The 72,089-nt window shown below is 42.0% G+C and overlaps 1 protein-coding gene and 1 long non-coding RNA gene across 3 annotated transcripts; both read right to left on the bottom strand.

Moving 5' to 3' along the window:
- Window positions 1–4,807: 4,807 nt before the first annotated feature.
- Window positions 4,808–50,101, bottom strand: LOC128777279 (uncharacterized). Of its 2 annotated transcripts, XR_008422506.1 has the most exons (4): window positions 49,690–50,101; window positions 34,127–34,233; window positions 7,810–8,128; window positions 4,808–7,370 (listed from the first exon to the last, which is right to left on the bottom strand). It is a non-coding gene; the product is annotated as an uncharacterized LOC128777279 (long non-coding RNA). The 2 variants fall into 2 exon arrangements; XR_008422505.1 differs by having other exon boundaries at window positions 4,808–8,128; window positions 49,690–50,084.
- SOX2 (SRY-box transcription factor 2) lies at window positions 35,000–38,010 on the bottom strand. Its single transcript, XM_019463261.2, has one exon. It carries the CDS (start codon window positions 37,084–37,086, stop codon window positions 36,121–36,123), a length of 966 nt encoding a protein of 321 aa, XP_019318806.1. The 5' UTR covers window positions 37,087–38,010; the 3' UTR covers window positions 35,000–36,120.
- Window positions 50,102–72,089: the final 21,988 nt, after the last annotated feature.

Genomic DNA, 72,089 nt, shown 5'->3' on the forward strand with positions numbered 1-72,089 from the left:
CTTTAACGTTACATTATGTCAGTCGCGTGTCTAAATTTTAGCATTTGTCTCACTGCAGTAAAATATGACAATTTGCATCTCCTGGGCTTCTTCACACTTTCTCATAAATAGCAACAAAATGAATCTACCTATTTTATTCCGACCCTTTTATATAAAGAGGAGATTTCAAGTTGGGCAAGTGCTTTGCCCCAGGCCTAATGTCATGGAAGGATCTAGCAGAGAAAGAAAGTCTGAAGCTAAATCTTCTAGTCTTTGCATCATACTCTCCCAACGCTGGGAGCCTAGCAAGACCAGCAACACATATATATATATGCACTATCGATGAGATTAGAAAAATCTGTCCTCTTTTCTTAGATACCAAATATTGCTGGAATTAGAAGAGTGGGTTTTTTTGTTTTTTAAGATTTTATTTGTAAGTAATCTCTACACACAATGTGGGTCTCGAACTCACAACCCTGAGATTAAGAGTTGCAGGCTGTCCTGTCTGAGCCAGCCAGGTATTCCAGAAACATGAGTTATCAAAAGAGTATTCTCACAATGAGCCCTGCACATTTTCAAGTCACTGTACCACAGGATCTTGTTTGAAAGAGAGAGGACTGTACTTGGCTGAGGCTTCATTGTATTATAACTGGGCTGCATGTTCTAAGATCACAATAACTTAAAATCAATTTAATTGGCTTTTCTATGTATTTGTATTAATGTATTCATGAAGCTGGATTATCTTAATATGGCTTGGAGAATACCATAGGTTACGGAATTTGGGTATGGGGCACAGGTATCGGTCTTAATGGAGTCAGAGTTCATGGAGATAGACCATCTGGGAAGACGAGAAGTCAAATGTGGCAGTTATTCAAATAGTATTCTCCCAAGTAGTCAAATAGCAAGTTCTCTTCTCTACTCTGCTCCCACCATCATGTTTTATTTATCCTGACTTCAAGCCATGGAAATATTTAAGATTGGTGTCATAATTTTAGTATTCTCTTTAGTACCTAGGACATTGCCAGGCTTACGATTTTATTCGATCTTTTCGTACATTTCTTTATACGTCTCTATCGCACCCATTTTGGCACCACATTAAGTTGTGGTTGCCTGGTTCTTATTTCAGAAAGAAATGTCTTATTTACGTATGTATGTATGTATTTATGTCTTTATTTTTGAAATGTCTTCTTATAACATAAGGACCACTGTGTTTGTGAAGCTATTCTACATAACATGGGAAAAGCTGAGGTGCAACTGTGTTAAACAAAGTTCTCCTCTGAACTCTGTTACTTACTAGTTACACGGCCTTATGTGATTTACCAAACTTCTCTGAGCCTCAGTTTGGTCATTTATCAAATGGTGATGGATTACATGCCCGCCCCTTCTGCATTCCTCGTTTTATATTCAAGGATAAGGTGTTAGCAGTTGCTTTGAAGCAGAAACATCTGGAAATAGCCTAAATGACCATTAATAGGAGAACAGTGAAAGAAATTCTGACCCAACCCTACTATGGGATATTAGGCAGCAGTTACAAAGAGTGAAACGGGTGTCTGTGTTACACGTACGTTCCCCTTGACATATTATGAAGTGAGAAAATACACATAATAAAATTCCATTTGTTAAAAAATATTAGTATATGTGTATATTCATAATACTAAGAGTAGCTAACCCTTATAAAATGCTACGTACCAAGCACTGCTCTAAGCAGTCCACATATAAATCCACTTAATCCTTACAAAAACCCGGTAAGATAGTACTGTTGTCGTCCCACTTTTACAGATGAGAAAACTGAGGTCATATATGTAGTAGGTTATAGAGCTGGGACTCAAACCTTAACTGTCTGGATCCAGAGTCTGTGTTCTTAACTGCTACCATCTATCTGTTTATCTATCTATCTATCATCTATCTATCTATCATCTATCATCATCTATCTACCTATCATCTAGCTACCATCTATCCACCTCTTTCCATACATACGTTCACACATACATCTTTCTATCTGAGACCTGGAAGGACACATGCTTCCGGAGAAGTGACAATGGGCACTTTCAGTTATTCCACACACCACTTTCACTTCTTCTTCTAGAAACTTTTGTGTTGTTGGCAGTGCCGTAATCGAGTTTAGAATTATGGTACCGGGGATATCTGACATACAGTGATAGTAACTATAAAGGAAAAGCTTTACAAACAAGTGGTCCTTAAGTGGGCACTGAGATGTCAATAATTTACTTTAGGCAGAGCTTTAAATATGAATATTTGTATCTATGAAGGCAGGAGATATAACACCTTTTCCTTTTCATTTTAACAACTTTTTCCTTTCCATAGCACCTGTATAATGCCCTGTCCCTTTTGAGCACTCAAAAGCTTTGTTTACTGACTGAAAGCAGACTGTCAGTGAAAGACTTCTGTTTGGATGCGGCTACAGTTTGAGGCTAGGTAGTAGAGCAAAGTTAAGTGGAAATTATATGGTTCTGGACAACTAACCGGTGCTTTATCCGACTTGTATAACCAGCTACAGGTAAGAATGAGTGTTTCTTTCACCCTTGAAAACCCTTGCATCCATCTATATTTGCCTCATATTTCAGTCTAAGTTGATGTTGTATACATTTCAACTCATTTCCCCTGTGAAATATTCCTTGAGCCTGATTTCAAAGCTTTAGATCTAGGATTCACTCTCCACTTGGCTTGAGGATTCATATCCAGAAGTTTGACACTTACAATATTCTATTCCTAGACTCTTGCATGTTAAATCACCAAAAACGTTTTATTAGTTTACTATTTTGATCATTGCTGGATGATTCTGACATTTCTAGAGTGTATGTAGTATGCCTTTATTCCCTGCTTCTTTGCCTTTTAGTATTTTTTTATTGAAGATTCTGAGGTTGTTCATACAATTGCTGATACTTCCTGATTGCAAGATATCTCTGTGGGCTTTTAAACATATTTAAATATATTTCTAAACTTTCATTCACTTGCATAAGCATGAATGTACAGCTTCTGAATGCAGAACTTAAAAGCGATTTTTTTCCTTCTCTTAGCCTGAAGAGTCATTCACTTAAAAATACATTTTAAGATGCAGTGTTTATTTGTAACTCTACATTGGAACTCTGGGAGCAAGTGACATATAAGTGACCCATGAAATATCTTTGAAAAATGATGATTGATTTTCCATAAGAGTTTTCGTCTTAATGTTTGATGTTACTTTGCAAATATGAGAAATAGATACCTAGATGAGGATACTGAGGAACACAGAGGTACCCAGGCCCAGGAATAACCCAGGGTAAGAAGCACTGGATTTCTCATACTTATTCCTTTTCACTGAATTTTAACTCTCTTTATTTTATTGTTTTTTTAATGTTTTTATTTTTGAGAGAGACAGAGCATGAGTGGGGGAGGGACAGAGAGACAAGGAGACACAGAATCTAAAGCAGGCTCCAGGCTCCGAGCTGTCAGCACAGAGCCCGATGCAGGGCTCGAACCTTGCAAACTGTGAAATCATGACCCGAGCCAAAGTTGGACACCTAACCAACAAAGCCACGGAGGCATCCCTTAACTCTCTTTAAAAGAAATGGTTTTATAACTGGTAAAATGTTTTCATGGCACTTGCAAGGACATTATTTCCTGGATGAGCAAGGCTATAAATCACCTTATTAAAATAGATGATATTCAGCCTCATTTTGTGTTATTCTAGAAACTATTTTAAATTCACTAAATAATTTTTTATGGTACCCTGTACAATCTCATATGTCTACCTTTTCCTTCCACCTGGAATACGGCCCCATGTCTGTCTGCCATAATCCTACCCATTCCTCAATCTCTATTTTCTCCAATAAGCTTTTCCGGGCTATTCTATATTTTCATAGTTGTTTGTTCATACCTTTACCATAGCTTATTCTGAAGACACATTTGTGTACATGGCAATTCGTCTTTCTTGGATAGTTGGGTCCAAATCTTGAGCTTTTTGGTACTTTCTGGTTCCAATCCCTACTTCCTTTTTTTTTTTTTTTTTTTTTAAGATTTTATTTTTAAGCACTCCCAACACTCAATGTGGGGCTTGAACTTACAGCCCTAACATCGAGAGTTGTATGCTCCACCAACTGAGCCAGCCAGGCGCCCCACCAATCCCTACTTTTTCCCAAAACCTAACACAAAATTCCATGATGGCAGGGATTTAGTCTTTTCATCTTAAAAAACTTGGAAGAATGCCTCATACTTTTCACAGAGGTAGTCAGTTATGATTATTCAATGGATAGTAGACACCTAACAATATTCAACGCAAAGGGGACAACTCTTGGCTTCTCTAGTAAATTAAGCCTCACGATTATCAATTGTATCTATCAGCACTCAAATAAATGAGATATATTCACAATACTGAGAAGTAGAGACAAATCTGACATTATAGAAACTAACACTCAAACAGTTGACCAAATTTTTCACTATACATTGTGATTTTCTACTATATGTATATATACTTTTCCATTCACAAGAATATAGAATATTTTTATGCCTGGTTGACTTACTTAAAAATGTCACTAGAAAAAAATTCTTGTCCCTTTTAAAGTAAAGTCTTATTTTGCCAAAATGATATTAACCTGTCCAGACCAATAACAGCTTCAGGGGAGTAAGAGAGAGAGAGAGAGAGAGAGAGAGAGAGAGAGAGAGAGAGAGAGAAAGAAAGAAAGAAAGAAAGAAAGAAAGAAAGAAAGAGGGAGGAAGGAAGAGAGAAGGAAAGAGAGAAAGAACGAAAAAGGAAAGAAGGAAGGAAGGTAGGAAGGATACACATTTTTGCTACCGCAGTATATTGGGCAAGGATGACTTAAAAGAAAAATGAGTAATCTCTGATCTTTATTTATGCTTTCCAATGTTTTCCATGGTGCTTCTATGTACTCACATATAAACATGACAACATTTCTTTTCAGATTACTAAAATAATTCACCTCCTCCTTCATCTTTTCCTTTTGCAACATGAGAAGCTTACACGAAAACTATTTGATAGCTTAAATGACTTAAAAAGACTATGAAGACAGCACAGGAGGAAAATTACCGGAATCTATAACATTAAAAGTTAATCCCTCAGGATTGAATTTTGGTTGTCAGAGAAGTGTTGATATTACACTTTGGGGTTCTCTGATTTGTTATAAGTTTAACTGAAGTAAATGTTTTCTTGTGCAAGCATACTGGTTTTGTCGTGAGATTGTGTTAGATAAGCCCCTTAAGGCCCAAGCTGCTCTACATTTTAAAACAAAACTACCTGAAAACTGATGAGTAACATAAGGGGAGGAAGGAAGAGAGGGAAGGAAGGAGAAGAGAGAAGACAAGAAGGAAGGGAGGAAGGGGGGAAGGAGGAAAGAAGGAAGGAAGGAAACATGTTTTGGACAGTGGTAGACATTATCAAGACACATGTGACTAAAATAAATGAAATTGGTAATATAATAAGAAACTTAAAAATTGCAAAAGGCATCTAAACAAACATATTAGTGTTAATATGAGAGTTATTTTTTTCATTTCTTAATTTGCAGATTAGTAGACAAGTTTGAATTTGGGGGCCTGAACATCTATCTCCAAATCAAAATGAGCAATCTTCAGTCTAACGTCGTGTTTTAATTGAGGAACCTTAGCATAAGAGAGGTGATAATATATGTCATTATTGATACAAACTCACAAATGTAACATCCAACCAGAACAGTTGCCTTTCCTTTTCTGGACACTTTTTCATTTTATCTAATCCCCAAAAGTCTGACTGGATTTGTCTAGCTGCCAACATAATTCAAGGACAAAAACCTTAACTTAAGTATATATAAAATGACTAATTTAAGTGCATACAATTTAAGAAATAAACAAATAATTTCCACATTAACATCCACACTGACTTCATTACCTAATTAAAACAATGTAATTAAAAACCTAAGAAGAATCACCAGGGCATTATCCTTTTGTATTTCTTGATTTCTGTTTGTCTAGATAGATTACATCAATAGCAAGTTAACTAAATATTTTATTTATTAAATACTAAATATTTTATTTATTAAATAGATTAGATAGATTACATAGATAGATTAAATAGATTTAGATAGATTACATCAATAGCAAGTTAACTAAATATTTTACTTATTAAACACTATTTTATTTATTAAATAATAAATATTTTATTTATTATTTCTAGAGTTTTTGCAAACTTTTTGTTTTTTAATGAAGAGAAAAAACCAAAGAAAAATAAAAGTAGCCCTATACAACGTTGTTTATCCAACTTGCTAAGATGTTACAAATTGCCAGTCTAGAAAAACTAGAAGGGCAGGGACTGGGGAGTCAGGGAATTAGGAATCGGTTGGTAAAAGGGTAGAAACTTGCAGCTATAGAATAAGGTCTGAGGATCTAATGCTTAACACGGTGACTGTAATTGATGACACTATAATGAATAATTGAAATTTGTTAACAGAGTAGAACTTAAATGTTCTCACCAAAAAGAGAGAAAGAGAAAGAGAGATGTGATGTAATGTGTTAATTAACTAGATAGGAGGAATAAATTTCATGTTTATGTTTTATCAAATCATCATAATATATACTTTAAATATCTTACAATTTTGTCAATTTATCTCAATGAAGCTGAAAAACAGTAAAACACTTGTAGGGAAACCTCCCTTACAGCACTCTAGAACTTAATCAATGCCATGCTCTCAAATACTTTACAGGCAGAACCTGTTTCTAGAGGTTTATTTGTTGTTATATTCTATTTTGAAACAATGTATGGTTTTCAAGTACATTTTAAAAATTGCAGGCAGTTATTTAATTCATATAGGGCTTTGATCTTTAGAAAATAAGACTTGCAACTCTGAAAGACTATTGAAGTACACACAATAATTCATGACATTTACTTGTAAGTGGATAGAATTTTTTTTTAAATCAGGTCTTTTAACTTCTGTATCTGTGAAATACAGAGCTTTGCTCTTTAATACAAAAATCTTGATTTTCAGGGATACAGAAGACAAAAACTATTTAAATACCTATTGCTACAGGCTAATCAGTTAAAACATTTTGAAGCCATAAAATCTGAGTTGGTATCCCAGTTCTGTCATTTATCAGCTGGATCACAGTGTGCAAGTGACTCAGCATCCTCCTTGGTAAAGTGAGATTAATGTTATTTATTTCATCACATCGTTCTAAGGATCAAACAAAATTATGAATTGAGAAGTGTTCTGTCAGCTGTAGGGCATTAAACAAATTTAAGATGTTTTTGAACAATAATTTTATCCAGTTGAGAAATGTTGATTTATGCAAGATGTTATTTCTAATAGTGAGTTCACCATCTAAACACAGGTGCCACTTTGGAACCATATATTTAATCAATGGGAAGTAGAGTGTCTTTCTGCTCACCTCTCTGACAGATTAGCAACCTGTAAGAAAAAGATCTACAGTTAGAGTCAGGCTGCATTAGGTGGACAGTGTAATCACCAGGACAATTCTTAATACAAAGAAAGTGGAAACATGAGTCTGAAGAGGGGAAATATCAAAGGCACTCTTTATCAAGAGTGAAACTTTGAAATCCATCTATTTAAGAGTAATCACTATTCTTTTAGTTAAGCTGTTGTCATCTCTAACTTTCCCCGAGTAGAAAATAATCTACACTTCCAACTAAGTTATTCATGGTCCAATTTGTTCTCAGAATACTATAATAGGCTTTGTGAAGATAAGTTTTATAATAGGGATTTAACATAGTGAGAAGGCAAGACACAGAGGCCCGCAAACACAAAGAGTATGTATGTATATAAACTGCTCATGCCCTCCCCCTCTTCTTCCACTCTCCCTTGTCCCTTCTCCCAAAAGGACACTCACCCCTACTTAAAATCTAATTTTTACAAAGGATTCAGACGAAATGCCAGCTCGTCAACTTCACAGTACAATTGGTTTAGCTCCCGCAATGTTGCTTTGGGGCCTTTTTCAACAGGGCTGGGGGAAGGGGGAAACTTTGAGTGAAGCACCCCCGAAAGAAGGAACACTGGGAAGGGTTTTAGGAAAGAGAAACATTCAAAATCTTCCCCTCTTGGCAGCTCCGTCTTGCTTGATGACCACATTTACATACTGAGTTCACGGGCTAGAACTCTCAAAGAGAACTCTACTTTCCTGGAGAAAATAAAACTTTCAGGGTGGCATCCTGAAAAAAAAAAAAAAAAAAAAAAGGAGAAAGAAAGAATCACTGATGATTTATATACATTATTTTTATTTTCCAAGCTTTTAATATCTTAAACTTAAACATCATAGTTAATTCAGAGACACTATTAACGTATTGTTTTTTCTTCTTTTGTGCTTTCGCATCTCACCTTCCATAGTTAAAATTTTTAATCTCCTTTGTATCCAAATGGTTATACTGGCTATTTGTTTTACAAAGTTGCAAGGCACTTGGCCCGCAGTGCCGCAGTGCCCGTGTGTCTTCATTCCAGATGGTTGTTGTTTTGTAGGATTCCTAATTTTCCCATTTTAAACATATCAAGGTGCACGCACATAATTTTGTATTTACAATCCTAGAAACTCTCTACCTCCTCATGTATTTTAATAACTAGCTTCCCGTTCTGTATATGTTGCATCTCTGCTGTGCTTATTTTGTTGCAAGTCAGTCCCTCTTATCTGCATATTTGTAACAAAGTATTTAAGATGTGTGGTTTATTATTTATATTCAAAAATTTTCTTCCTTTAAAAAATCCTTCAAATCATATAGAAATTATGTAACAATATATGTTTTAAACTTTGCTTTACAAAGAAAGATTTCTTAAGTTGTTTTTTAATGTGCTTTTAATGATTTCTAGCGCTCACACCTCCTTACTTGCTTTCCAAACTGTTTATACTGTCCCCAATAACACTCAGTGGAAAGCTGTCATTCCTGGCTAAATCCTTACTTAGGGTGGATGCTATGCCTCCGTGAGACAGGGTCAGGGGGTCAAAATAGATTTTGGAGGCCACCTGGAGAGTCCAGGCCATGAACTGACTCAAAAAATTTATATCAGAGCCGGAATAGTCCACCTCCCAGGGTCAGATCTGGTCTGACACTCCAACCACAGGCTGGGGCATGCTAGACCGAGCTCAGAGAGAGGCCAGAGCTGTTGACCCTGCTAGCTGACCTCTTCAAACTTCAGGAGAATTTTTTTGGCAGTTACCACGGTGACTGGGTACTCTAAAAGCTTATCCTTCTTACTGAAAGGAGGGGAAAAAATTAGGAAAAAATATGTTAAAACCTACCTTGCAGAGATGCTTATCACAGTTAAAGTTAAAAAAAAAATTGAGGGAGTTCTAAATTGCATATGCCTTTGATATTGATTTCTACTGCTCCCCTAAAGAAATTGGAATTTATAAAGTCTTCCAAACACCAAAATTTCACATTTGGAACAGATACTGTTTTTTTTTTTTTTTTTCTTTCCAATAGCTGACAACAATTTGAATAATGCATTAAAATACTTTTTAAACAATGTAATTTACTTGGAATATTTAATATCACTCTGCTTTTCTTTGAGAATAATCAGCTTTGAAATAAGATCCATCATAAATGCTAATCTACTAGGGAAAAATACTGTAACTAAGTACTCATTTTTGCATCAAAAATAAACTCAGTATTTTTTTTCCCTGAGAGAAAAGTGTCCATTTTTGTTTAACTTGAAATAATAAAATTAGGAGAAAAGCAAGGGACTGTTATCATTATTGTATATTTTATCCTTTACCAAGTGACTTAATAGAAATAATGTGTACATTAAAAACAACATTGTAAAAATATTCTACGTGTAACGAAAGAACACAGGGAGGAAAAAATGCAATGTGTACTTAATTTTAGAGCAATGCCATTTAAGCTAAAAAAGCCATAGAATATTCTTCTATGTTAATATCAAATGCTATCTTGTCCTAAGTTTCCACAATAGAAAGACTTGTAAATTAAAATTTAATTCCCCATGAGGCAAACCTATGCACATTTTAAGACTTTACTGGTTGATTTTTGGTGACAGATTGTAATACAAAATACTTTCAATGGCTCCTCCTGTGTCTTGAAATTAGATGACAATTGTAATCATTTATAAGTGTAATATCCATTAATCATAACAATATTTCTTAGAAAAAATACCTATATACCATACAATGACTTTACATAAAATGAAATCAATGATTCTTAGTGTTGCTACCACTCTGGAACTCCTTTAATTTTCCCATCTACCTTTTACATGACCCAGGTCCTAGATGTCTTGAAAGGGCTTTCTCCAGCATCTGGGTGCTGTGTGTGTGTGTGTGGGGGGGGGGGGGGGGGGGAGCACGAGAGCATAAGAACGCATAAATGATCAAGCTTGGGTGAGGGGAGAGTGGATTTGCATTTTAAAAAGCAGTGACTATATAACAAAACGATGTCTTTGGTCTAAATATTATTTCTCATCCTGACTCTAAGCCAAGAAAAAAAAAATGATGAATTACAGAAATGTAGTAACTGACACTCCAAAAATGAATACTGATTCATTTCAAATTTCAGAGGTGTGTTTTAACCTAATCTTGAATGTTCATTTTGCTGTGACCTATTTTCACCGTTTTGTAATCACCACCAAATTCTTAGAACAGAATGGACATAAAAGCCAAGTATCTGTTAATTAATCTTAATTTTTAAGAAACAAAATATAACTCAGGGTGTAATTTCCTTTTTTGTCTTGTTCTCAAAACAGCCAGTGAAAGGGAAGATCGGAGATGATTTTGCCATGTGATCCAAATGCACTTCACTAAAGCACAGGTCTTTCAACTAAATGGTGTGGTTCTTGCCATTGCAAAGTGGGCAACCAGGTTGGTGAGTCACTACAACTGTGGTGCCAGCGCATTCTCTGTGATGAACTCAGCTTGTCCTTCCCAGTCGGGAACTCTTGGCAAGCTTCCCTAAAGACCCGGAGGCTGGCAAAGCATGAGGAACTATCAAACAGGAAATGAGGTCCTCCTCAGGTTTTGAAAAGAGATGATAGAAGTCTTAAAATGAAGCAAGCCAGACCAGAATCTCCTAAACCACAAGCCTTATCTTGAGTGAAACATTATTTCTAAGTTGGATCTGAAAAGGAAACGAAGTTTAAGTGTAAGACAATGATTCATTTGTATGCAAGAAAACAATGCCAAATCTCAGCTTGATTTCCTCCAGTCAAATTTAGGATCTTTTAGGGGGAAAAAAAAAAAGAAACAAAAACCATTTGTCAGTCTTCTGCGTAAACTTTTACTAAAAGAATGATGAAATGGGTATTTTATTCAGTAACTCATAGACCTGGATGTTTTCTGACGTTGAAAAGTCACAAATATTTTAGAGAGCGATAGAGTTTAGGGACTGTGAGGGCCCTAAGAGATGACCTAGTCCCAGCTTTTTACTTTATATGTGTGAAATCTGAAGTGCGGAAACATGAACTGCCTTCCATACAGAGTATTAGTTACATGCCCAGAAGGGAACCTAGATCTTGCTTGGCATTTCTAGCCTGGTGTGTTCTCTATGACAGTAAGTGGCCTCTTCACAGGAGGAATATTTCAAGTCCCCACCAGTAGACATATTCAAAGACTTGGAGACATAGTTATTCTGAGGCCATGGTATAAAATATTTGCAAAACTCATCAACGTTGCACTTTCAGGAAACACCTTAAGGGACCACGTGATCATAAATGCTACAAAATCAGGAGTAAAACAATAAAAGAGTATGTACTGTAGGAAGCTTCAAAGTTCTTAGGAACTTAAGTCTGATGGTAACAGGGACATGTTGTTAATATTATTCCTCTAGCTGATTGTTTTCATTGATTTGTTATGGCTAATAAGCACTGATTGATTTTCTTTGAATTGGTACAGAGCTCCACTCTGCCAGGTTTGTAATTAATCAATACCAACGAGCGGGGCATTTAGTGTTAGCCCATCTAGGTTTCTGGTGGTATGAAAGAGTCCGTCCAAACAATCACAGGCTAGATAAATACCATGGCTGTCAGTCTGGAAAGGGCTTAATCTGGTCTTCTTTAACATTTCTCTAATTTACTTTTAACTTGTATCCATTAGGATCAGTGGATCCTGAAAATTAAACAAATAGAAGCCTATAGAAAAATGTGGAATTCATTGCTGATACCCCAAACTGCCACTTTGCAACTGCGCTCAGTTGTAACATTAACTCTCTGCATTCAGTTGTATCATGTATTTTCAGCACAGCCCCCAAGTTCTCCTTTTAAGTGATCATGGCATTTGTGAGGTCATGATTTCATTCTGAGAATTTGGCTCAGGGCCCCAGAGGAAAAAAGAGTAAGGGATAAAAATTTAAGGTGAGGAGAAAAACTACTGGGTATGCCAAGGAGGCAATGGTTTCATAAGGAAGAGAGCTGGTATTTAGGAAGACAGTTACATGGGATTAAGAGGTGATGGCAATAGGTGTCAGGTGCCCTACTCCCACCTAGAATTTCAAAGAAATGCTGTATCTTTTCCATAGATTCCAAGGGGGGCACCATTTTTGGTACTAATCACATGTTAAAGTTTGGGAGCCAGGAATGAAAACCACTCTGAAGTGGGGTCTGAAGAGCGTTTGCTTGGTCACTCTCAGTCAAAGAACCCCGATGGAGCTCAGGCACCACACTTTGCCCAGGTGCATCTATTGTTCTGTTTCTCAAAACACTTTAGAAAGCCTCCTGTTGACCCAGAAGCCGACTTCTCCACCCAATGGAGAAAGAGCTCTTACGGGAAGCTTTTTGACAGAAGAGAACTTGCTGATATAGAAATATTTTTTCCTTTTGAAATCAAGGCTGAGGGGTGAGTGAGCTAAGCAGGGAGAAGAAAGTAAGTGAGGAATTGTGAGATTAAAGAGGGAGAACTTTCAGGGCGCCTGGGTGGCTCAGTTGGTTGAGCATCAGACTCTTGGTTTTGGCTCAGGTCATGATCTCACGGCTCCTGAGTTCGAGCCCCACGTGGAGCTCCGCACTGACAGCACGGAGCCTGCCTGGGATTCTCTCTCCCTCTCTCTCTGCCCCTCCTCTGCTCACTCTGTCTCTTGAAATAAATACACTTAAAAACAATTTTAAAAAAGAGGGAGAACTTTGCACTTGGTTCTGAGCTCCAGCCCCAGGACCAGACTGGCTGTACTCCAGGGGCTAGGTGGATGGCAAAAAAGCTAGTTGCCTACCCCCGCCCCCCCCCCCCCCCCGCCCCCAGCTTCTCAGCGCCTTGACACTCTCCCAGAGCTGTTCCTTCAGTCCTATGGGCACAGCACTCCATTCTGGACACTATCCACCCGACCGCTGCTAGAAGGGCACAGTCTGAGGCAACTCAACAGGTACCCACCCGCTCCCAAGACAGCACCACTTGAGAAAAGGCCCACTCTTTTGGCAGCCTTCATAGGCCGCTTGGGAAATTGTTAAAGACAGAAATTTTGAAATTGAATTTTAACGATCGATCCTCGGAAAAGAAGGGTGAGGCTTGGCAGCTGCCCCAGCTGCTCCGTCCGCAGGCCATGCTGGCCCCTGGGCCACCACACCCTCCCCATCCAACAAGAGGAACGGAAAAGGAGGGGCAAAAAGGTGAAGGTTTCAACTTTAGAGTAAGGCCCCGGCACAGCGCTTGGCATTTGAGTCATCCCCATCCACAAATACAAAAGAAACAAAACGGTGCTACCGAAACCAACAAAAAAAGCAAGTGTAACTTCGGGTCTCGGTCCCAGGTTGTTCAAATGAACTGTGGGCCCACGCACACAGGTTTTTGTGAGAGAGGAGGGACCTCGGGAGAAGGGCAGAGTTTTATGGGAGGTGGAACCAGTTTGGAGCCTGGATCCTCCTGGCTTGTGCTCTGGAGTTGACTATGGTCAGGTTCATGTCGCTTTTCCTCCTTCTGCCTGCCATTTCTAGGTGGGAAGTAGGCCACAGCTTAATGCGTTCCCACCACCAGTTTCCTAACTCCCAAACTCAAGGACCTGAGAGTGAAACTTTGAGAAAAGTTATTGCCAGCCAATGACAAATTCGGACTGACAAATTGTCAATAATCACGCCTTCGATACACTGGATGGCTTTCAGGCAATAAAGAAGCAGGTGCACGAAGGGGTGGCCAGGGTGCATGCAGGGTGCAGGGTGCAGCCCCGTGTGCAATTTTCCAGGTCTGCCCTCCACACCAAGCTGCACTCTGCCCCCCAGCAAGGGACTGCGTTCAGTGGTTCAGTGCGGGACTGCGGGGCGCCCCTCAGCGGCTCAGGCCCTTGCTCTCTTTCTTCCTGTTGCTCACATAGACTGCTCCCCTGGAGCTCTCTCTAACCTTTCCTCCAATTAACCCTTCTGGGTGCCTGTGTCTGTGGTCTCAAGTGCCCTTGATTTACAGTCATGTTACCCAAGTTTTCTTTGGTTTGAAATGTTGGGCCCTTAGGAGTTGCCACGTGTTGGACGTTTAGTTACTCCTGCATGCTTGTCTGTACCCTGAGACAGAGAAAATTATTAGGAATTGGAAGAATGTGTGCAAGTTAAGCATTTTCAGAACTTAAGATATATCTGAAAAAGATCTTTCAAAGTGTTTACACATTATCACTTCTACAAAATCCTTCTACCCAACACACACACATTCACCAAAGTGCCCTTGGCCTTTTTTTTTTTTTAATACATTTTGGATTCTGTCTTTTAAATTTAGAAGCAACTTTAAACACATGCACTGATCTAAACATGAATTTTCTATGTAAGATGTGATTTCCTGCAAAGTTTATAAATCCAGTTACCTAATCATAAGATTTCAGATTAAATTATCAGTCACAGCCCTCCCAGAAGGTTGATTTAGCTACAAAAGTTTGGGTTCACAATTTAATTCACTCTTCTTTCTCCAACTTGAATTTAGATTTCTGCTTTTAAATACAATACAGCGCTTAAATTAAGGGTCTTCTTGTTAAACTGGAGGCTTTTCTCATTTCCCTGAACTCTATAAATGAACTACATTGTCATATAATCGATAGGAAAAACTCAGCTGTCATAGGCCCTAAGCAACCCCTTGCCACAGAAATAACAAGATCTGGGCATTTCTTTCTTTCCTTTTTTTTTTTTTTTTAAGATTTTATTTTTAAGTAATCTCTATATCCAACGTGGGGCTCGAACTTACAACCCCAAGATCAAGAGTCACAAGCTCTACCAACTGAGCCAGCCAGGAACCCCATGATCTGCTATTTCTGAGTTTGAAAAATGTGCTGTTTGGATGACATGAGACCAAAACTATTACCCAGACAGCTTAGATGTTGTAGTCTCTATGAGTGGCTGAGGATTGATCTGCAGAGACCAAGGGGATTTGGGAACAGGCTTCTCTCTTGGTTAGAGACCAAGTGCTTCCTTTTTTCTTCCATAAACAGGAAGTATGAGTATTGGGATCTAGGATTCAAAGCTATTTTTAAGTTCATCTAAGTATGTTTGCTTGTAGAGTTTATATCAGAATTTGAAATTAGGTGTTCCCCCCGCCAAAACCAATGAACAATTCAGATTTGAATTTTGGAGTTAAATTCTGAAACTAAATGTCCAGCAATTTCAAAACCTATCCTTTGAAGTCCTGGATCATTCCCATCAATGTGATCAGGAGTTCTACAGTATATAAATCCTTCAGCTCAACAGTAGTAACTGAATGGCATCTGATTATAAGTAGACAGGAACCCATAAATCTCTGGCAAGATGTTTCTCTGCCTCAATGTCACTGGCTTTTGTTTCTCTCTCAGCCTTCTCTCTACAATCTGCCACCTACGAATGCTGCCATATCATATGGGATCACGAAGAACATGTAATCCTTCCTTATCTGTATCTCCTCCCTTTAACTATGATATACTAGTCTGTACTTTTGACTCAATGACTTATTTTACCTCAGGCATTTTTTTTTTAAAAAGTGGTATGGGGCAGCCCTACTGCAGAATCTAGCCCACTTGGTAGATTAGATTATGTGATAAACATGTTCATTCATTTCAAGAAGAACCTTGCTAAGAAGCCTCATGACCTTGGCACACTACAAATTACTTACACACCAAAGGTGAAAGATAATCTGACCCATGAATTTGCTCCATCAGTGAGCTGACGTAGTAAATATTAGTTACCCTTAGCCTACCTGGACCCATCTATACAAAGAAAAGTACTAGAGGGGATCAAACAGTAGCAAGCGGGTGAGACAAATTCGGTTTGTAATGTCAAAGCATAGATATGTAAAACTTCTCTTTTCTAAAACTAAAGCTGTTGGAGCCTGCATTTCCCACACATACCATCACTAAGATCTTTGGGATAAACTAAAAAACACCACTTCTAATTAGTTCATTTGTCATCAGAGAACCACCGCATCAAGCCAGGTATTTTGCTCCTATTCAACTCTAGAAGAAAACGGGACAACATGTGCTATTATAAAAAGCCCAGCGTTCAGTGCCAACATTTCAAACTGGCCTCATTTGACAAGATCTCAGAAGCCCCCCAACTCATTCAGACTATGTCTTGGCAACCTTGCTCTAGCCCCAAACAGGACTGTAACACAGTAGAGTTTATCCATTATCATAGTTCACAGGATTCTCCATAGCTGCAAGTTGACATCTGGAACTTGCAGAAGGGCTAAAAATCCATCTAGGAACCAAGTCACTTACTTCCAAAGTAAATGTCATGGGTGAAGGAGAGAAAGAGGTAGCAGGGAACAGGAAAGAACTGGGTACACAATAACCAGGCTGTGAGTGACTTAGCTGGTGCCCATCAAGTGCAGGTAACTGACGAAAAGAGTTCCCTTCTTGGATACTTGAGTGTGTGAATTTACCTTATTATAATTGCGGGAAATGACCGATCGCATCTCCGCCCTGTACACTGAAGAGTCTTATTTATTTATTTTTAGAAGTAGGGTATATTAAACTATCTTGTCCTTGATTCCCAAGACATAAACCACATGAGGTCAACACCAAAAATTTGAGAATTTGTCTAAATTCTTTTTTTTAATTTGTTTAACATTTATTTATTATTATTGAGAGACAGAGAGAGAAAGAGCATGAGCATGGGAGGGGCAGAGAGAGGAGGAGACACAGAATCTGAAGCAGCCTCCAGGCTGTGAGCTGTTCGTTAGCACAGAGCCGGATGCAGGGGCTCGAACTCACAAACCGCGAGATTGTGACCTGAGCTGAAGTCAGACACTTAACCGACTGAGTCACCCAGGCACCCCGAGAATTTGTCTAAATTCTTAATCACACAGTGCAGAGATATGGTATGCTGGATACAGGACCCGGACAGCCCCAGCGTATATGGCTCAAAAAGTCTAAGTTGTTCATTTCTGTCTATACTTGCATACACCCCTCCCTCCCCCCACCAAACCACACGGAAAATATTTCTTTCCCTTACTCTCTGCAATCTAAACTTAAGAGTGCACAAACCATGAGCTGGAGGTAACTGCTTCTTTGCAGTGCTATTTATGACACACTTCTCTTTTTTTTCTCCCTAGGCATCCACCCCAAGGGACTAAGCAATGCACTATGTTGTTGCTACTCAACTAGGTCTGAGAGCAAAGCTGGGGGTTTCAAGAGCATCTTTACCATAGCAGCAGCCTTGCGCCAGCACCTGCTTTCTTACCCAGTTCACCAAGCTCCCTCTCAGCTTCATTTCACAAACATATCTGGGTCTCCATTTATCTGTTAAAATGGCCCAGGGTGTCTGCCAGGAGTATTGTGCCACCGTCGCTGGCACATTTTGTCTGTCATTACACAAAGCATTCTAAAAAGCTATTTCCAACCCTGCAAATATACTCATACTACAGAAGTCATTACATTAGCATAACAAGCACAAAGTTCCAAGATGGTAATTTGGTTATAGATCTGAAATCCTTCCTGCTCCATCAGATAGATGTTGAGGTAGATGTTGCCTTGCTGCGACTACAGTCTGGGTCGGTGGACAACCCCCCCCCCCCACCCCAGCCCCTCCACCCCCCCCCACCCCACCAGCCCCTCCACCCCCCCTCACCGCTTGAAGAAGAAAGTTCTGCTGGGTGAACAGTGTGTCTGGGAACTCAGAGTGGGGTAAAAGTTTCAAGTTCCACCTGCCCAAGTTGGGACATTTCTTAAAGAACCAAGAGGCCTCTCTCTCTCTCTATCTCTCTTTTTTTTTTTCTTCCTCTTTGACCAAGAAAAGTATGTCTTAAATGATATTCTTCCACAGGTGTCTCATTGGATATGGACAAATATCAGGATTTCACTTGTGGGCAATACAAGCACTTTTTGGTCCTTTGGTTGGGGGTGGGCTTTGGGAAATTCGACCTCAGTCTGCCGGGCCAGTAGTGGAGCTGCAGATTAGCGGCCGCTCTGCTGAGGCCCGGATGGCAGTGTGGTGGCGGTAAGGGTCAGCAGGGTTGAGATGTATTCAAATGTTAATTTACACCTGAAAAGACTGGCAGTCACCCACATGGGGGGTGACTGGAGTTTCTCAGGAATCCTGGCCTTGAGTGTTTCCTTGGGAAAGATGAAAGTTGAAATGGAGGAGAAAAAGCAGCCTCAAAGTTCTGGGAGCAGCAAGAAGGGAGGGAGCAGGGACAGCCTTGATGAGTTAAAGGAAGTTTACTTAGCCACCAGTTGTAAATCTATTTTCAACGTTCCCTTTCTAGGGTCGTTTTAAGGTACAACAGAGAGGTGGTAATTTCCTCTTTCCTCAATATTTGGAGATTGTCTACTGAATCCAAAAATATTTACATGGAAGTAAGAATGAGGAATTAGCCTCATTTTTTCCCCTCTGCCATACGGATGGCTTTCCTTGTTTTGCATAGTCTTTCTGTTGAACAACTGCTGCCTACCTTGCTTAGTGGATTCCCAAAGTACCTCTGAGTAACTAAGAAAGAAAAACCTTCTGCATTCCAACACTGCCTCTAACCTCAAACATAGTAAAGGGTTCATTCAAGACCCCAGGACCACACTGAGGCATTAATTAGGCTGATGAAATCCATCGAAATGTATGAATTCAGCATAATCAAGTTTCTACCACAGACTATCGTTAAGGAATACGTGAGCAGCTGGGAGAATAGAAAGTACTGTTAGAGTTAAGTCATGCATGTAATTGAGTATATTTAACATAACCATTTTAATGATCAGTGATTAAAAGTGCATCTTACTTAAATGGTATATCCTCTGCAATTTGTTCGTATCAACTCGATAATATTCTCAAAAGGAAAAAGTAGGGATACAAATTCCTAAACAAGATCTTTTTTGAGTTTGGGGGGAAAAGCAGGAAAGTGAACGGAAAGGGGGGGGAGAAAAAGCAGCTTTTGCATGCAAACAGCTCCACCAGTGTGATATAAATTAATCACTGTTTTAGGCATCTCTGTGCTCAGGTCAAAGTATTAGGAATATATAACAAGTGATTTTCTTTCATTACTCAAAAAGAATGTATTTCATTAAAGATGCTTTCTCTGTCCAACAGGATTATTTTTAAAATCTGAAATCCTGCTGATTTTAAGAGCTTTTCTTAGGAACCTGGGAAGTTTACCTTTCCGATTCTTCTTCCAACCTGTAGGTTTGGCTCATCTTACTGAAACTCGCCTTTGTGAAGACAGCACTGGGAAGAAGAGAGAAAGCCTCACAAGGAAAGAGATGCACCCGGACATGGCAGTCTAGGGCCACAAACAGGAGCCCTCGCAGGGAAATTAGCTGTTCAGATCTGCTAGGGGCCCGAACCAAGAGCCCACGCGTTTAGAGGCAGACTCTGCTGTGCTCTATTCACTTGGACCTGGCCAGATAAATGAAGTCATTGTGAAGCTGTGCACAAGCCAGCCTAACTTTTTTTGTTGTAGTTTCTTAGCTTTTGTGCTCAAAACACACAAATCGCCGATTATCCAGGAAAGAAGGGTGGATCTCGATCTACAGGTAGGAGTGTGTAATCCCACAACATCTACACATCTTTGCAGGCATTGTAAAAGTAAGGGTTTAAGAGAAGGATGCAGTTGGCCCAGTTCCCAAAAGTTGCCACATGGGGCTCTTTTTATCTCCTTCCACCCCTGCCCCCATCCTATAGAGAGACCAATCTATCCTCCCACTCAAAATAGGGTTTGAAGAGTGGCACATGTTGAATGTCTGGGAAATGCACTGTAACTTTTACCAACCTGAGAAGGAGAAAGGAAGGCACAACCACGTAAAAGTGCATTGGAACATACTATCTGCCTGATACAAACAAAACAAAAATATTTTACGGGGAAATTCATCTTGAAGCCTTCCTTTCACCCAGAAGCAGGTCTTCATTGGCTTGGAGGGACAGCTCTTGGGAAATCAGGTCTCTCAAGGAGCTCTCCCACACCCAATGTATAGTCTATAAATATAGTGGAATAGTCATGCCAGGGGTAGTCAGTGCAAGAGAATCTGGAGTCTTGAAAGCATCTTTTTCTTCTGGCTATGGTGGCACTTAAATGATAATGCGGGCAATGGAGCTAGGAGATTTATATCTTTTGGAAAGTAGGGCGAGCCAGATGGTAATAGCGTCATTAACACACAAACTTGGGATGTGCAAGTGAAGCTTGAAATTGGGAAAGAGATCGGGAGAACAAAGGGGGCTGCTGTTGAAAGGCTACCCCTCTTCTGCGGGCCAAAGCTGAGAGCCTCTTGGTACTGGGGTCTGCTCCTGCCCAGAGCTGGATAATAAACGACAGCTTTCCCCCTCCCCTGTTGTGACTTAGAAAACACCGAGAAAACTTTTGCAATAGGCAAATGTGGCACTTATTTATGTGTAACCCTTTGTAGTCTGAAGTGGCAGGAATGGGTCTTTAATTCAACTGCACTCCGACCTTCCACCCCTACCCTAGTTTGATAAGTTCTTGCAATTGTTGACATTTATTTTATGAAATCAAAGTGCCGCTGGTTGCACGTTTCAGACAAAAGTTCCTTTTCCTCCCCTTATGTAAGCATTCTAAGTAAATATTAAAGGTTGAACAGCACCACCTTTTTTCATTTTGGTGATGGGGGTTTTTGCAAAGGTGTTGCCCTGGGTTAAACTCCGGAGTTGTACTTTGGAAAGTCTTAATGTTTAGGTTAAACTCCCACTTGTCCGGAACAGATACAATTCACAGAGAACAGAGAAAGCATTAAGACAATATTAACAATGGCCTTAATAATAATAATGCATGTTTATAATAAACACCCACACAAACATTTATAAACAGACAGGGTAGTCTGAAGTAAAGACAACAAAGTTAATACATTCATTCTCCTTTTTATTAACTTCATGTATATGTGCGTGTGTGTATATATCTCATATGTATATATTATGTATATGGCTCCTGGGAAGACAGCAGAAGTAACGGTCATTAAGTATTGAATGGTTTGAGTGATGCCTGTTAGCGACTAAAAGTTGACGATGTCTAAACTAAAATCGAACGTTTTTCTTTTTCTTCTTAAAAAAAAAAAAAAAAATACTAGAGCTCTTTAAAAGCCCGGAGGACTTACCCTCAAGGCATTATTCAGAGAAAAACTGAGACTGGCCGTTCGTCACAGGCAATTGTAAAGGGTTTCAAAGGGCCGATCAAACGATCACCAGAGTAATCTACATTCAAGTCCGGATGGTGGTGTTACGGCACACACCTGCGGGGTGTTTGCTGTCCGTGCCCCTCGCCGAGCTACAAATCATCATTAAAGCGAGCTGCTTAAGCTTCTTCCCAGCTTCTAGACAAGAGTTACTTGGGACAGTTCACTTTGATATTGCTACAGCTCGCAATTGACAAGCAAGCTATTTTGGAGCTCAAACCCGAGCCCACACCCTAGTGAGCCGGGCAAAGTCAGGAGGGTGGTGTGGTCGGGTGGGGGGAGGTGTGCAATTGTAAAAGTCTGTTTCTCCAATTTCCTGAGCAGAATCACCGCAAGAATGTATAGGAATCCAGGTTTGAAGCAGCTGAAACCCGCCTCGAGTTTTCTACTGAGGGCTCTTCCAAAACTTCTTCACTGTCCTTGACACAACTTTGAGCCCACTCAGCCCACAGTCACAACCTCGCAGCCTCAGTCTCTCTGCTTTCCCTTAAATACACACACTGGGGCCAGCACAGGATCGAGTGCGGGATCACATTTTTCTCGACCAGGACCGGGGACTAGTTTGAAACTTTCACTTTTGATTCATTCATTTGTGATTATATGCCCCCTTTCAATGCCAACCGGCCTTCACTGCCCTAACTTTGAGAGACAGAGAAAAAAAAAAAAAATCTGGAGTTGGGTTAAAAGAAAGGGACGTAGGGGTCGGACAGCTGGAGGCGGGGAAACGGGAGGAATGTCGATTTCTGTCTGCTGCCTGCCTGGGTGTCTGCAAGCCCTCGGCAATCCGTGTGCGCCCCATTTGGGGCGGGGAGGGGGAATAACCGGCTGCCGGTGATGCCAAGATCAACACTCGGAGTGAATGTATCAATAGACCAATTTTCTGCTCCCACCGCGAGCTTTTTCATTTCAATCCAGACTAGCGGCGTCTGCGCTGCGCAAGACGCAACAGCACGGTAGCGTCCGGAAAAAGAGGGCGCTAGATGCGGGAGGCGCAAATATGGAAATTAACTCATTAGGAAGGGGTGTGGTTACCGCGTAGCCCCCTCCTCCATCTCTTCCTTTCTCCCTTGCTGCCACCGTCCCAGCTTGCTAAATATGAGATTACAAACAAACAAATAAAGCAGAAGCTGACTACGCAGTCCCAGATCAAACACGCTCCAGATAATTCGCTTTTCTGAGCGCTGCGGCCCGACCTGCGGCGCAGCGCCGGCCCCTAACACCCTCCAGTAGCTTCAGCTTCCCCTCCACGCCAGCCCCGGCTTCTGCGCCTCTGAAAGCCAGGGCCCCGCGCGGCCTTTCGAAGGCACAGCACGTGGCCCTGACGCCCCGTTTGGTACACGTTTTAAAACATCAGACGAACGCTTCCATCAATATGGTAACCCTCTGAGGGCCTCTGCTGATCTCAGAGGTCCTCTTCTAGAAGGTGCCCGGAGGGGAGGATGGTGGTGTTCCCTTTGGGTGAAAAAGCCCAAACTGGAAAGAAGTGTCCCAGAGTGCCTTGCAGGGAGCTTTTCCCAGGGCGCGGCACCCTGAGTGCGGGAGGAGGGTAGGGTGATGTTTAGACTGCTTGTAGGCAGGGGTGAGCGCCGGGGTCGATTTGAGCGTTAAAGTCCCGGGTTGAGCTATTACTAAGCAAAGACCAGGTGCCCAAGAATGAGAACGATCGGGTTAGAAAACCTAGGATGTATAATTTTGTGTCCAAATAAAATGTTTAGATGGGGGGGGAGGGGAGACCTAAGAAAGAAACAAAACCTCTCATATCCCCCCTCCCAGCCACCCTGCCTCCCAAGTCCTCAAAGCTTGTCTCTGTGGAAGGCTGGAGGAAGAAAAATTGTACTTTTATGGTTTTTCTTCCTGCGTGGCCCGCCTCCCCCGGCCCTGCTCCCTCCCCAGCGCTCCCCCAGCTGCGGGCTCCTTGGAGGAAGGCCGCCCAGTCCCCTTGTCTCCCGCTGCCTGCAGGCCACCGAGCCTCAAAGCGCGCATTGTCCAGCGGGGGCGGGGAGGCCAGCGGGCCCCTGGAGAAGAATAACAGTGCGCCCAACTCCTGTTAGGGAAAGTTTCCTAATGCACTCCTTGTGGTAAAATACACTTTTAACGGGGCGGGGGTGCGGTGAGGATAAGTTTTGAAAATCCACTGCCTTTTCTCAATTCCTCGACTCTTCTTCCCCTTGTCACTTTTTAGGTTCTCAGAAAGGGGGAGAGTGAGCCGGAAAGAAATTGGAAGGTAGCCGAAAATGTGGCCATGACTCTAGAACCGTCCATGTGATGGTTTTAAAATGAGGGTGGGAAAAGAAAAGGGGGATGTCTCCATCCAGGTCCGGGCCAAGGACAGCTGCACCGTGCGCGCGGGGCGGGGGTGGGGAGGGTGGGGGTGGTGGTGAGGGGAGAGGGGCCCCGAGGGCGCGTGTGCAGGCGAAGCATTTCGCACCTCCTGTTTATCTTAGAAGCGAGGCGGGGACGGGTGGGGGGGGGGGGGGGAGCGAATTGTTCTGCCTCCCGACAGGCAGTGGAAGTTTAATAAAATGGAGAGGCGGACAAACGCAAAAACAAAACCTGCTGTAGACTCGGAGTTTCTCTCTTTGACCCGAATTCCAAGTGATGGGGGCTCTCCAGTTGCAAAAGACTCCGAAGTCTTAAGACCCCAGAGACAGCGGTCCTCCAGCGACGGCAAAAGCTGTGATAGAGACCGTTAGAATGGAGGCTTTGGGGGCAAATGTGATTAATCTTTCATTGGAGCAGCGGGGACCCATTCCTTCCGAGCGTTGCCGTCTGCATTTGAGGGGTCTGTAGGTTTCGTCCGCTCTTCCAGGCATTTGCAAAATAATGGCTCGTGTCCCTTGCAAAACTCTGCCTGAAACATATTCCAAGACACTGCATTGGTGAATCCGTTTTAAAAATCAAATAAGAACAAAAAAAGACTTTAAAGAAAGCCTCGGGCAGGTACTCTAGATGTCCAACAACCAAAGTGACCGAAAGGGAGCCTTAGTAGTTGTGGCTCTTTGGGAGTTGCGCTAATTTGGTGAGTGGACTCAATGCCTTAATGCTAAATCGGCAATGTAAAGGGCTGAAGAGCAAGCCCGATAAAAAGCTCTAATTGCTACTGGAAGATTTAGGTGGTTGCTAGGATCTGAGGACCACCATCACCACAAAAAAAAACCTCCAATAGAGTGTTTGGGCTGTGTGTATGGGGGGTGGGGGTAGAGTTTCTACGGCGAATAGTGCCCACATCTGCTGGAACTTCCATATCTAAGCTGTTCATTTACGGGAGCCAACTTATGAAATCTCCACAATTAGATCTTCATTGTTCTTCCTCCACAACACTGTCTAGAAAGAAAAGGTCTTCTCGGTCGGGGCCAATCCAACGAAGCGTTTGACGTTATTAAATAATAAAGCGATTGTGATTTACATTGTTGTTCAGAAAAAAAGGCCAATTATCCACTGTTATGTTGCCATAAAGATCATATTAACTCGAATTAGTAATCAAACAATATGCGAGCGTTTAAAAAAGTACAGCCGAACTGGGTGACAGCTACCGCGACGTCTTCACTTTCACCAGCGAACCCACCCGCGCCGACAGCCGGAGCGAGAGGCAGTCGCCGCAGACCCGAAAGGAGGGAGAGAGCAGCAAAGTGGTGATTAACGGTCTCCAGTGTTAATTATTCTCAATTAATCCCAAACAGTGCAAACCTTCCCCGGTTCTCCGGAAGTTCCCTGGTTTGGGATGTTGCGAGAATGCTGCCTTGCTGGGAGGGGTTTATAAGAAATCCGGAAGAGGCAATCTCATTGCAAGTATACCTGTGAGCGAAAAGGGTAGGGATGGAGGTGTGTGTGCCGACGTTGCATGCGGTGGGTGCGCTGGGGTTCGCTGCCTTTCCCACAGCCTGGCGTGCACCCCGAGGCAGGTGTCTGGGGCGGGCAAGGCCCGCAGCGTCCTTACACCCCTAGTCAATCTTGCGTCTTCTCTACTCAAATCACTCTCTCTCGCCCTCTGTTATTAGGTTTATAACTCTTTGCCCACTTAAATTTGTGCAGCCAACCAAGGAAATCTAAATAGGTTTGAGTCGCCCCTTGGGTACAGAATGGAGGCTTTAATAAGAAAGATTAATTGTGGGTGTGTAACCTGCCAGAAGACGCGGCAGCTATCAAGTAGCGGCGGGCAGTGGGGTCGAGGGGAGGGAGATGCCTCTTCTTCTAGGCCCAGACTTTAGTTGGCGCCGTAGGCATACTTAATGCAGGCCACCCGACAACTCCTTGCGGTCACAAGCGAAGGACTCTACAGAGATGGTAAGACCTATCTCTTGCTGTGTTAGTGGAGGTTCTAAAGAACTTGGCCTTTATTCGCCCTGCACACCAAATCCCCTTGCCCTGCGCCCCGCCCCGCCGGACCCCGGACTCTTTGCCTCCACGCGCGAGGTAGGAGTGCGGGAAATGCTGTGACCGCCGCCCTGGGAGGTCTGCCTGCTCCCACCCCAACCTACTAAACAGCGTTTAGGTGAATGGTAAAAAAGATTTTGCTCCGAGAGCTAGAAAGTTGATTTTTTGCTGTTGTTGCCGCGATGAAAAATATGTACGGCTACATGTTGTTGTTGTTGTTGTTTTGTTTTTAAATAAGCAACAGGGATCAATTTTCCTCGGCGCGATGCTTCAGTCCCGGCACAGAGGGAAATCGGGCAGTGGCCGGGCGGCTGGGTTCTCGCCCCGCGCGGCGGCGGCGCCGGGGGATCCGTTCTGGCCGCACAGCCCTTTCCTCGCCCCTCCCTCCTTCTGCTAAATGTTCGGATACCAGACAGTGAGTTGGCGAAGCGGGTGGGGGCGGAGAGGAGTAGGAACCGGGCGGGGGTGGCGGGAAGAATGGATTGACTGGAATAGTTTCCCTAGTAGCGTTCCCTCCTTGGACAATTCCCCTTAAAACTCGAGGCACCAAGGCCTGAGTTTAAACAAACGTGAAATGAAATCTTCGGAAGGTCCAGCCCTTGCAGCGGTGGGACAGCCAAAGGGTGGTCGCATCTTTGTCCAGAGTTTTGAAACAGTTGCTGCCTTTCCTAACTCCCTGCTCTATCTCCCACCCCTCTCCCCAGTAAAACCAATTCAAAGAGGACAGACTCCACTCCACAAGATTAATGTCCGTTCATTTGCAGGATTAACCCTCTCACGCAGCATAATAAAATACTAGAGGTCCTTTTAAATTTAAATAAATACATGAAATCCGTGCCTTCTCTCTTTTCCTGGTTAGTCTCTCTTGGGACATCAGAAAACAGTGTCTCAGAACCTAAGTCAGTCTTAGAAGAACTTTTAACTCCGAGTTTTCAGATCATCTGGGGGCTGTTGTAGGCATTAGCATTGGGAGAGAGTAGGGAGACCAGCTAACTTGAAATACCTATAGCTTTACATTTTGATTTGGAACTCATGATTAAAAATCTATTTGTTCCTCCCAGGCTAAGCAGATTTCAATGTTGGTCATAGGAGCCACAAAATGTTCATTAAAGGAACCTAACCAAGGCTACTGTATGGCCACTTTGTGAACTCAGAACTATGGATGGGGGGAAAAGTATGAAAGTGTGAGTTGATGTCACGCTGGCTGTCAGTGTGTGGTCTATTGTGGAGAATGGTGCTTTTTGACTGAACAGAGGGAGCCCCCCTCCCCCCTTCCCCAGCTCTACTGCACCTGCACTGGATGAGGGAGTCCCTGCCATTCAGCCCATCGCAGATTGTTCAAACAGAAGACATCTCTGACAGCACTCAATTCATTACATTTCTTCCTGCTTTTCAAACCAACACACACACACAAAATGAGTATTGCCAGCCAGTGACAGCCAAAAAAAAAAAAAAAAAAAAAAAATCTTAAAATACTTTATATGCAGCTAATTTGGAAGCTCACACAACTAACCATGAAATATTTTGTATTCTCAACTTGTAAGGCTTCGTGGAAAAAAAGGTTACCTGATTTTTCCTATTAAAAACATACCTCCATAGTTTATGTGGGGATAGTAAGTTTGTAGAAAGACCCTGCAGCACAGCGCAGGAAGTTTCAATAGGAATGAAAGCAGAAACATGCAAAAGAGAAAAGCCCTGATTTATCTTATCAAAAGGGCCGGCTCGAAATGCATTCATAATTTATGCCGGTGAACCAGCTTGCTAATAGAGGTGAGGTACCCAAGAGCCAGGGGCAGGCAGTGAGAGAAGCGAGAGAGGGTAGTAAGGGAGGCATCAAGGCTGAAGTGTGAGCTAAACATTTAAATCTATTTCCTAACAACGAAGTCTTCCCCCCATATGCTCAGGTTTATTTTGCCATCTTAGATTCCAAGATGTTTTTGCACCATTTCACAAAGCTGATGAGCGAGTGTTTAGAAAGCTGAGGAGTGTTCATCTAGTTTCACAGAAGTTGGGGTAAACAAACTCTCACAAGGAAAACTTGATTGTAAGATACTTTCCCTGGAGGTGGGAAGAAGGGGGAAACAAACAAAGGGAAGCAGACTTTGAGCAGGAGAAGACAGGTTTGCCACTTAGTTATTTCAGACTGATCAAACCATAATGTTATGCAATAACTGAGATTTGAACTGTTAAGTGTGATAGTCAAATCGACCTGGATGTGAGTTGATACTGAATTGACTGCATGTGAAGTATCGGCTAATTCTCAGCAAATCAGTAGTTTGTGAGATCCTGGACCAATATCAAAACAAGGTCTAGTTTCTAGGACCCTTCCCTTTGGAAGGACATTCAATGAATTAAATTGATTTGTAAAGAAAACTTGGGAAGTGTACCTTCTTCTGGAAATGCTCAGGTGCTTTCCACCAACAAATAATTTTTATCCATTTTACAGAGTCAGGGATCAAATGTCTTTCTTCTTGTCTACAGTTTAAATCATTCTTCTCTCAGCAATATTTTCTCAATTCTAAAATGGTTATAAACAGCTATACAAATAGTTAGGAGGAGCGGTGGGGGGACAGAGAAAATGGAGGTGGCATGGCCATAGCGAGCCAGAAGCAGCTGTCCTGACCTGACTCAGTATCAGAACCAGAAAACTTTTGGAAGTCCAATTATTAATCCACTGCTGAAATTCATGTAAGGCCAAATAAAATAAAGCTGCAGTGTACTTTGTAAAGGCTTTGGTGTGATTTGTCCAGTGTCTCAAAATAAAACAAGCATAAAACAAAACAGCAACAAAAACCCAACTCATTCAGATCTCACAGCAAACTCTAGTTAGCAAATCAAATCTCACACACACACACACACACACACACACACACACACAAACACAAGGGTTTGCCTGTGAGCTTCGGTGGTGTGGTGGGTGGTGTTGCCTGTGTGACTGTTTACGTGCCTAAGACTGGCTATTCGTGTTTGCTTATACTCTGGGGGGCAAGAGCGTCAGTCTCAAAAGCTGGGGCTGACTGGTGGGGATGGAGACCGGCTCCACTGGCCTCACCCTGCAAGTGTACGGATTGCCCTTTCTGGAACACTCAAACGAATCATTTCATCCCTGAGGCCCTGCAGACCCTGACGTCACGAGGTGGGGGTGGGGGCGCAGTCCCGCTTCTGGCCTGGCCGCCAGCGATAAGAACCCTTGGGAAGAATTCACCGCTTCTTTTAATACAGTAATTATTTTTCTGCCTTCTGCGGGTGGGGGCGGCTCCTGCCCAGAATGCCGGCATCCCTCCCTTCAAGAAGATGCCCAGGGATGGCAAGTTTGCAGGATAACTTCCTAGGCCAACCCGAAGCCAAAAAGAGAACTGGCAAAGGAAGCAGGGTCCTCTGAAGAAGGCGAATTTCACCTGCTAAGGCCAGAGAGGAGGGCCTAATTTCTGGATTGATCTCTAGAGTCTAAAATGGGAACCTCTTGCCTTCCCTACCACCTAACTCCGTTGGACTGTAAGAAAAGTAACAGCAATCAATTAATCCCATTTTGTGTCAGTGGCCTTGTACTCCTTTTCTCCCGGGTAAAGATGCATTATCCCTATTTTACAAATAGGACATGGATGTATCCTCCATCCCTATCTACTCTGATCCTGGAGGGGCCCAATACTCGGGGGCTCCGGGGAGCCCAAACCACTCCTGTGGTTACCCACAGCCACGTCAATTTCAATTCGTAGCCTCTGGCATCGGCAAGTACTAAGAGCTTGATTACTAATGGTGAGCTTTGGCACCAATCAGGGGCACACAACCTTTTAAAAGTAAAGGACTGAGGGGGAGAGGGGAGAGGAAGGCAGGACTCAAGTAACACAATCTCTGATTTGGGAGGTTTGGGGCCTAGAACCATCCTTGGGGTCACGGGGTCAACATGGAGCCTGCTAGCGCTGAGGTGAGGGAGGTAGAGAACTCCGGAGTAAGCGAGAGGGCCCACAACACCTCCGGAGACATTCCAGACTTGGGCGACGCGCGACCGTCCAGAGCTAAGAGAGGGAATCGGGCCGTTTTGGCAGGGTCCGGTCGGAGAAAACTTGAGCCCTACGCAGCACCTTCCCAGGGAGCCCCATGGGAGCCTCGGCTAGGGCCACGGTGACGTCAGGTCCCCGGTCGGCGCTGGCCCGCCTCAGCTTCCATCTGCCCGCGCAGCCGCTCCGGCGCGGGCTGCGGCGGGCTCCCCAGGGCAGGCGGGTGGGAGGCCCGAGCGCTCCCGGCCCTGCGGTGCGCCCCGCACCAAAGCCCAGAGAGGAAGGCAGAAGATAGTTCAAAGCGCCGAAATCTTTACTAACAGCGCACACTTCTTTCTGTGAGTGCAGATAGACGAGGGTAATGAAATGAACGACTCCTTGAAGGTTTTAAATCACCTGACACTTCTTTGCAAAGTAGAGCAAGCATCTCAAGTCCAAAAGCCCAGAAGCAGCAAATATCTTTGCGTCCTGAAATGAGAGGACGTTCTGTTTGCTTTTGAAGAGAAACTGAATACACCACTCAAGGAAACAGAAATATCACTATTACACCAAAATATAAAATAAAATCCATCTAGACCTGCATGCAGAAAGAGTTCTCTGCCATGGGAAATCTTGGCCTTGTCTTAGAAATCCATTCTCCCAGAGATGTCTCATAGGTTAAAAAAAGAAAGTCAAGTCCATTATTTCCTAAAAGCTACAGAAGCAAAATAGAACCACTGAAAACAAGAATTGTAAAACTGGACAGCATTATGAGAAGGAAGAGTGGTTACAAGTCTCCCTGGGTGATATCAGAGGCAGGTTTCCCAGGAAGTTTTTAATAGAAAATAACTATGAAAGACACCAAACTAATTCTCTGGTTTGGGCAATTTCTCTGTCTTTGGAAAGCTCCTTCCACAGCTGCTTACTCTAAAACTCCAGAGGCTGTGTCCCTTTGAATTTTATGCACACTTTCACAGTAAAGTTCAAGTGTTTCTCCCCCTTCTTCTGTCTTTATGGGATCTACCTCATAGACGAGGTCCCTAAAGAAATACACCAACCATCTTCCAACTTCAGTCCAAAAAAAAAAAAAAGAAAGAAAAAAAAGCAAAGGAAAGAAATAAATCAACCCTCATCCTCAATCTCACTTGTGGCTGTCCAAGGCAGTCTTTACTCTGAAAGCAGGAAAAGGCAGCATAAAAAACGGAGTGAGATGCAAATTATTTTAAGGCAATAATGGGGGGGGGGGTGTGTGGAAAGTGTTGGAGAAATGTTAATTCAAGTCTCTGCTAAAGCTCATGGCAAAGGAAACTCCTTCCATGAATCAAAATATGAGGACCTGTTTTACAAAATTCTCCAAGAACCAGAAATAAAGGGAAGAGGATATAAAAAACTCTTTCATTACAATAAATAAATAAATAAGCAGTGCCAACTAGCAGACGACCAAACCACAGTCAAACTTCAATCCCAAAGCAGTTAGCTATAAACTGTTAGCAGTTGAAAAGTAAACCTGTGCACACAAAGGCACTGTTTAATTTTCTTCTTGTAAGGGTTCTAAATGAAGACCCAATCACTATGCAGTTAAGCGGTATTTCTTGTCCCCCTGAGGCGCTGATCAGTTCTTTTTAATGTGAGAAAACTGGCGACTCAAAACCCGTCAATGGAGCTCCCACAACAAAAGTTCTGAAAAGCTGAATGAATTGGGTTTGTAATTACTGCATCCCGTTCCCCCACCCCTTGCAGCTTATCTCTTATTCATTCACCTTATATTATTGTCAAGGAATCTTACTCTCAAAATCATTCCCTTACCATTTTACCCAGGGCCACGGAGGAACTTATGACAGAGCAGAAATGGAACACTCACCAGGTCCCCCCTCACCCCACTACACCTGGAGGTGTTCAAGCCAATAGGTGGGGAGGGAAGGAGGGACTATCTCTTACCCCAATTTACTGAGTGTACTAGAACTCCGCGTACTCAGCCTATGGAGACTTCCATTTTAAAACCCGAATTTTATTGGCAAACAGCAGTGTGTGCCCTTTCTAAATTCAGAACCTGCCTGAGTCTCTGAAATCCTGTGACATCTCCACTTAGAAAAGGCAAAGGTTATAAATAATTTCCCTCCCCTCTCTCCCTAAACTGCAAGGCCCTAAAAGACCTTGCCAGACATGATGTATAATCTAAGATAACTTACTATGTTCTTGTTTCTTTCTTTTAAATCAAAACCAGCAAATGAAATAGAAAAAGAAACTATAATCCCCCCCAACTCTCAGCCCAGGAAAAGGTTTTATGACAAAGTCAGCTTCAGAATGCCAGGGCTCTGTGTGTATTTCAATCCAAGGCATGGCTGATGGAGAAGATTCTCCTGAGATTTCCTACTCTAAGAATGTGTCGGTTCTAGAAATAAGTACAGCTATTACAACCAAATCTACTAGCAGACTAAATAATTAATTGAAGCGTTGCTCTTTGACCCTGGAAAAGTCCAGTAGGGACACGTTTATAGTAATAATACCTCCGAATGAGCCCTTGTCAAATATTCATTTAGTGGTTAATGTGAGCCATTTTCCCCTGGGACCGTCTGTAATACCAGCTTCCCAGCATTGGCAAGAAACGTTGCTAATCTACTACAGCTCAGCAAAATATTTTAACGCTCTTTATTTAAAGTGGGGGCGGGGAGCACGGGGAGAGAAAAAAAATTGCAGAGGGAACAAACTATAATCTCATCCCTCTACATATTTCCATTCCACGTATAAGTTTAACAAAACATTAAATTCACCCCCTTTGACTGGAAATTGAATGGTTTTAGTGAATAGAATAATATCCCAAGGAAGAAACTGAACATTCAACAACTAACTTCAGCACTGAGAGATAACCATCTCTGGGAAAGTTTATGGGTTTATCCCCTTCTTGGAAATCACATTATAATTAAAATACTGTATGTTCACTATTAATCTAGTCATGGAACTACACATCTTGGGGAATCATTTAATCCAATCAAATAAATGATGAAATATATACCACTTTCCTCAAATGCAGTTTATAAAAAGAATGTATTTAAGAAGAAAATAATTTGGCTTTCAGTTAGTTAGGGGATATGGAGGAATAGGAGGGAAAATGGGAGTTCTCTTGTTTTAGGCAGAAAGTGACAATCACTCAAAACTAGTTCAACTTCCTGAAATTGCTCTCTTCCCTCTTGCAAAATATTTGAATATTTGAACCTGTGCATTTGGCCAAAAAGTTGTTGCTTTTTTTAGTCTGATCCTGTGGGTTCTTTTATTTATTTATTGACTTTAATTTTTTTTTTTTTAAGGGAGCCTGGTGCAGTGCAATTACTCCGAATGCAATACATATTTCTAATATATCTCTAATTTTTCAAATATATACACTCCATATAGTTGATTGGCTCAAATTCCGAGAATATCCTCCCCACCCCCCAGCAAGATCATTTGGATCTTTATTCAAAGTTTCTTTTATTCGTATGTGTGAGCAAGAACTGGCGAATGTGCTCATTACCACGTGAATAATCCGTATATGCATTACAATGGCTGGCCAGGCCGGGGGAAATTCTTTTAGAGTCTCTGCATTAATTAGGGGGGGAAATGCCTCGCTTAGAATTGGGAACTGGCATAATAATTGTCCTTTACCCTAAAATGAGGATTTTAAGAAAAGACATAAATAAAAACCAATACACGCCTAAAATAAAGCAATCCATATGAAATAAAAATACAGAAAGTATGAGGATATTTCCAGCTGAGCCCAGAACTAATATTAGCCAACACCACGAGAAAGGAATACTTTCTTGGAAAAGGCGAAAGTGCACACCAACGGGTTGAGCTAACTTAGTGGCTGCAGCCGGTATTTTACTCAAGGGTGGAAGGCGCTGCCGGATTCCAACTTCTCCAAAGTTGTAGCAAGTTGACACAACAAGCCCTTGAAATGTGGGTAGCAAACCCACGCTCTTAAGTATGCCTGACTCCTGTTTCCTGGTCCCTTGTGGTGGGGGAAGATGAGCGAGGTAAGCAGTAAATAAGGAAGAAAAGTCTCTGAGTCGGTCTTACAGATTCTCCGGCTGCGCCAAAGCGCGGGTCGGTTGTGATGTAGAAACATCGTTAATTCAAAGACCGTGGCGATCCCCCCAACTTTTTCGCTCCCACTGTGGACAACTAGAGTCTCTCTTTACCTTTCCTAGGGCAAAAGAAAACAACAAATCCAATCTTGTTTCCCCACCCCTTTCCCCTCCCCCTACTTCTCTACTACCGTAGTAAAACATGGTTAACAGATCAAAAGCATAATCATCTCCAACTGTGATTAGCCCGGACAAAGTAAAATATCTACCTCAGAGTTGATTGTTTTCTTCTTTAATATGGCTGTTGCCTGGCTTCTCTTTTGCTTGTTATCAGCTGCAGAGATATCCGATTTGGGACTACAGGCTTGGACCCGCGCTGCCAATTTAAGAAATGGAATTCGTGGAGGGAGAGAGAGGAAAAAAGAAAATAAATAATAATAATAATAATAATAATAAATAGCCGTGATAAGTCGGGGGGGGGGGGGTTGTAAGATGCTCTTTGCTTTCCCTCTCCCCTAAACAGGAGAATGTAGAGGAGAAAGTTTATGAAGTCAAGGAACAAAGAAAGTAAACCACTTGTTTCCTCTCAAACAATAGCAGGGCTGAAGTAATCCAAACACCCACCCAGCAGATGAGCACTTTGCATGTCTAGTTTGCAATTATTCCGATACAAGAAGCATCATTTTCCCCTCTAACCAGGTTTCCAAAGGGCCATTGTGCATTGAAGAAAACGAAAACAAAACCAGCCAACCTGGTTCTGATTTGGCTCAATACCCCATCTGCTGAGCCACATGAAAATTTTCAGAATTGACTCCTTCTTTCTGGCAACAAGTGGCATAAATCAGTTTTAAGTATAAGTCCCCATCATGCTTATTCATGCTGCTTAGAAAAGGAGGGGGTGGATTTACAATATATGTCTCTAGTTTCTATTTTAGAAATGACACAAGCATTTCAATTTTTTGAGAGTACTTATTCAGTTAATCATTCAGACATTTATTTGTTGCAGTTAACATTAGCACATGCTACTGGACTAGAATATCAAGGTTTTATAGATATTTTGCTTTCCTGGCTGAGCACAGTATATACCCCGAGGAGTTATGTATAATCAGTGTTATCCAAATAAATGAAAGACTCAAACATAATTTCAGTGTCCATATTTCAAAAATTTATTTATCTCAAACTGTGCATAATGGAGTAAAAACTTAAGTTGAAAATGTACCTGTTATCAGGATGGTATTAGTTCAAATATATACATGGATTCTCGGCAGACTGATTCAAATAATACAGAGCCGAATCTTTAAAATACAACTACGGAAAATAAAGGGGGGAAAAACCTTAAAATATCACAATAAATTTACAGAAATATTACAAACCATAAGAAAATATTTCAAACACAGTAATTTCATGTTGTTGTTGTTGTTTTATCTGAACAAAATGGAAAGTTGGGAAACAAAAGCTATTATAAATTACCAACGATGTCAACCTGTATGGCCATTTTTGCTTTTAACAGTAAGTTAAAAAAAATTTAGTACAATCTAAAACTTTTGCCCCTTTAAAGACCACGGAGATGGTTTTGCCAGTACTTATTCTAATGTTTTCCTTTTGTACAATTTTAAACAATTAAAATGTCCAAATCTGAATAATTTTCTTCTTTCCACGTTTGCAACTGTCCTAAATTTCAGCTGCAGAATCAAAATTCAGCAAGAAGCCTCTCCTCGAAAAATATTGGCAAATTCTCAGCTTATAAACAATGGACATTTTGATTGCCATGTTTATCTCGATAAATACTGTACAAAAGTTGCTTGCAAATATTAAAACATTTTTTTCGTCGCTTGGAGACTAGCTCTAAATATTATTGGTAAAGACTTTTGCAAACTTTCTGCAAAGCTCCTACCGTATCACTAGAACTTTTAAAAAGTTTTGCGTAGTTTTCTTTCCTCCAGATCTATACAAGGTCCATTCCCTCGCCCTCCCCACCCCACCCCCCCTGGTTTCCTCTGTACAAAAATAGTCCCCAAAAAAGAAGTCCAGGATCTCTCATAAAAGTTTTCTCGTCGGCATCGCGGTTTTTGCGTGAGTGTGGATGGGATTGGTGTTCTCTTTTGCAGCTGTCATTTGCTGCGGGTGATGACTTTTTTTTTTTTTTTTTTTTTTTTTGAGCGTACCGGGTTTTTTTTTTTCTCCATGCTGTTTCTTACTCTCCTCCCATTTCCCTCGTTCTTCTTTGAAAATTCCTCCCCCCCTCTAGTTCACTGTCCAGCCCTCACATGTGCGAGAGGGGCAGTGTGCCGTTAATGGCCGTGCCGGGCACCGGGCCGCTCTGGTAGTGCTGGGACATGTGAAGTCTGCTGGGGGCGGCGGGCTCCGGCACCTCGGCGCCGGGGAGGTACATGCTGATCATGTCCCGGAGGTCCCCGGCCTGGCAAGGCGCCCTGGAGTGGGAGGAAGAGGTAACCACGGGGGGGCTGGAGCTGGCCTCGGACTTGACCACCGAGCCCATGGAGCCAAGCGCCATGCCAGGAGTGCCCTGCTGCGAGTAGGACATGCTGTAGGTGGGCGAGCCGTTCATGTAGGTCTGCGAGCTGGTCATGGAGTTGTACTGCAGGGCGCTCACGTCGTAGCGGTGCATGGGCTGCATCTGCGCGGCGCCGTGCGCGTTGAGGCCCGGGTGCTGCGGGTAGCCCAGCTGGTCCTGCATCATGCTGTAGCTGCCGTTGCTCCAGCCGTTCATGTGCGCGTAGCTGTCCATGCGCTGGTTCACGCCCGCGCCCAGGCCGGCGCCCACCCCGACCCCGCTCGCCATGCTGTTGCCGCCCGGAGCCAGCAGCCCGCCGGGCAGTGTGTACTTATCCTTCTTCATGAGCGTCTTGGTTTTCCGCCGGGGCCGGTATTTATAATCCGGGTGCTCCTTCATGTGCAGCGCTCGCAGCCGCTTGGCCTCGTCGATGAACGGCCGCTTCTCCGTCTCCGACAAAAGTTTCCACTCGGCGCCCAGGCGCTTGCTGATCTCCGAGTTGTGCATCTTGGGGTTCTCCTGGGCCATCTTGCGCCGCTGCCCGCGGGACCACACCATGAAGGCGTTCATGGGCCGCTTGACGCGGTCCGGGCTGTTCTTCTGGTTGCCGCCCGCCGCCGCCGCGGTGGAGTTGCCGCCGCCGCCGCCGCCGCCGCCCCCCGAAGTTTGCTGCGGGCCCGGCGGCTTCAGCTCCGTCTCCATCATGTTGTACATGCGGGCGCTGTGCGCGGGCCCGGCCCGCCGGCGGCCGCCGACCCTCGGCCCGGCCGGGACTTTGGGGGGCCCGCGGGCGGGGGGAGAGGAGGAGGGGAGGCGGGCGGGGGTGTCGGGAGCGCAGGGCTCCGCGAGAAAAATCAGGCGAAGAATAATTTGGGGGAAGAAAAGAGAGAGAGAAGCAAACTGGAATCAGGATCAAAAAAAGCGCTTCCCTCCTCTTCTGGCCGATCCTGCCGCCGCCGATGATTGTTATTATTATTTTTTGGAAAGGCTTAAGCCTGGGGCTCAAACTTCTCTCCCTTTCTTTCTCTCTCCTCTTCTTTCTCTCAGTCCTAGTCTTAAAGAGGCAGCAAACTACTTTCCCCCTTTTGCAAACACTCTCTTCTCTGCCTTGACAACTCCTGATACTTTTTTGAACAAGTTAATAGACAACCATCCATGTGACGGGGGCTGTCAGGGAATAAATGGGTTTCCAGCGACCAATCAGCGCGCGGCGGCTCCTCCACTCGAGCCCAGCCTCGCAGCCGGGTTTTGCATGAAAGGGGGCGGGGCCTGCCGCGCCGCGGGCCGCGCGGGGGAGGCGAGGGGAGGAGGGGGAAGGAGGGAGGGGGAGGCGGCTCCCACAGCCAGCCTGCCAGTCACTGAGAAACCTTTGTATCCCCTCTCGCAGCAACAGGTCACACCACACGCCTTTTCGAAGGAAGTGGGTAAACAGCACCGAGACTGCGATTTTTTTTCTTCTTCAAACTTAATATTGATTTACTTTTTGCTGCGGGCTGCTGAAACGAGGAAGGGGCGCGAGAAGCCGCTAAGGTGTGGGGGTGGGGCACGGCAGAGTGGGTGGTTCAGGACGACTGTCCTACTAGTATTTCAGGAAACAGGCGGTGCAGGAGTTGGTGTGTCATTGTTGTCCCGCTCCTCCGCATGCTCCCCCCCCCCCCCACCGCCGCCCCCCTCACTCCCTCCCCCGCTCCAGCCTCCTCGGTGCTTCTGCCTAACCTCGCTCTTCCCCTCGCCCCTCTTCCTCTACAGGTGCCGGCACTAGTTCGCCCCTTTCTTACACTGTCCCGACAAGAAGTTATGAGACGGAAAGCTCAGTGCTCCAAACCCTCCTAGCTGCCACGCACTTTGCTCTGTTTTAAGCATAGATCCTGCTGGGACTCTGGCCGACTCCGCACTTGAGGGGAGGCCGGGCCTGGGGAAGCTGCGGCATGCCTGCTGTCCCCTGACCAGCTCGGCTCTGGCCCCGACACTGCGGCTTCTCCCCTTACCCCCAGCCTCATCTCCCACCATCTTTCTCCGTTCAGTCGATAGAAGGGGGATGCCCCCACTCTCCTCCTCTCTCCCCGTTCTCCTCTTGAGCCTCCCCCAAAGCAGGATTTCAGTTGGGCGAGTTTCAAAAGGAGGTTAGGGGAAGAAGGAGATCAACAGAAGGACCTTCAGAAGCGCAGACTATAGAGCAGCGTCGTGTCAACTTCCTGGCATCCCTCCGCAGAGTATGGAGGCGGCATTTGGGCCGCACTCACAAACTCCCTCCCACGCAGAGTTCCCAGGACTCGGGCAGCACCAGCTCTGCCATTCCCCCTTGTGACTTCTACTGTGGTGGCCGCTCTGCCTGGGCCGCCGGGCCTGGGACAGCGCTTGGAGGGGACTCCAGGCCTGGGAGGCGGGTGTGGTGCTCTCCAGGCACAGGTGCAGGCAGTGCAGGCAGGAAGAAGGCCGCCAGGACTGGGGACGGAGGGAGCCCAGCGAGGCCGGGGCTGAAGGAGGATGCGATGGAGGCGGGGGGGTAGGGGCTCAGGAATCCTGCCCGCCCAGGACCCAAGAGGGTAATTTTAGCCGCTCTCCCATTGTCCCGACGTAAAGATTTCAATAGGTAGGCGCTCAATGCGGAGAGCAATGGCAGCACGTCCGTTACAAATAGGTAGTTTTGTTTCTCTTGTTGTCGCTACACGGAGTCAAACAAAGCCCCGTCTAAGTTTCCTTCCACTCTCTTGTTGGGATCTTTGTGGCTAAAATGCACTTGACTACAAAGCGGGGGGGGCGGGGGGGGGGGGGGAGTTGGGAGAAAAAAAAAACCTGATGCCATTTCTTTTTTATAAAGGGCTTAAACCATGAGGGTTACTTATTTTCTTTCTTCTGTAACACTCTCTCCGCCCCCCTCCTTCCCTGGTCTATATACCCTTACTCACCCTAAGAAAATGTTCTGAATAGTATCTGTCGGCCACGTTCCATTTATTATCTTTACAAAACTTTGCATTGTTTTGTTCCTTACTAACCTTCTTCCCATAACCATCACTGCCCCCACTCCAACTTCTCCAATCCCTGCCCTCCGGGGCTTTTCTGTTCCCGTCAAACTCAAAATAGGCATGCTCACTGGAAAGTCAGAAAAGTTGAGAAAAGAATCCTGTAGACTTTTCTTTATAAATTATTATTTCCAATCAACCTCCCCTCCCCCAACAGTGTCTTCTTTTTCTCGCAAGTTATGGTTTGTTTTAGTTCTTGGGAACCCGGGAAGGGTGAGACTGGCCTTCTCGAAACGGATAAATATATGGCACTCTTTAGAACAAAATAATGTCTTTTGTTTATTCGAGGTGTAATATTAAGCTAAACACGGACGTGGAGATTAGGAAGAGAAAAGGTTAGAGGCTCGGAAGACAACACCGCAGCCACCAGGCTTTTCAGCGCGTCTGGTTTTAGGGATGTAGCTGGTGCGCCCCCTACTGGTTAATTCGCTTTTCCAAGACTACAGTTTTGCTTTTACCTTTAAAAAAAGGTGTTTGGAAATATATATATATATATATATATATATTTTTTTTTTTTAAATGAGGGGACTGGGAGGAAGATCCACTAATTACACGTAATCTAAACAAAAGAAAAGTTAACATATCATATAAGCTATGGAACTAAATCATAAGAATCAGATTTAATTTGCTTAACTTAGAAATGTACATATAACCTCCAGATAAGTAGGAGGTTAAACCTTGGGAAAAAATAGGTACAAATTATGAGATTCAACATATGAATGAATTATGATTGTCCAGATGCCACGAAGGGCAGAACAAGCATTCACTTTATGATTGCGTATGCATTGGTCTGCACTTAGTAGCATTATTCTGAAAACTTTAAAAAAGCTTACGGATAATTAAGTTTGAAGGAAAAGAAAAACAAACAAACAAACAAACAAGGGATTGATGTGGATAATGGTGTATGTGTATTAAAATAAATATTAATAATGGATAGTTACAGAAGCAAATGTTTGTAATCTTCTCTCTCAAGGGGTAGTAGTAGGAGGCACAAATATTTCCTTGGGATAATATAGAAAAGCTTTTATACATTCTCAGATGCATGTGTTTGTGCCTGAACTCTATAATAATGCATTTAAGAGGTTAAAGGGGCTGGCTAGGTCTTTTGTTAATTGCTTTTATCATATAAATAAGCTATGGAAATACATTACAATTGTGTTATCATTGGTTGCATTTATTTACAGCTTTATTTTAATTAAGCCTGCTGTACTTATCAAGGCAATAAACTAACTGTGGCTGGCATTTATGCATAATAATGTGCTATGAAAATAAGATTAAAGAAGATGGTGATAGCAGAAACAATTTTCTCATTAGATTTTTAGAACATATGCATTAAAAAAAAAAAATCAGATCACCGGCCACTCTATTTCAATCCAGCATCATCACTGGCCCCTAAATATAATAATAACTATAATAATCACAATAGATGATAGAAGCAGCACTGTTTTAGGTTTATAACAGATGGCTACAGTACTAATAACAATACACCATTGACTACTAGGGTATCAAAATAAGACTTGGAAGAGGGTGCTTCATCCCTCAAGAATTTAAAAATGTTGCCATTGGCACAATTTATGAAATTTAAAGTGCTTAATCTAAAGGAACTATAACATTTCCCTTTCATGGGCAGCAAAAAGGTGTATACTTTTAGAGCAAGATTAGAAATTAAGAACAAAATGCATAACTCCTAGGATATTCTGATTTAATTTTGTTTTACTATAGGCCCCAGCCCCAAACCCTTAACTGATTAAGTGTAGCTCAGTTTTATCATTTGCACTGATATTTCTCTCCTAAACTCCCCTCATCCCTCCTCAAGTATTATATCTGAAGCCAACTAACAATTTTGTGGAGATAGGGGACTGTAGACTTATTTTTTCTTCTTAGTGGCAAATAGAGGTTTAACTTGCAGTAATTAGGTGAGAACTAGCCAAGCATCTTACTATTATGATGCTTGTTAAAAAACGCTTCTTTTCTGCATCTGCATTTGAGTGTGTTCCCTCCTCTCTTAATCTTCTTATGGAAATGAAGGCAAACGGCAGGGAACCTGCAGAGTCTTGGAGAATGTCCCTTGTTAACTGGAATTTCTCAGCATTGCTAATTAGCAGAGTTTGACGACCACCAGTATTGGGGGGAAAGCTCTGTTTAACCACTCACAAACCATTCCGAGGAAGAGCAGACTAATTTTATTTTGTAATTAAAATCTGAAAAGGGCCCTATTTGACAGTTAGGGCTATGAGAGTTTTATCTCCCCGTGAAATAATTACTGCCTTGATAACTCAATTTTCTGAAAAATGTCAACTGTGGGCTCCAAAAGTTTTAATTTCATTACGTAAGGAAAAAAAAAAAAAAAGAGAAAAATAGAATAAAATGTACAGAAAGGCTTTCTAATTCTGGAAGTGGTTAAATATATTAGGAGCCAGATTTGGCCAAATGAAGGGCTTTTTTCTCCCTTTTTTGTTATGTTTCCTCCGGATCCTAACCTTCCAGCCTTCTCCACTGAAAGCGACCATAGCACTGAACAGACTGCAGTGAAAAAGATGATACCAGTAGTGTGGTAAGGGGCATATCAACTAAAAAGAGAAGTACGGCAGGCCAAGAAAAGTTTGTGATTTTAAAAGCCAAAAATAGAGGAAAATTCCAACATGTAGGACAATGCTGGTGCAATCTGGTAAGATGAGATTTTATTGATATTTATCCCGTAACTCAAGAAAACTGAGAATTACAGAGTCAGGAGACTGGTATAAGCCAATTTAAAAAATGTTTCCTTCTTCCCTCTAAGTTGCAAAAAAATGTTCCTCCATCACCTCAAATTGCAGTGTGCCACAAGGCTTCCTGAATGATCCACACTTAATTCTTCAAGATATGTGAAACAAACACAGATCAATGAAGGTAAAGAAAAGCATTAGAAAATTTCTTTTCCTTACAAAAGCATCGCATATTTTCCAAAAATAATAAGTAAGCCAGAAAAAGTTAGGATATTGAAACTAAGAGCAAAAATTAGAATAGAACTGTGCTGTTATCAAACTTCACTTGCTTTAGACTGTGAAGGATCCCTCGTGAGATCCTAGAGGGGATACTGCAATTTTTATAAAGCAGTTTTCAAAATGAGAGAAATTCGTTCATCTACATTTCCTCCATTTTCTTTCTATTGCCAAACTTGTCAGATTTTGGAAGTGTGAAAAATTATTGACAGGAACTATAATACATGTTTCTAGATGATACACAGAGCAAGCACATATCTCTATCCCTTTTTTATTTACTAAGACATAAATATGCATATGGATGCATGGTAGATTGGCAATTTAAAATTCCTTAATTGTATTTTTTCTTCTTGTCTGTCCCTTCAGCACCTTGCCTTTAATTTCCAGAAGTGGTATTACATGTAACAAATGAACAAGGGGATAACAAATGCTATTTCAGTCCAGACCCAATTTCACCAAATAATTTCACTCAAGGGCTGTAAGGACCCTTGAAACCTAAGGAATGCAGAGCTGCTCTGAATCCAGCTCCTTTTTTTATTCACTCTCTTTCATCTGAATCCCACTGATGAAATAAATACATTTTAAAAAGAATTCAAGGATATAAAGAAAACCAAATATATTTCTCCCTTACTTCAAATTATAGCAACAAAAGTAATATATAATCACTTGTGTATGTCTTCAGGGCTATATATAACAGTCATCATATTGCTTAGAGTATTTCATATATATGTATCTTCTACATATATCCCAGCTCAAATATTTTCTGGAAAAAAGGATTCCCGTTTCACGATTTCATTTCCATTTCTGAATTGTCAAGTAGTTTTAACGTAAGACCTGTCTCTGCACTGCAGCTGTTGTCCAGGGGAAAATGCAGTGTGCCCATTAAATGATCTAATTATTTTAAATAGAAATTCTCTTAAAAAAAAAAAAAAAGACAAACTGAGAATTTAAAGAGACTGCTACCAGTGTTTTCCAATTACATTGACAAAAAATGAACCTATGATTCTGATTTTAAAAATCAGAAGACAGGAATGAAAAACAAAAACAAAACCAAGCCAACAGAGCACCAGGAACTGCAAGTGGCCCAACAAATCCATGGCCCTATTACACCTCTAAATCATTGCTTAGGAGTCTAAATACATATCTCCCTGACTGACCACGCTATCTTGCACAATTAATCATCCCAAAGGAACAGGGATTCCTTAGAATCCCAATTTTCCAGTGACTAGGATTTTTACCCTGATGTTAGGAAAAAGACAGTCACCATTTTAAATTCTCCGACTGTGATTATTTCATTGAGTTGTGACCACAACCTTTGTGGGAAAACAAACTGAAGCTTCCTTGGGATTTCTCTAGACTATATTAAATGGTACATGAATGACAACCCCAGTGCATGCCAAGCTTCACACTCACTGCACCGGCAATCCACCAAGAAGGGAGAACATTTCTCCCTTCGTCTGGTTCCTTCCAAACTCCTGAAATGGGATTTGTCTTCTTTCTTCTGGAGATCTCATCGTGTGCACTGCTTCTGTGTTACCTTCAAGCCCCCTTTGCAGAAGTACAATCAGACATAATACAAACTCAAAAAGTGACAACACTTTTGAGAGGGCAGAAGGCAGAGGTGTTTGGCACCTCAAAAAGCAGGTTGGGGGAAGAAATTAGATCTGTTACCATGTGTGAGGGACAGGAGTACTATCAAAGGAAAAGGAAGGAAGCCTTTCACCTGTTTGTATGAAAAGAAGCTGAAAGCAAATCATTAAAAAAAAAATCACCTACACCATCAGCCCTAAACAAAACTACTACCCACTTTTTCTCGGAGTTGCAGCGGTGGCTAGCCCTGGAAAGTGCTCTAAATCAAAGTGTGCACCCATCCTGGGCGGCCTGGCATGCTCAAGGCCTCCCATTGACATCTGGAGCCCTCTCCCGAAAGCTCTTCTGGCCTCAAAAGAAATGTCTGAGAAGTCTGCCTTCCCAGGGGCCCACTTCTACTCACTCCCTATTGCCCCTTTTCCAGCCCTGCTTCAGATGGAGTTGGGTTTCCAAACCCATCCCAATGGAATTCTCAGATGACTAGCCTGATGATAATCTTTAAAGGCTCCTTCGGAGCTAGGACTCTGACTTTTATCTCCCCTCCCAACCTTCTTCCCTTTTTTGTAGGGTCTCCCCATTCCTTTTCTCTCCCGCCCCAGCCCCCCTCCTTAATTTGAAGATCATTGACACGATAGGCTGTAATGAGTCCTTCAGAAACTGTTATGATCTACAGTGACAATCTCTGCACCTAATTCACAGATTATTGACAAGCACCGTGGGCTCAGTGGTGTCAAGTTGTACTTGTGGTTTCAACACCCTTCAGCAACCCACGTAGCAGCTGGGCCTTGGATTAGGACCCACAGTCTGGCAGCGTTTATCTGCCCGTTGAGTGGTAGAGAGATGAGTATCTGTCAATATCTCAGCTCCTTCAAGCCTGTGCCTTCGTCTGTCTCAGGGCTGGGTGAAGGGAACTAAAGGTTCTTCAAAGTTTAAAAACAAAGTAAAAGAGCAAACTTAATGAATGAAGGCTCATCCTTGAATCTTGGTCTTAATAATGAGTCATCTGCTCCACCCCCGAATAGTTACCAAACTCCGAGCCACATACACTGGCTTTCATAGTCAGGCTTGGGTTCAGCAAGAACGGTTTGAGGCACGGAGGGGAGAGAGGACTGAAAACTTGGCACAGAGTTAGTGGGCTCAGGCAAGACTGGCCCATTATCCGGGATCGCCCCCAGAATCGGGCAAGATTGACTACTTATAAAGCAGGGCACTCTGCCAAGAGGCGCGGGTTCAGGCCTGGCCGCTGGGACAAGAGACCCCAAATGCCCGCTCCTCCCCTAAAAGGCGCGTTGCTGCTGCAGGGAAATGCGGCCCCGTTGCCAGCCGTGCGGTTTTGCCTGCTTCTAAGGAGTCAGTCACTCGCTGTCCCCTCCCCAGTCCCCCAAGATGGAAGGGCTGCCTTCCTGCTGGCCGCCGTGGGGCGTGGGATTCCGGCAGGGGCTGAGGCAGCCTGAAACCACAGAAATGACACTGCGCTGGGAAAGCTGGGTGGCTTTCCCAGGCCTAGGCCACCCACTTATTTAGTTCTCTTTGCTAAACTAGGGGTTGCGCTCTCACCTGGGGCCCTGGGAAGTTGGGGACACACTGCCCCCCTGCAGCCAAGTGCGGCTCCTCCCCCTGGCTTCTCCCCACAGGTTGGGACCCCCCGGGGGGCGGTACCAGGTCGAAATCTCCCGGCCTCTGGTTTTGCAAATTCTGCCTCCCTTCCGAACAGCAGGCATATATCCCCTTTCACGGGTCGCCTCCAAGATTCTGCTGGCTTTGGCCTCCTCTCGCCACGGGCAGCCTTGGACCGCGGCTGTCACGCACCGTTTGGTACTTTAGGAGGTTGGCGCTCGTTCACAAACTGGCCCGGACTTAACATTTCTGTAATGGGGACTCGGTTTTGTTTGTTTGTTTGCTTTTGTTTTTTGGTAAAGCAAAGGGTGGGGTTGCCTGTAGCAGGGAATCCCGCTTGCCCGTTATTTCGATAGGATTCCGGGTAAAAACTGATCAAAACCTTGATTCTTTTCCTGCCACTGTATCCAAAGTCATTTACTGAGAAACACAAGCTGAGATTCGATTCTGGAATCAGATGGAGAAGACCTCTCTCATCGCACTGAACAGCAATTCCCCTGAAAACACAATCTCGGATCCGCTGATTTGGGGAGGTGGGAGGAATCAATGTTAGATCAACATAAACAAATCTCGTGGCCTCAGTATTAAATATTTTAAAAAGTAATTCTGTTATGAAAACTAATCTGGTTTCCTCCAATAGGCAAAATTTTAAAAAGCAAGTCCTAAACATCTTAAGGTTTTTACCTAAAAGTTAAAATTTTAAGTACATCCCTGAAGATCGAAATCATAAAACACCTTGTTGAGATCAGGTGTTCGTTTAGCACTCGAATTGTTTTCAAGTTCATTTTAAACACCTAAACAAACCCGTATTTTCCCATTATTTTCCTGCCAGAAGATATGTCATTTTTATAGTTTATCTTTCTGAAAGAATTCAAAGTGTACTTTTACCCTTACTTGCTCACCAAAGAAAAAGGCAAAGCTCTTTCTTATGTTAACAATACTTTTGGAGATGTAAAAGTACTCCTCTTCCCCCTAGGATAATTTGGATTCCTGGTCCAGGAAAATGCTGAATTTCAAAAGAAAATACTCTTTACCATTGGCACACCTTTCCTGAAATCCTACGGCTGAGATGCTGAGATAAAAGAAGAAAGGTGTCAGGCACCTGTTTCTTAAACAATATCTGGAATTTAACCGCTAGCCCGGAAAGGAAAAGTTTGATCAAGATTGCTTTGGGGGATGGGAAACATTCAAAGCAGAGACTGGCCTCTTAATTACACTCTGAAAATAAACAAATAAAAACGAGCAAGTTATTTCGTTTAGTCAGGGACTCAGTTACAATTCTTGAAGGACCTCCGAGGGCATTCAAGATGCTGCTGACAACGTCAAAGCAGCAAGCAGTAGCCTCTTCCGTTTTATTTTTGTAAATGTGTACAGAACGGGAGAAGTAATTTGCTTGGTTCTCCATAGCTACAAAAGAAAGTTCTCTTTGTTTTATATCAAGCTTCTCCACCTGTTTTACTATCTCATAATCTGAAAAGAGTCCCAAACCCAAACGGGGGTAGGGGGTGGCTGCAATGTGAGAAAGAGGAATAGGTTAGTCTTCATTTTTGATTGGATTGAAATTGTGTTAACTCCTTTTTATTTTTTATTGAATTAAATTATACTATCTTTCAAGGATATAAAAACTTGTTTCCTCGCCCCATCTCCTTTTTGGAGGGTAATAAAGAGTTTTATCTAACCCCAGAGCAAGGTTCTCGCGATTTCCAGGACTGGCGCTGTGCATCTCCTACTGTGTCCAACAGGGGGCGCTGGTCACGAACCTGCGCGGCGGCTCAGCGCCGCTTCACATCTGAGCCGGGTTCCAGCCCCGGAAGGCGAGAGCCGCTCGCGGGGTCGAGTACAGAGCTTTAGTCTTCGTGGATAAAAAGAGATTAAAGGCTAAATTCTTTTTTTGGGTGTGTGTGTGTGGGGGGGGGGGGGGGGGTTATCAATTTTAACCAACTACGAAAATGTAGAGCTTTTTATCCTTTGATGTTCTTATAAAGAAACTCCTATCGGTTGAGGAATTACACGGTTTCTGAGCCAACACTGCAGCTACAGTGTGGGGGAAATTATTTAATTAAAAATATATTTTTCCATCTGTTCACATGATCTTTTTAGAAGTACTTAAAAAGCTGACACTGATCCCTTTGGCCTGTTAACCCTGCCCTAAGTTTCAAATACTTTAGCTATTTCGAAGGCCCTTCCATTAATTTGAAGGGGAAAAATAAAAGAGACCCAAATATTTAAATACCCCCCTAAACATTTACTGTTCTGCATCCTGCTTTTTTTTTTTCTTTAAATAGGGGCTTTTGTGTGATTGACATATTTCACACTGCCGATTCTGCAAAGCCAGGTATAAATGACAAGAAGCGGCTCTTAAAAAAAGCTGATGTTGGACTACATAACACCCATGTATAAGATGAAATCTAAATAATATTGTAATCCACCCACCCCCACCCTAACTTAAAAAAAAAAAAAAACCCTTCACCTGTATTTAAATAGCGTGTCTTTAATTACAGCAGTTGGGGATGCATGAGGCTGAAATGAAATTAGCAGTCATTACCAGTCCTTTAACTCTGTGGTGCTTTTGATCAGCACTAAATTAGCTTTCCAGTCCTAACAAAGACTCTACAGCAAGCAGTGGGCTGTAAATAAGACAGCGCGACCTGCCCTCAACACCTTTTCTCTTGTCAATCATAGCTCTATCATTCAGCCCAAGATTAACCTTTATCTACCAAATTTAAGGAAAAAAAAAAAAAGAACGAAAGAAAGAAGAAAAAGAAAAAAAGAAAAAGGAGGCGGGAAGGAAAGCCCCCTGACCACCACATGTCGCAATAACAGAGGTTCCTAAGAGGCCCCCTTAAATTGTGTTCTAATGAGCCTGTGTCAGAATCTGCAATTTCCAAATCATCCCTCCCCACCTCAGCCCCCAAGACCTCTCCAACATATTAGAAGAGTCAGAATGCTGTTCAGGTAGGAAAGGAATCCCTTTCTGCGAATTACTAATTGGGTTTGGGCCATCCTCAATAAGTCAATCTGCCATTACCCCTTTCCTCCTCTATTAGTCTAACAAAATTTGGGGAGAGGAGGGGATGTTTGAGGAGAAAACATTGATAATTTTAAGGCATATACATAAGTTTCTGGGATGAAAACAATCAATTTACTCCACTAATAGTATCTAGTTTCTAAGCCTGCGGAGAAAAACCACCAACAGCAACAACAAAAACCCAGCTGCTTTTCCTAGTACTGAATTAAGAAAGTAAAACATTGGTTCCGATTGCCATTAGAGGGCGCCAGAGAGCAAGCCCCATCACCTCTCGCACAACTTCCCACCGAAGCCCTCCTAGCTTCCAGCTCCGCCATGCTCTGTGATTCCTTCTCTCAGGTAATATTTCCTGCTTCTCCTGTCCTCTTGTATCTCTAGCCCCTTCAATGTCAGTCTCTCATAAAGAATGAGGTATCGCCATGTCCTCTTCCTTCTCTTTTTTCACACCCCCACCCCAACCACCACCAAAATAGTAAGACGCCAGATCAAAGAGTAGCAACCCCTTAATGATATGTACCTTTTGGTTCAAATCACTCTTTCCATTCTGTGTGACCTTGGTCTGGAGAAGGGTGTTTTTTTGTTTGTTTTTGGTTTTGGTTTTGTTTTGGTTTGGTTTTTTTCTTTGTGTGTGTGTGTGTGTGTGTGTGTGTGTGTGTGTGTGTGTTTGTAGGGATGAGATGCTAGCATTTGACATTTTTAAGATGGAAGCCTGAGTTTTTCATTTCTGCATCTCTCTCTGGGGGCTCACGGGTTTCTTTATTTTCAAAGGAAAAAGAAACACACACCCTTGCAAGGCAACTGATTATGTTCAGCACTAAAACTGTTCAGAAGAGGATAAAATAATGTCTTCACTTCTGCATTTGTTAAAGAAATCACAATTAGCATTTAATTCCAAAAGTTAACGCTTTCAGACTTAAATCTGTCTGTGTTAAATGACTGTTACACAGGGTGTATTTCCAGATCTCTTAAAGGTCAAAAGAAAAAAAAAAGAATGAGAGGGGAAGAAAGTGAGTTGGGGGGGTGGGCGGAGAGGAGTGAGCTAGCAGTGAATGTCAAAGTTGGGTTGCAAGCTACTTACATGTCCATGCCAGATCAGGGTGTTGTCTTGTAGCAGTTTGATTGGCAGGTAAAAAAGCGAAAGAACGTGAGGACTCCCTGAGCCTCTTGTCAGCCCAAGCTTGATCACTTCTCACCGGACAGAACGAGTTGAAGGAGCCTGCAGTTCCCCTCTCGTCCTCCATCCAAGGCACCGTGAATCCATTTCGGCTTTTCTTCCCCCCAGTCTCTCCATCAGCCTCCTGCCTTCACCCGCTTCGCCTTACACCAGCCTCCAAGACCTAGCCTAGCTTTGCCACTGCAATCCCCTGCAACAAGAAAAATCGTTTATGGCTTAAAACCCCAAATGGCTGATTTTTTAAAAGAGAGAGAGAGAGAGGGAGAGGGAGAGAGGGAGAGAGAGAGAGAGGGTGAGGGGGAGAGAGGGGGAGCGAGAAGAATGCACCCAGAGAACAACAAAAAAGTCAGTTATCCTAACACTGCTCTATCCCCCCACCGTACAGAAGAAGAATAAAAAAAAAAAAAGCTTTATGTTTTTTCAGTGGGTATTCAAAGATAATTTGATGCCATTGTTTCTGCTACAGATGGTTCTTTTAAATACAATAACACGGCTCTTTGTGCAGGCTACCCACAATAAAAATCGAAAGCGTTCCCCTGAATAACCATTTTGTTCTCTCTTGTATGGGGCCAACAAAAGATGCCGTGAGGTAATGGGTTCTGTTTATTGAAGCCATAGAATAGGGGTTTGATAAAGATTTTTTTAAAGCAGAAGACCTTGCAAGGTCGGGCTGATCTCTTCATATTTTTTTTATTAAAATATTTGTCCAATAGATTATTCCTTGGTGCAGCTGCAGGTTTCCTCCTCAATTTTTAATCAGCCTAAACATCTGTCTCTTTGAGGAGGCTTAAAAAAAAATCTGCGATTGTATCAATGGTGCAGTAACCTTATCAAATCCTGAGTTTTTAGGCTGAGTGCAGGCAAAGGCAATGGGAGTTTCAATGCTATTTGGTCCTGATGGGGTGAGATGGAGGGTTGAGGGAGAGGAGACACAACAACCCCAGACAGAGTGACTGAAGAAAACAAGTCTTTCCTCCTGCACCCCACTCTCCTGTTGACCATGTACAACTTGCATGAGTCACACAGATCACCCAGGACTCGAGGCATCTCTCCTGATCTCTGCAAGCGTCCACCCATGCTTGCATGTTGGACGGGGGCTAGGCATGTTTTCTTACCATGCTTGTCTTCTCCTCTTAGATCTCCAACCCTGAAAACCTAGGAGTGGAGCCCAGGGGGAGGAGTGGAACAAGCTAAAGGGTAGTCTCTAGCACCCAAAGGGTCCCATTCTTGGCTCTCTTTCATTCACTGTTAGCTAGCTTTGACTCACTGATTGCTATCCTGCCCGGGGACTGGTGGCCACAGCCTGCCTGTTATAGTGCCCCATCCCCTCAGGCTTGTTCTTACAGCCACCCTGCTTCCTCTTCAGTTCTCACAGAGCGTCAGCTTCCCCCAAGTGGGGAAGCCCTGCCACCTAGACCTAGATGAGGTCAGTAGCAATTTTGAGAGAGCCTTGAACTCTGAGGCAATGAGGTGCTGCAGGGGGAGATGGCTGGGTTTGTCTACCTTCCTATAGGAATTAATGCCAGGGCTCTCCAGGCCTCCAATAGCCCAGAATGACAGTAATCCACTTTCATGACTTGCGCTCTCTGTGTCGTCACTTGTGGCAAGACAATAGTCTGGGAAAATGGCTTTAGTCATAAAAACAAATTGTCACTGGATTCTCTATCTCTGCCCCCCGCCCCATTTAGTCCTCCTTTTCTTCCCACAAAGCATTCAATAAATAATATTAAACAAATAAATAAAATGAATAAAATAAACACAAACGCTCAAATGAATCCCTTGACAAAACCGAGCTTAGCTTCCACTTTCCCTTTTGGAAACAATAATGTTATTGGTTTAGAACTGGTCTAGAAGTCATCTACTAAGGGATTCTTGGAGACTGTTACTTAGACACCTGTTACAGCCTTCCCTATGAAACTTGAAAAACAAACACAAAATAGCAGAAAATTGAACAAATGTTTGCCTGGTTGTTTCTCAATAATTCATTTTTTTATCTCAGGGCGAACACCTTAATATCAGTTTGAAAAGAACAAAAGTCAGGGAGGGCAATACCAAAAAAGTTATGCACACCCCAGCACCATCCGGATCAAGAAAAGTGTATTTGTAAGTATCAGTGCATTGGGGAGGGGAAATGAAGAGTGTCAATCAAGAGCTTCCTCCAATAGAACAGGCTAAGTAAGGATTGTGTACCTGTGACTTCTGGCCTTGTAGGAAAGGTAGGGAGCATTATGCAAAATTGAAAGTCAATAGTGGAAACACTTCTTCCAACTAAAGGAGGAGTGGGAGAGAGCAAATGTAAAATGTTTAATCCAGTGTTCCTAACTTTGCACTAAAAAAGTGATCCACTGAAATAACGGAATGACCTTTTCCTGCTTCCCTTGTCATATTTTTTCTAAATATCAAAACTTATAAGAGATGCTCCAACCTCATAAAAAAGCTATTTTTCTTTTTATAATGAACTGAGAGAAGAATCTGAATTACTGTCCTCTCTCCACTGAAAGAGGGGTTTGGGGCTGAAGCTAAGTCTGTAAGACAGGAAGGCATCAGACAGTAGCCTCAGGTGACTGAAAGTGGTAAACCTCACACATTTGATCAATTGAATCTATTCAATCCCAGCCATAAGAAAGTTTAAAATCTCTGTTGGCCTCATTCTCTTGTGAATGATCAGGAAGATAGTTTTGTAGGCAAGTCCCCAAAAGTTGTCTCATATGCTGTAATGCAGTGACATTCTATCTGACATGGGGGAAGACTTTAGCCTTGAACTAAAAACAAACAAACAAACAAACAAACAAACAAACAAACAAAAATGTGGAATGTGTTAAGGTGAAGGGCCAAAGTGACATACTGCCCTGGTAGGTGAGGGAATCAAGAACCAGTTCTCTGCGACTGGAAAACTGCTTTTAAAATAACCTTTCTGTATCCAGAAACTAAGCTGACTGGTCAGCTCCTTTTCTCCGAGCAAACACTAACCACCAAAACGTTTCTAAGTTGTGGAAAAGGCTTTCTGACGAGGTTGGGGAGTCCGTGTGAACCGAGTAATGGGCGTTTATGGGTTGCTCTGAATTGGAAACTTCACTATTACCGAGACGTGCTCTGGGGCCAAAGCAGAGCTCTCCAATTCTACAAGCGCAAGCTGTGCTGGGGAGATGTGGGGTTGTTAACCCCGACTCCTGGACTGAGATGCCGGTGAGTGAGTGGCATTCAGAATTCAGGAAAGACAGAAGGGAGGGAGGGCAGGAAGAGGAAAAGATGGGAGGAAGGGAGAAAGGGAAAGGAAAGGTAGAAAGAGCATAAAAGGAGGATTTAAGCGGACTAATGGCAGAGAGGATTAGCAAGAGGGGCACCGGGGCAGACCCGGTTTTAACTTGGCGAGTGCTGCCTGTAAGGAAAACACTGTACGCACGATCAGGGTCTGGGTGTTTCAGCGACCCAATGGCCATACACACCACGACTTTCACAGATATGGCACAGTGTCCGGCTTTGGCCACCAGCTACCGTGCAAGCTACACCCTCGCTCTCCCCAAGCAACCAATCGTCCACTAACTGGCCGCTCTACCGTCTGCACGTGGAAGTCGCTCTCACTCGGACAGCTCGGGCCCCCGGCCCCCCGGCCTGGCTCAGGCTCCGCGGTCGCGGCCTCCCGGCGCCTGCTCTCGCGGCGGCGGGGCGCGGGCCAGCAGGTTCTCCCCTGCGCGGGTCTGCCGGGCTCCGCAGGAGCGGCCGCGCCCGGTGGGAGGGGACGGCTGCTTCCCCATCTGCGGGGGCTGGTAACTGCGAGTGCTATCAAATATACCATGGGACTGTGAACGTGTTGCTGCCCTCTACTCGCCCTCCTCGACTGCATTATTCACTCCCGCCGCCACTTGATGCACGCTTCCAAATGACCCGGCAGCGCCGCCAGGCAGACGTCTGTGCCGGCCGCGGCCCTGGGAAGGACGTGGTTCAGACGCGAGCTCCGCACATTCTGGGACCTAACCCGAGAGCGCGCGCGCGTGCGTTAAAGACTGGAAGCCCCATTTCTCAAATTCTCTGGAGCAAGCTTCTAGTCGGAGCCTCGACTTTCAGCGCTCCCCCATCGGTCCTTTCCCTGGCCGGGGAAAACCGAGGGACACCTGGGGCTGAGGAGGAACGCACGAGCCTTCGCAGACCCGGCGATCCTTCTCGGTCTTATGGGCTCTGAGGGACGGGTTAGCCTTGACCTACGTCGCTCGCGTTAGTAAGCGGGGGCTCGGTCGGCGGGCCGGCGGGCGTTCCCCTGGCCCGGGAGGAGCTGCGCCCCCACCGGCCCGCCGGCCCTCGTGCGCCGCCCCGTTTCCCGCGCTCTCCGCCCCGCATCTCGGTGCCGATCCGTCTGGGGCCCGCTAGGCCTGCAGCGCCCGGCGCGGCCCCGCCCCGGCCCCGAGAAGGAAGGTGAAGGGCCTTCCGCCGAGGGACAGGCGGTGCGGGCCGAGTAAGTCGAAGCCAGGCTCCCCGGGGCCGCCTGCAGGCCCAGGCTTTCCAGGCCGCCCTTCCCCACGGGCCTGGCGGGCCTGGCGGGCCTCGGGGCTTCTCCGAGGCGCGCGCGGGCGGGCGGCTGGCAGGCCAAGCCCCCCCCCCCCCCAACTCTAGGCTCAAATGTCCAAGTGACGTTGGTAACCGCTCGTTCCTCCGCGCGAGCGCACAGCGTGGCCAGCTTGGTTTGTCCTCCAGTGCGCCGCGTGTAGAGACGCGAGCTCCGGAGAGCCCTGGGAGTGGTGGGAGGCGTGCACCCTCCCCGAGACCTGGTCCGTGGTCACCCCGGTGCTTCAGATATGGAAAGTTCGGGAACCAAGCTCCTGCCAACCAGGCAGCGGAGGGCAGCCCCCAGGCTGGCCAGCCCGACTTGGAAAGCCCAGGTGGCGAAGGTAGGAGCATAGGCTCCAAAGCGGCCTGCTTTTCCGGTGGCCAGATACTTAGCAGGACCTTCCTTCCTACCGGTGGGAAAACTTTGGAACTCTCTCAGTCTCCCTCAGTCTTTGTTTCAGGCGAAGACTGACACCAGGGACTAGAGAAAGGTGTGCTTTTATCACTAAGAGGAAAGTTGGAGGTAGTAGCAAGGCCTATGGCGCACATTCATCAATAGCGTCTTTTACATTTTCTTGTTATGGGGTGCTTGGCTCAATCAGAAGAGCCTGTGACTCTTGATCTCCAGGTGGTGGGTTTGAGCCCCACGTTGGGTGTAGAGACTACTAAAACAATAAATAAATAAACTTAAAAAAATAAAAATGTATTTTCTTGTTATGTATAAAATTAAGTTATACGTGCACACGTTTTGTGTTTATGTGTTAACAGTATTAATTTAAAAATGTTAAACACTTAAAATGTGCCACACATTTTGTGACACTTTTTTTCTGATTTCTTACTTTAGCAATAATTCAGAGTTTCAGTAAATGGAAATGTCTCTAGGCTCTCAACCCCTGAGTAACAGGGTAGTGGGACCATGGGATATTTGTCCTGTGTTTCTCTGGCATATCTTTACCAGTACCATACTCCTGAAGTTGCTTCTTGCATCATTCTGAGATAAATTAACTTGCGTTTTGGGTAAAATATTATTAACTTCTGCTGGACTTCAAGAATAACCTAACCTGGGGCTATTTTCCAAATGTACACCTTATGCAATACTGTAACTACCACCAGTACATAGTTGGATTTGATAGGCTTATATTTGGACCAAAATTCACATAGGGCAGTGCCCTGAGCACAGTTGCAGACCCAGTGCAAAAGCTGATATACATGAAAATTTGAAGAAGTATCCCAAAGTGTGGTGATTACTCTTTCTCTATTGCAGAGGCCCAAGGAGAAGCAATGAGTCTGGGTGGCTTACTGATACATTCTTAGAGTAAATATTGTGATAAATTTTGGGAGAAGAGGAGTTTTGACTGTGGAAAGGAGTTAATGAGCCGAGGAAAATGATTTTAGGCAGAATTTCTCTTTATACGTCCCTTCCAATCCCTTCTCCTATCATTCTCCCTTCACCCTTGAAGAAAGAGCAACATTCTGTTTGCTTCAGGGTAAAAAGAGGAAAGGAACTAACCTTTAGTGAGCATCTATTATTTATCAGATATTTTCTCTTATCTCTCATAATAATCCTATAAAATTGGAACTATTAACCACCACCCCCCTTTTCTTTAACAGAGTAAGGGGAGATCCAGCTGGGTTAAATATCTATGGTTACACAGCTGGGAAACAGTAGATCTGGGTTTCAAATCTGTAATTCTAAAACCCAGACTGGTCTTTACAGTCTGGTGGACTGAGTCCAAATGGACTCAAGTAAGCATCATTGGTTACTGACTGTTGAGGGTACAGGAGGAAATTGGTTGTGAACAGTGTGTGGTCTTGTCTTTTTCTTCTTTCCTTTCTCTGGATGGCAGGCTCTCAGTTCTGGCCCTCTTAGGATCTTTTGGCTATGAAGAGATTGGCTTGAGGCAGGGATTATAAAAGTCTATGTCTTTTTCCTGTGTCATACCAAAGTTGGACCTAGAGTCTAAACTGAATTATCTGAATAGGCATCTCAACTGGCATCAGGTTTAAGACTACCCACAGGCTGGCTTGACCAAGGTAATGATTTCATGAGGACAGACTCATACAGGTCAAACGAAGTGTATCACTCTTAAAACCCCAGCTTCAGCAACCAAAAGGGTGGGAGGGAAATACAGTAATAACAGAACACATGACTGCTAATTAACCTTATTAACAACTGCAAACCAGCTAACATTTATATTTTTATTTTCTCAGAAAGGCAATTAAATTTTTTTTTGCCTTCTATTAACTACCTTTCCCCTCCAGATAATCACCTATATCAAAACCATCCTTTAAAAGGTCAGTGGAAATTATTTTTAAGACATTCAAATATAAAAAAAGTATTGTTATTTTAATAGGCACTGTGGATAGTTTAATTTGTATCTTGTATTAAATTAAACATATGGTGAACAGGGTATAATAGATTTTCTGTAATTTAGCTGCCAATGTGGCAACAGCAGCCAGTTACTCTCACCAGCAGACTTGTCAGTGGTTTGTTTACTAGCTTATTTGAATTAAAATAAAGCTTCGCTTCTGCTGACTGCACATCATTATCTATGAGACCATAATCCTGCTAGCAAATCCTATATCTTCCAGAACTGGCTCTTTTGTTTGGGATTACTGAGAGCTTAGCCTATAACAAAGAGGAATAAGGCATCCCTCTCATCCTCATAATTAAGTGTGGGGACTAATTTAGAAACAAACCCAGAAAGATGTACTATTTGGAGTTATATTTCTATACAGAAGGAGGAGAAACAGGATAGGCCAAACACCCGATTGTTAACAGAATGTTTAAACTATTAAGCAAGTGTACTACAGGAATCCTGCTTGTTAAAATTAAGAGCAATAGCAAATAAGGCATTGATGGCCTTTGCACGGGGCAGTAATTCTGTATGAAGGATCTGAAGGTATGTTTGGGAAGAGGAAGTATTAGGGTGTCAAGTAGGAGAAGATGTGCTGTATGCTGTGTGAATGCCATTTATTTTGTTCTTCCATCATTCTGATAGGCTACACAGTCAATAGTTGTTGTTATGAGCAGAGTTATTAAAATGGCAAATAAACATAACTGAAATAAAAAGAACACTTTTTTATGCACTAGAAAAAGAGGACTGTCATTGGAAATTGGTAACATTTACTTCCAAGGTGCATAGGACTTAGCAAAATGAAAAGAATGGATGATCTTGGCGCGCTTTTTCCAAATACGCAAAACAAACACGCTTTCCATATGCTCAAAACAAATCTTCGTGAATTCTGGCAGCCCACTTCTATCTGTGTCTAAGGGAAGAATTGCCCAGCTAGGACGTATATAAAAACAGCTTTTACAGTCCACAATCCATATATAAACTGATGCCTGTTTGTTAAAGAAGAGGGAAAACACAAGGGTTGATTTATCAATGTCTTTAACATTAATTGTCACAGATGGGAATTCTGAGGACCTCTGTGAAACCAAACCAGACCCTGGTGAATTATAAAGCAGGTCCTTAGACTTTAAAAAACATTTAGGCAAAGTGACAGTTCAGAACATCTGTTAGCCTTCTGTCTGAGTATAAACTAGATGTCATGGAGTGCACAGCTGTAGGCATTTTAGGCTTTTTTGCCAACATCTGTCACAGCAGTACAATAATATAGGTAATTATCAACACCTTATATAAACTGTTTGCTATTTTAATTTTTAGAAAGAGTAAAATTAGTGTTACAGTCCTTGGCAAAAATAATTGAGATGAATAGAATCATTTTTCTCTCGAAGATGAATAAACGATCTGATAATTCTTTGAAAACACACATTTTAAATATTTTCTGCAGCCAATATTGCTATTATGCTAAGCAAAAATTCTAAGTGATTTTTGTTTAAGTAAAGGCAAAAATACAAGGAAAATAAAAGGAAAGGTAGAAAGAGGCCAATAATTTGCTATTCAGAGCAACAAGACGATGTCTTGTGATAAAAATATGGAGTTTGTTAATACTCTACAACTGTGGCATTAACTGAGTCCATATTCGTAAAGATTAAAGATTCACTTTATAATGTGAGTGGCAGTAAAATCTATAGTAATGAATTATAAAAATTTGTCTTCTTTTTCTTTCCTGGCTTTTCTCAGTCCTAGAAACTTGCAGAGAAATGGCATATAAAACTCTAATTCACATCCTGCCATCTCGGTAACTAAAGTTAATTTGAAAAGGGTCAGCACATCATAGAAATGCAAGGATCCTTTATTTTTTTTGGTGCCACCTGGATATGGATCATCCACAGGGCTCATCCTAAGAGACCGGGCATTATTGTCTCATATCTGATTCCCTTGACCCTACAGTTGTTTTTCAGTTTAAAGAACTCGAAGCAGCAAGACTATATTCCAAAGCACCTGTTCTGAGGAAGATGCCAGTCAATAATGTCTTATTGAAAGACCAGGCCCAGCTAGGGGAAATAAAGGAATTGAGCTGCAGTTGGATTTCATCATCTAAACATGCAATGTAATCTTAACCAATTCATTACACACTCCTTTTGTTTCCACTACAAAAGGGATGTTACCTTTGTCAGAGGTTGTAATTCCAGTATGTTCAAGCAAAGACAAGGGAGAAATTGAAAAAGTACTATCAATTCTACCCATAGCCAGGAAGAACGGTAGGGTCAGAAGGTCATTATCACTGTCCCATGTACAGTTTAGACTAGACCACAGAAAGCTTAAGTTTCCACGTTGCGATAGAAAGGTATAATAAAGGAGATTCTCACACACAAAAATGCTAAATAAGAATAGGAGTAGGAAATCATATTCTTGAACACATATGATTTAGTGCATGAAGAATCAAATGAAGTGAATCTCTGGGCAATAGTTGCCAACGGATGCTTATAATTATGCTTTCGTGGGACAATCTTGTGAAGAAGGGAGATTTTATTAATGGGAGGCCACCATGGAAAAAAAAATTTTTTTTGAGTCACAAATGTCAGTGTTCATTATCTAAAGGTCTAGAAAGGGTTGAATGAGAAAGAGAAGGAGGAAGTAAATATGGATACAAAAGGCAGACAAGTTGGCTAAAAAGGAAGGATTAAAAATGAAAGGGGCTAAAGAAAGAGAAAAGTGTGATAGATGCTGACAGAGAATAGGGTTGTGGGGCTTAGGGGGAGGAGCAAAAGAGGCTATTGATTACCAAATGGAGTATTTGGGACCAAATGACAGTTTAGGGCCTATGAGTGTAAGCACTTCCTAATGAGAATGATCAGCTGTTAAGAAAGGAGTCTTGGAAAGAGAAACGTTTACAAATAATAACTCAGTACTACGGTGCTAAAATCTGTTAAAGTGGGTTCATTTGATATTTCTCAATTCCATATTTCTTTACTAGTGGGGAAAAACAATGTATTTTGACATCTAGGAAAAGGGGGAAAAAAGAGAAAGTAACTCATTTCCAAAACACCTTGAAAAATACTTTATTTTTAATGATGAATTCAACTCCTTAAGGGCATGACTTTTTCCATCTGGTTTTAAATGTTTGGAACAGAATAAGAGCACAAGGGTATCTGCAACATCAGCTTCAAAAGTGATTGGACTAAAACAGCCTTCACTACAGTTTATAAGGAGATACATACTATTTCGAAGTTTATATTGTGAATATTAAGGTGCATTTGTGTATAAATATCCCTTTTGATTACTTGGCGCACCATGATTGATAGGAAGAATACTTTGTTAGGGTCCATTTTGTATGTTGAAAATATTTCCTCCAAGTCCGAGCTAGCTCTGATCAACCCTCTGAAAGAGACACAGTTCGCGGTTAGCACGCTCTCATCTTTGTCCCTCTTTTGTGTTCTGGCCTCTCCCTGCTTTGCCCACTGCCCTCCTCTTCCTTCATTAAGTATCTTAATCCAGGCTGATGTTCCCTAGGTAGTGTCCCAGGCTTATTCCATTTTTTGCTTTTCAAAATCTGAAACAAATGGCTAATAAATGGATTCACCGTAATGTACTAATGACTGATAATAACAATGTATTCTTTCATCAAAGTTACAAGCTTTATGCCAGAAGCTTTTTGAACGGGGAGGGGGGTGGGGTGGGGGTGGGGGGTTAGGGGGGTGGTGGAGCACAGATCTTGATCATTTTTGTATCCACTGTATCACCCAACAAAGTGCCTTCCTCATAATAGATATACATTAACTTGTAAATGAATATTAACAAATATGTTATGTTTATGTTTTTCTTCCTAAATCGAGTGTGTACTCAGTGTAGTCACTGAGAGTATTTATACTTTCTTTTTTAAAATTTTATGTTTTTGTTTTTTACGTTCCTAGCTAGAGAAATACAGTGGCCAAACTGAATTGGAGTCTTTAAAACTGACACTTTCTTTTCCTTATTGATGTTTACAATGAGCACATTAAAGGGAAATTTAAAAGAAAAAATGTAATTTATAATACTACCACCCTAACACCATTTAATTTTCTATAGAAAATTCTTTGGCTCACGAATACTTAAAAATTATATTTGTCCTTCACATATATTTGGATGTTTATATTTATTTAGTTTACTATGTTTTGAAAGTGAATTTGTCATTAAGGGACAAAGACTTACTCTAAATATTAAAATTTCTAATGGTGAAGTTAGAGACCCCACCCCAAAAAAATGTCTGAAAAGGTATTTTTGGATTGGGGAAACTTTTTCAGAGCTCTCTAAGATCTTGTTCTTATTTTTGTTTTTTATTTTTTTAATGTTTATTTATTTTTGAGAGAGAGAGAGGCAGAGCATAAGTGGGAGAGGGGCAGAGAGAGGAGATACAGAATCCAAAGCAGGCCCAGGGCTCCGAGCAGTCAGCACAGAGCCCAATGTGGGGCTCGAACCCACGAACTGTGAGATCATGACCTGAGTCAATGTTGGAAGCCTAACCGACTGAGCCACCCAGGCACTCAGGATTTTCTGTTTTAGAAGGAGAAATTAGGAACATAGGATTTTAGGTATGTAAAGCAGGTCTTAGAGAAAAGGAAGATCCAAAATGAGATTTAATCGTAGGCACTAACTTCCATTTTCAATAACTGCAGGCATTTATCTGTCTTTCACAGAGTCTATCTAGAGAAAAGTCTCAGATCTGAGTCTTTCTATCCTTACTCCAAATATATATATCATAAAAGAGTTTGAGAAAAGAGGCAAATGGTGGGCATTGGATGTGTAGGCCATATCACCAGTGTAAAGGAAAATCAAATAAATTTTCTTGTTATCAACCTACTTAGTCACTATCCCACTTGCAGGCAGCCCAAAACCCTATAGAGAAGAAACACTGGAATATTTTGTTAATCACAAGATCACATGGAACACTTCCAAGTGTCATGTAATTAGTATTTTTATCCCTGTAAATCAAAAAGATAAGGGAGAACTGCCACAATGTGGAGTTTAGTTTTGAATGTCCATTATCAGCAAGTGGAGTGATAGAATAATATGTCGAACCAGTGTATTGGAGAGATGCACTTTAGTGCAATTCATTTCTCTCCTTTCCCTCCTCTGTTATGACCTTACTAACTGCTGTGGTACTTATATATTCACGGCAAGGAGTGATCCACTTTTCCTCAGACACACAAGCATACACACACATATGCGGGCTCGCCCCTTAACACCCAGTTGTAGGCGGCTGATTCATTGTGCTGTGCAGTGTGATCCACCATTTCTTAAGTAGGATGGTGTCTAGAGTATTTTTCGTTCCTAACATGAAGCTAAAATCTTACAAGGCCACTGGCAATATGTAATATTATCAATCTAAACATAGAAGGAGATTGCTTCCTTTTTAAAGAAGGTTAGAGTTCAGAGGATCATAGAGCAAGACCCTCTGGAATTCTCTCTTACAACTCAGCTTGTCCTGAAGGGACCAGAAAATCAGGCCACAGCCCAGACAGAGAAAATTGTGCTACAGAGAAAATTCAGAGCTGATTCCCATCTCGCACCTGCAGAATCCGCTGTCAGCTGTTCAATTCTAAGTTCTGTGGCTTTTCTTGATTCCTGCCTGTTGGCTGGCTAATTTATTAACTCCTTAATATCTGCAGCAAAGACCACACAGGCAAATATTTATGGGATCAAGAAAAACACAAGAATGAAAGGGTGATTGAGCAGGCTGACTGAATTTTGTGTTTACTTCACTAAATCATTGCTGAGAGTTGTCTCAACAGCTGCACACAGTCCAGAGTGGCATCTCAAAATTCAGCCTTGACTTCCTAGCCCAGCTCCCATTCACTCCACCTTCAACAGCCAGCTAGCCATTCAGTACACCATCCTCGTTTTATGCTGCAGGCAAAAAGCCAACAAAAATATGGTCACATTTAAAAGCCTTTTAAGCAGTGAGCACCTCCCTCCTTTCCCAATTGTTCCCTGCTTTTTCACATTCCTAGTTAATAGGTTTTTAAAGCAGTTTCCCCAACTCTTTTCCTGCCACATACTGTCTTGCCTGGCATCTATGCAGCAAAAGGCTGTTCTTCAAGAGGCTTTTAAATCCATTGTACCTCTTTGTGCCTTTCAACTGCTAACTCTTCAGGTATGGGCTGTGTTTCTTGCTTAGCATATTTTGCATGTTCCATGCTATTCAAGTCAACTGCAGCAAAAATGAAGATAAAAATAAAAATAATAAATACAGTCATTTTAAGTGAAGTTTAAGGCCATGTCTCCAGTTTCCTATTTGCTCAAGGTGTTTCACAGGCAGCCAATAAGAGGCACATTTTCCGGAGGTGTACAATTTTGAGTTGAAATATAAACAAAAGGTTTCTTTCTTTTTCTTTCTGAGAATTAAAGTCCCCTAGTAAGCCTTGAGGCTTTACTTTGTGGAAGCTCTGATACACTCGACACTAGGCTGTTTGAAAATTCTCTCCCCTCACCTTGTTTTCATTAGCAGAATGAGATTGAGAAAAGATGCAAATGGTGGGCCTTAGAGAGCTTGAGTATTGAGAACTGATAGGGTTCCATAGGGCTGTATTTACATTTGTAATATTACAACAAATATTATTGTCTGTTACGTGCCAGGAATTGTGCTGGGGCATTAGATGTAACGATGAACAGGAAAGAGTCTTTGTCGTAGAAGAGGCTCATGGTCTAGTGAGGAGAAAGCCAAGTAAATAAACAATCATTTGAATACATGTTTTGAGAAACAGTGTTTCGTGGCTTTGCTAGAAATTAAAATGACTTTTTGGGGCCGAGATAAGAAATCTAAGGTAGGCAACGATGCTGCTAAAAACTGAAGTAAACATGCATTTCCCTCCTGACTATGGAAAATAATAACTAGTGCCCACTTTTAAATACTTGCAATTGTATTCTTTTTTCAGGCCCTGCGATGCCATATGCTTTTTCTTCAACTTTCAGACCAATGATCTCATCATGTTGCCAAAAATGAATTGAGGTTTTTAAGCAATGCAGACATTATAAATTATTCAAATACTTAAGTCTCATAATATGTTCTTTTTTCTTGGTTTTGTCTGGCGAGTGGTATTTTATAGTAAGTTACAGAAAGCTAGATTAGCAAAGGCTCTCAAGGATAAAACTATTTGTAACAATATATTTTTTTCCTTTTCTATGCTACTGCTATGCCTGGCACAAACTTTACATTTAAATTATTTTCCCATGATTTGCTTGTAATTCTGTCTCTTTTTTAAGGAAAGAGTCATGTTGTTATTCTACTTGATAGCCCCAATGCCTACCATAGTGATTGGCACATGGAATGCGTTTAGAAAGAAGGATGGAAGGAAGAAGTGAAAGAAGGGAATGTTCAATTTTTTCTTCACACAGTAGTAGTAAACAGATCTATTCAGCCACCCGTGTCACTCCATTTTTGAAACCACAAGTTGTTGTTTTTATTTTATACACTGTATAATACTTCATAGGTCTGCTTTTATTTTATTTTTTTAATTAAAAAAATTTTTTTTAATGTTTACTTATTTTTGAGACAGAGAGAGATAGAGCATGAACGGGGTGGGTCAGAGAGAGAGGGAGACAGAGAATCTGAAACAGGCTCCAGGCTCTGAGCTGTCAGCACAGAGCCCAACGCAGGGCTCTAACCCACGAACTACGAGATCATGACCTGAGCTGAAGTCGGACGCTTAGCCGACTGAGCCACCCAGTTCTGAGCCCCCATAGTTCTGCTTTTAAGATGAGCTGGTGACTTGATACATTCAACTCCTAACAGCCAGATGCACCATATTTATTTTTTGTTTGCACGATTTTCTACAAAAATATAATTAAGATAATTCCATTCAAATAGATTTGGATAGTGGTGTCACTAAAGAGGAGGTAACTACAAGCAGCATTTCAGTAAAGACCCAATAGAGTGAGAGTTTTTATTTTACTCTTTCTCTAAAGAAAGATTGCCTTATGCCAAAGTGACACTTTAAGTTTATTTATTTATTTTGAGAGAGAGAGAGAGAGAGAGAGAAAGCATGAGTGGGGGAGGAGCAGAGAGAGAGGGAAAGAGAGAGAGAAACCCAAGCAGGCTCTGCGCTGTCAGACCCAGGGATCATGACTTGAGCCGAAATTAAGAGCTGGATGCTCAATTGAATGAGCCATCCAGGCACGCCCAAAGTGATACTTTCGGTTACAGATCATGGCACAATCATGGGTTATGTTGTGATCAGTCATATCTTGTACTGGACTACATCTCTTGTATGTAGTTTATAGGATTCATAATCATTTTTATAAGTCTAAAATAAAAAAAATTATTACAGAATATAGGTGTGCATGCATTTAAAAGGAAAACAACTATCAACAAACCAAAAAGCAAATGGTTTCTAAATTTCAATAAAGGAAAGAAAATTTGGCTCTTTCTTTTTGATTTGTTTTTCACTGATTAATTTACTCAATACATATTTATTGACAACCGGTTTTGTGAAACAGGTTGCATAGATGCTGTGCGGGAAACAAAAATGAATAAGAAATAGTCCCTGTCCCCCAGGGAACTTTTAATCTGGTGAACAAGATGAAAGCACACATAAAATATAATGTAAGGTAGAATATGATTAATGTCTCAAGAGAGGGACATTAGGGAAGTAGGGCTTGAACCAGACCTTGAAGAATTTAAACCAGCAGAGATGTGAGGATGACTTTATAAGTAGGTAAAACAGCATATGCTCAGGTTCCATGAGTCGATCACGGTGGAAGTATTGGGATGAAGGCTTGTGTAAGGTAAGGTCATACAGTAGAGGCATCTGGATACAAACCATGAGGTTTAGACATAAATTTGGGGAATACCGGGCAGTTATTTTTTGATTCAGAAAATAGAAATTTTTCTTCCTAGAAGATTAGGCTGTCAATCTGTTGAGTGGCCAGGTATGAGGAAGAGAAAAACTAGCAGTGGGGAGCTGACTTGGGAGGTTGATGCGAGATCACAGGATAGGGGTATCACTTATTGGATTTTGGCTGTGTTAACTAAATGAAGCAGGGCACACTAGATGAATACTATAGTGATAGGAGCTGCTAAAATTTGTCCTAAGTGGGAGTGATGGGAATTGAGTATGGCCTCAAAATTTTAAGTGGGGAAGACAAAAAGATTGGTGGTATTACGAATAGAAAGAGGAAAATCAAATGGAGGAACAGGGTTAGTGGGAAAGATATGAATTTGGTTTTGAGCTTGTTGTATTTGAATTGCTGTTAGTATGTTCAGGTTGAGGACAGCCTCAGAGAGTCATGAAATGGAGGAAGTTGGGAGACTGGTCAGAGTTAGAGACAGAGATTTTGGAATCATTTTATTGTAATGATAATTGAACTTTCACAAGGAAATAAGATCTCAAAAAGAGAGAGAAGGCGGTGAGAGAAGAGAACTATGCGCAGAAACTGGACATGTAAGTTTAACAAGATGAACCCCTAAGGGGAGACAGAGGTAGAATCATCAAAAAGATTAAGGGAAGAGTTATAAGGACCAAGAAGGGAAAGAGTTTAAAAAATGAGAGGAGGTCAATAGCAACCAGAAATGTTCATTTTTTAAAGAATGTTCTCATTTAAAAACATCGTTTATGTTTTATCTGCATGTTTTTGGTGTTCTATATCTCACATGTGTGATTGTGTTTGGAAGGACATCCGCTAAACTGTTAGTAATGGTTAATGCAGAGGAGTGTCAGGAGGTAGATTTTCACTGTGTAAGTTCATGAAAGTGTATCAGTCAGGATCTCAGGAGGAAACAGATGGCACTTTCAATTAGGATAATCAAGAAGTGTTTAATAATGAGACTATTTACAAACACGTGGAAAAGGTGTTGGGAAAGCACAAAGATTAGTGTAGTATCCCAGGACTAGCAACAGCAGGGGTTGTTAGTGTCCTTAGGCCATATAGATGAGGAGAGGGAGCAATTTCTGGAACTCAGACAGAAAGAATGGTCAAGGGAGGACCACCTTGAGAGGAGATATGACTTTGGTCAGAGAAGTGACAAGCCTGAGGGGACCTCCAGCAAGGAAACTAGGGGAATAAATACCTTAGCCACACACCATCTTCCTGCATCTTGCTGCAGACTGGTCTAACCCAATCAGGAGCTAGATGTCCAGGAACATGTCTATAACAGGGCAGCCTCCTGGGGCATAGCAGCGTGGGCAAGGGTCTGGATGGGCAAAGGAAGACATTTGGCACAAACTGTACTGTGTGACTTTAAAAACATAATTGTGTATTACTTCTCTGGTTTTTTTAAATGTGTGTGTGTGGGTGTGTGTGCGCGTGCCTTTTTGCGATGCCTATGCATTCTCATAATATAAAATTTATAAACTATCTCAGTGTACAAATAATGATTAGAGAAAAATAATCAATAACCGGTCTTCTCAAATAGCTCCTAGACTAGATGGTTTTTTAGTGAGATTTTATAAAATTGTCACGTGATAAATAGTATTTATTTTATATAAATTGCTCTAGGAAAAAAAAAAAAAGAACAGAAGAGAAGCTGTCCAGTTGCCCAGCTAGTTTGATGAAGCTTACATAATCTTGATATAAAATCAAGACAAAGGATAAAGAAGATATAGAAAAGCATAAACCTACGTCACTTGTGAATATAGGTGCAATCATTTTAAATAATATATTAGCTAACCAAATCCAACAGTTTATTAAAAAATAGCACATATTGATCAAGTAGTATTCATTCCAAGAATGAAAGGATAGTTCAACATCAAAAAAATGTATCAATGTATTTCACTTTAACACCAGACCAAAGAAGAAATATCCTTTGATGATTTCATGAGACACAGAAAGCATCTTATTTGTGATAAAATTTGCAGAATAAAGTATTAATACTTATGATGAAATTTACAGAATATTGGAAGCAACAAAGAACTTCCTGAACTATTTATGAAAAATTTGTGATAGATTCACTGGAATAAATTAGAAGCATTTCAATTGAAACAAAAACACAAGAAAAGGAGGTTTACAATTTCCACTACCAGTTAAACATAACCATTGGAGGTCCTGTCTTTTAAGGTAAGATAAAGACATAAGGCATATTATGATTGTGAGAGATAAAAATCATTATTAGCAGATGATATGATTGTCTATATAGAAAATCCAACTGAATAAACATACTTTGAGTGCTAACAAAAGTTTAGGAAGATTAATAGACAAATCAACTCAAAAAAGCACTTCTTTTAGACAAATTATTCTTATAATAAAAATAAGATATTTTAAGAAATATAAAGCCTTATGCTTTTGGTTTCCTTTAGTAGAATAGAACAGAAATAAGATTTGAGACAATGGAGAGAGATACTGTTTTCATGGTTGGTATGAATTAATCTAGTAAAGTTATCAATCCTCTCCAAGTATACATGCAAAGTAAATGAATTTCTAATCAAAATTCTTAAAGATTTTTGAGGAACATAACAAATTTTAAAATTTATATAATGACTCAAGGCCCCGAAATCTCTAAATAAGTACATAAGGATGATCCAAATATATAGTATCACTCTCATTCATCAGATATTAAGACATACTATAAATGATGATGCTGTTGTCCCAGCAAAATATAAATAGACCAATGAAGCAGAATTCAGAGCTCAGAAATAGATCCATGTATATGTGGTGGCTTATTATATGATAATGGCAATTTTAAAAGGATAAATTGTTTATTAGATATTAGAATAACTGTATCATTATATGGAGAAAAACATAGACCTCTAATACACAAAGGTTGACTCCAGACAGATTAAAGACCTAAATGTTAAGAGATAAATCTATGAAGATAATAGAAGAAAAATGTGAAATAAAATCCTTGTGACCAAGGGGTAGGGAGAGGCTTTTTATTTATTTATTTTTTTATTTTTATTAAAAAAAAAATTTTTTTTAACGTTTATTTATTTTTGAGACAGAGAGAGACACAGCATGAACAGGGGAGGGGCAGAGAGAGAGGGAGACACAGAATCGGAAGCAAGCTCCCGGCTCTGAGCCATCAGCCCAGAGCCCGACACGGGGCTCGAACTCACGGACCGCGAGATCCTGACCTGAGCTGAAGTCGGACGCTTAACCGACTGAGCCACCCAGGCGCCCCAGGGAGAGGCTTTTTAAACAAAATCTCGAAATCACCAATTGTAAGTCAAAAAAGAGCGGGTGGATTTGGCTATACCAAAACCGAGGACTTTGTTCAATGTAATGTGCCACAGATAAAGTTAACAAACCGATGTTAGATTGGGAAAGGGCATCGCAGTGTTTAAAACCAGCAAGGGATAATTTCCAAAATATGTACGAACTCCTTAAATCAATAAGAACGAGGTAGGAAATCAAAGAGAACAATTTGTAAAATTCTTAAGAGGGTAAACAGGTAGTTCACAGAAGAGGCCTAAATGAATAAAAAAATATATGATGAGCTGCTGAAGTTCATTATAAAGAGGTACAATTCAAAGTAGAGCAACCAGGAAATATTGCTTTTTAAGTACTGTATTTGAATGGCAACAATCAGAAGGTGGCTTAGCAAATATTGGAGAGGATACGGGCTTGTGGATCTTTCAGAACAGCTGGGAGGGGTATAAATTGTACAATCCTTCGGGGTATAAATTGTACAATCCTTCTGGAAAGTGATCATATGCATAGCAATCCCTCTCATGGATATCTTTTTCCAGAGAACTGGCAAAACTTTGAGTGGGGCACGTTTCTGGATGTGATAGTACCCGTCCCTAATGAAGGTACATAGATACATCTGAGGTGTCCAATAAGCGAATTTAATTAATAAGTAAAAATACAGTGGGTGCATGCTATGAAATGCTATGCAGCAGTAAGAAGCCAATGAGCTAACTGATCATGGAGAAAGTTAAAAAAAACATTAATCATGAAAGAAAAAATAGGAATGAGAATTACAGCACAAATACTATTTATTTATCCTTTTTTAAATGTTTATTTTTGAGAGAGACAGAGACAGAGCATGAGTCGGGGAAGGGCAGAGAGAGGGGGAGACACAGAATCCAAAGCAGCTCCAGGCTCTGAGCTCTCAGCACAGAGCCCAACGCGGGGCTCAAACTCACAGACTGTGAGATCATGACCTGAGTGAAATCGGCCGCTTAACGACTGAACCACCCTGGTGCCCCAATATTATTTATTTAAATACGATGTACATAATTGTATACAAAACCACTATACCTGTTTTATAATGCTTCACACATTTAAAGATACATAGCAATCTCTTTAAAATAGGTGAATGAGAGGAAATGAGAGTGAAAATTAAAGAGTGAAATAAAGTGAAGAAAAGGGATCTTGCACGGACCCATGATGATAACACACTGAGAAACTGAGACAACAATTAAATCAACCTGCTGTCTGTGCACCTAAGTTTCAAAAACAAACAACAACAATAACAATGAACCAACCATTTAGGTGGTTTTCAATCTTTTGCTACAACGGCTATGTCTGTCCTATATCATTTTGTAATAACAAATGCAACATTTTTCTTGTACTATGCATTTCTGGGGGTGTCTCCTCTACTCCTGTTCTTTCCTAAGACAGGCTCACGGTATTCCAACCAGAGAGGTAAAATTATAATTGTGTGCCTACCTACCACCCAGGGTGTTTACGTGGCCTCATAACTGATCTGGAGGTTCAGTGATCTGAGAGACAAACTTCACCGGCTTTCAAACATTTTGGTCTCGGGAATCCTTGATACTCTTAAAATCATTGAGGATTCCAAAGAACTTGTGTTATTTACCACATTAGAAATAAAAACTTTAACTATTTAATAATTTAAAAAAGAATCACAAGACCACAAAATGTTAACATAATATTTAACGATGAAAAATGATTATATTTTGCAACACAAACAGTGAGAAGAGTGGCATCATTCTACATGTGTAACAATCTCTTTAATGTCTGACTTAATAGAAGACAGCTGGGTTCTCATATTTGCTTCTGCATTTCATCTCTTGTGAAATGTTGTTTTGATTGAAGTGTATCTAGAAAATCCAGCTTCACACAGACATGTCGTTGGAAAAGTGAGGAGTATTATAACAGCCTTTTCAGATCGTCGTGGATATTTTTCTTTGATACTGCACCAAAGCTCGACAAGTGGTTAGTTTCTTAAAGGTTATTTTCAATGTGAAATCTGAAAGTACTATCAATGAACTTTTTGTAGTTTGTTATATTAAAATCCATAGGCACGTCTTGTACTTTGATGAATCTTTTACCCGTGCATGATTTTGTAATTTCACATACTGGTCTTTTGGAAATTGTTGGTTCATTGAGTTGTGCATATCATTATACAATATAAAAAAAAATCACATTCATTAATTATGACACCGATGTCATAAGAAGAGCACTTAAGCATTGGGAAGCTGTGAAGTTCACAGTGACGGATACAAGTTTTCCAAAATTTTAATTCTTACTTGAAAGCTCAAATTTTATCATTGGCAACAATGCTGTCATTTTTTCCCCCTTGAGGTTACGGATTCACTTTGTTTATTTTCGAGAAAACACCAAATATTCAAGTCTGAATAAACCATGGTTTATTTGCCAATTGTTCTTTCAAATAGAAATGGTGTTTGGTGAAACAAGGTGCAAGTGAGTAGTCTGGTCTGCAACTCAATGGCTAAAGTATGAGGAAATACCCGTGCTTCTCTCTTCAGTCAGTATGCATGAAAAGTGCTTCATGCACTTTTTGTTAACATAGAATAGTAAAAAGACTCATACTCAAGGGTTGAACTTTAATAAAATCAATAACTTCTACTGATTCATCAAGGACTTTTTTTTAACATTTATTTTTGAGAGAGCACGAGCAGGGGAGGGGCAGAGAGAGAGGGAGACACAGAATCTGAAGAAGGCTCCAGGCTCCCAGCTGTCAGCACAGAGCACGACGACGCGGGGCTCAAACTCCAGAACCCTAAGATCATGACCTGAGCCGAAGTCGGAAGCTTAACCCACTGAGCCACCAAGGCCCCCATCAAGGACATTCTTAAATGAAACTGGCTTTCCTCCCTGCACCGTGGTGAGTGACAATGCTAGGAGGGTTTTGTGTGACTGTCTTGATATATGCTAGGGTGGAAGCTGTTTTGAGAATTCTCAATTTCAAACACCCTTTCTCAGCTTCCTTCTCTTCCCACTCCTTACAATTGAAGAAGCGTTACTGAATTAGTAGAGTTTGACTTGAGATACAGAACAACATCTGGGAGGAAGACCCAGAAGTTACCGGAGAAAGAGGGGAGGGAGGAATAAGAAAGAGAAAGAGAGAGAGAGAGAGATTTGAATTATATTCTCTAGTCTGACTGTATTGTAGTTTTAGAAATCTCCATGTCAGAACTTATTTTTAACCTTTGAGTGTCAGAGTGGGGAAAGTATTTCTAACAATGATTTCAGAAACTATATGATAAAAAATGCCTTTAAAAAAGCAAT

This window comes from Panthera pardus, unplaced genomic scaffold (assembly GCF_024362965.1).
Source record: "Panthera pardus isolate Hobbes unplaced genomic scaffold, ASM2436296v1 HiC_scaffold_16, whole genome shotgun sequence".
Lineage (NCBI taxonomy): Eukaryota > Metazoa > Chordata > Mammalia > Carnivora > Felidae > Panthera > Panthera pardus.

Bases quoted from the DNA above. Each gene is read 5' to 3' on its own strand.
- SOX2 (XM_019463261.2), bottom strand. From the start codon at position 37,086: ATGTACAACATGATGGAGACGGAGCTGAAGCCGCCGGGCCCGCAGCAA.